Source organism: Mus caroli, unplaced genomic scaffold (genome assembly GCF_978045245.1).
Source record: "Mus caroli unplaced genomic scaffold, Mus_caroli_1 scaffold_8, whole genome shotgun sequence".
Taxonomy (NCBI): domain Eukaryota; kingdom Metazoa; phylum Chordata; class Mammalia; order Rodentia; family Muridae; genus Mus; species Mus caroli.
In genome coordinates this window covers 40,104,545-40,176,633 of record NW_028227263.1, presented here as the reverse complement: position 1 = coordinate 40,176,633, position 72,089 = coordinate 40,104,545, and the positions used below count along the sequence as shown (strand labels likewise).

Genomic DNA, 72,089 nt, shown 5'->3' with positions numbered 1-72,089 from the left:
GGGCGATGTAACGATTATAAGAGGGCAGGCCTGGCCCTCAAACTGGCCCTTGACTGATTCCTTAACTCATCTTCAAGGAATTGGGTACACTAGTAACCCAAAACATAGTTCCAAATTGCTAACCTGGAGAGATGGGGATGGAAAATCAGGAAAAATTCAGCCATATGTTATGTCAAATTTGCCCGTAACTCTGTGGGGATGAAATTTGCTGTCACAGATGGGTGTTGTAATATACAGTTCTAATGAGATGCTGACTAAGCAGACATTCAGGCAGGGACCTCTGCCTGGTCATGGACTAAAAAAGAAGGGACAGGGAATTAAGACTTTTGAGTATCCTAAACCTCACTCTAACACAAGAGGTTTAAAGTATTTTCAGTAGTGGCCACTATTTTGCCTGCATCCCACGCCAAAAAAAAAAAAAAAAAAAAAAATCCAATGGCTTAATGATATTCCGGTGTGGGTAGATCAGTGGTCTTTACCTAAAGAAAAAATAGAGGCCACTTCTTTGCTAGTGCTGGAGCAGTTAGAAGCTGGATATTTGGTGGAGTCTCATTCTCCTTGGAATACACCAATTTTCATTATCAAGAAGAAATCTGCTTGGTTCCGGGACTCCACCAAACTTAGGAACTTAGTCTGCACAGGGGAGAGGGTGCACCACAGAGGCAGACAGCTTCTGGGACAGGCAGGAGCCACAGAACTGCTGAGGCAGCACCCTTTTGGGGCCGCAGACATCCAGCACCCTCCCAGCCAGAGGACAGTGGTCCACCCTGCACCAGAGCCCTCTGCATCAGGAGCAGGGAGCGCCATCTTGGTTCCGGGACTCTGCCGAACTTAGGAACTTAGTCTGCACAGGTGAGAGTGTGCACCACAGAAGCTGACAGCTTCTGTGACCTGCCAAAGCAACACAGCATCTGGGAAAGGTCCTGTTTTGGGCCTTCTTTTTCGGCCAGGAGGAGGTCCAAACACCAGATATCTGTGCACCTTCCCTGTAAGAGGAGAGCTTGCCAGCAGAGAGTGCTCTAACCACTGAAACTCAGAGGAGAGAACCTGTCTCCCAGGTCTGCTGATAGACGGTAATCAGAATCACCAGAAGAACAATCTCTAAACAGAGACAACTATAACAACTAACTCCAGAGATTACCAGATGGTGAAAGGTAAATGTAAGAATCCTACTAACAGAAACCAAGACCACTCACCATCATCAGAACCCAGCACTCCCACTTCGCCCAGTCCAGGGCACCCCAACACACCCGAAAAGCTAGACCTGGATTTAAAAGCATATCTCATGATGATGGTAGAGGACATCAAGAAGGACTTTAATAACTCACTTAAAGAAATACAGGAGAACACTGCTAAACAAGTAGAAGACATTAAAGAGGAAGCACAAAAATCCCTTAAAGAATTGCAGGAAAACATAACCAAACAGGTAGAAGACATTAAAGAGGAAACACAAAAATCCCTTAAAGAGCTGCAGGAAAACACAACCAAAAAGGTGATGGAATTGAATAAAACCATCCAAGACCTAAAAAGGGAAGTAGACACAATAAAGAAAACCCAAAGTGAGGCAACGCTGGAGATAGAAACCCTAGGAAAGAAATCTGGAAACATAGATGCAAGCATCAGCAACAGAATACAAGAGATGGAAGAGAGAATCTCAGGTGCAGAAGATTCCATAGAGAACATCAGCACAACAATAAAAGAAAATGGAAAATGCAAAAAGATCCGAACTCAAAACATCCAGGAAATCCAGGACACAATGAGAAGACCAAACCTACGGATAATAGGAGTGGATGAGAATGAAGATTTTCAACTCAAAGGACCAGCAAACATCTTCAACAAAATTATAGAAGAAAACTTCCCAAATCTAAAGAAAGAGATGCCCATGAACATACAAGAAGCCAACAGAACTCCAAATAGACTGGACCAGAAAAGAAATACCCCCCGACACATAATAATCAAAACAACAAATGCACTAAATAAAGATAGAATACTAAAAGCAGTAAGAGAAAAAGGCCAAGTAACATATAAAGGCAAGCCTATCAGAATTAAACCAGATTTTTCACCAGAGACTATGAAAGCCAGAAGAACCTGGACAGATGTTATACAGACACTAAAAGAACACAAATTCCAGCCCAGGCAACTATACCCAGCCAAACTCTCAATTAACATAGATGGAGAAACCAAAGTATTCCACGACAAAACCAAATTCACACATTATCTTTCCACGAATCCAGCCCTTCAAAGGATAATAACAGAAAAAAAAAAAAAAAAAACAATACAAGGACGGGAACCATGCCCTAGAAAAAACAAGTAGGTAATCCCTCAACAAACCCAAAAGAAGACAGCCACAAGAACAGAATGCCACCTTTAACAACAAAAATAACAGGAAGCAACAATTACTTTTCCTTAATATCTCTTAATATCAATGGACTCAACTCCCCGATAAAAAGACATAGACTAACAAACTGGCTACACAAACAAGACCCAACATTTTGCTGCTTACAGGAAACTCATCTCAGAGAAAAAGATAGACACTACCTCAGAATGAAAGGCTGGAAAACAATTTTCAAAGCAAATGGTATGAAGAAACAAGCTGGAGTAGCCATTTTAATATCTGAAAAGATTGACTTCCAACCCAAAGTCATCAAAAAAGACAGGGAGGGGCACTTCATACTCATCAAAGTTAAATACCTCCAAGAGGAACTATCAATTCTGAATATCTATGCTCCAAATACAAAGGCAGCCACATTCATTAATAAAACTTTAGTAAAGCTTAAAGCACCCATTGAACCTCACACAATAATAGTGGGAGACTTCAACACATCACTTTCACCAATGGACAGATCATGGAAACAGAAATTAACAGGGACACAGTGAAACTAACAGAAGTTATGAATCAAATGGATCTGGCAGATATCTAGAGAACATTCTATCCTAAAACAAAAGGATATACCTTCTTCTCAGTACCTCATGGTACCTTCTCCAGAATTGACCACATCATTGGTCACAAAACAGGCCTCAACAGATACAAAAATCTTGAAATTGTCCCATGCATCCTATCAGATCACCATTGACTAAGGCTGATCTTCAATAACAAAATAAATAATAGAAAGCCAACATTCACGTGGAAACTAAACAACGCTCTTCTCAATGATACCTTGGTCAAGGAAGGAATAAAGAAAGAAATTAAGGACTTTTTAGAGTTCAATGAAAATGAAGCCACAACATACCCAAACTTATGGGACGCAATGAAAGCATTTCTAAGAGGAAAGCTCATAGCTCTGAGTGCCTCCAAAAAGAAACTAGAGAGAGCACAAATTAGCAGCTTGACAACACACCTAAAAGCACTAGAACAAAAGGAAGCAAATTCACCCAAGAGAAGTAGACTGCAGGAAATAATCAAACTCAGGGGCGAAATCAACCAAGTGGAAACAAGAAGAACTATTCAAAGAATCAACCAATCATGGAGCTGGTTCTTTGAGAAAATCAACAAGATAGATAAACCCTTAGCCAGACTCACTAGAGGGCACAGGGAAAGCATTCTAATGAACAAAATCAGAAATGAAAAAGGAGACATAACAACAGATCCTGAAGACATCCAAAACACCATCAGATCCTTCTACAAAAGGCTATACTCAACAAAACTGGAGAACCTGGATGAAATGGAGAAGATCCTAGACAGATACCAGGTACCAAAGTTGAATCAAGGTCAGGTTAATGATCTAAACAGCCCTATATCCCCCAAAGAAATAGAAGCAGTCATTAACAGTTTCCCAAACAAAAAAAGCCCAGGACCAGATGGGTTTAGTGCAGAGTTCTATCAGACCTTCAAAGAAGATCCAATCCCAGTTCTTCACAAACTATTCCACAAAATAGAAACAGAAGGTACTCTACCCAACTCATTTTATGAAGCCACAATTACTCTGATACCTAAACCACAAAAAGACCCAACAAAGATAGAAAACTTCAGACCAATATCCCTTATGAATATTGATGCAAAAATCCTCAATAAAGTTCTTGCTAACCGAATCCAAGAACACATCAAAACAATCATCCATCCTGACCAAGTAGGTTTCATCCCAGGGATGCAGGGATCGTTCAATATACGGAAATCCATCAACGTAATCCAGTATATTAACAAAAACCATATGATCATCTCCTTAGATGCGGAAAAAGCATTTGACAAGATCCAGCACCCATTCATAATAAAAGTCTTGGAAAGATCAGGAATTCAAGGCACATACCTAAACATGATAAAAGCAATCTACAGCAAACCAGTAGCCAACATCAAAGTAAATGGTGAGAAGCTTGAAGCAATCCCTCTAAAATCAGGGACTAGACAAGGCTGTCCACTTTCTCCATACCTATTCAACATTGTACTTGAAGTCCTAGCCAGAGCAATTCGACAACAAAAGGAGATCAAAGGTATACAAATTGGAAAAGATGAAGTCAAAATATCACTTTTTGCAGATGATATGATAGTATATAAAAGTGACCCTAAAAACTCCACCAGAGAACTCCTAAACCTGATAAACAGCTTCGGTGAAGTAGCTGGGTATAAAATTAACTCAAACAAATCAATTGCCTTTCTCTACACAAAGAATAAACAGGCTGAGAAAGAAATTAGGGAAGCAACACCCTTCTCAATAGTCACAAATAATATAAAATATCTTGGCGTGACTCTAAATAAGGAAGTGAAAGATCTGTATAATAAAAACTTCAAGTCTCTGAAGAAAGAAATTATAGAAAATCTCAGAAGATTGAAAGATCTCCCATGCTCATGGATTGGCAGGATCAACATTGTAAAAATGGCTATCTTGCCAAAAGCAATCTACAGATTCAATGCAATACCCATCAAAATTCCAACTCAATTCTTCAACGAATTAGAAAGTGCAATTTTCAAAATCATCTGGAATAACAAAAAACCTAGGATAGCAAAAACTCTTCTCAAGAATAAAAGAACCTCTGGTGGAATCACCATGCCGGACCTAAAGATTTACTACAAAGCAATTGTGATAAAAACTGCGTGGTACTGGTATAGTGACAGACAAGTAGATCAATGGAATAGAATTGAAGACCCAGAAATGAACCCACACACCTATGGTCACTTGATCTTCGACAAGGGAGCTAAAACCATCCAGTGGAAGAAAGTCAGCATTTTCAACAAATGGTGCTGGCACAACTGGTTGTTATCATGTAGAAGAATGCAAATCGATCCATTCCTATCTCCTTGTACTAAGGTCAAGTCTAAGTGGATCAAGGAACTCCACATAAAACCAGAGGCTGTGAAACTTATAGAGGAGAAAGTGGGGAAAAGCCTTGAAGATATGGGCACAGGGGAAAAATTCTTGAATAGAACAGCAATGGCTTGTGCTGTAAGATCGAGAATTGACAAGTGGGACCTCATGAAACTGCAAAGCTTCTGCAAGGCAAAAGACACCGTCAATAAGACAAAAAGGCCACCAACCGATTGGGAAAGGATCTTTACCTATCCTAAATCAGATAAGGGACTAATATCCAATATATATAAAGAACTCAAGAAGGTGGACTCCAGAAAATCAAATAACCCCATTAAAAAATGGGGCTCAGAACTGAACAAAGAATTCTCACCTGAGGAATACCGAATGGCAGAGAAGCACCTGAAAAAATGTTCAACATCCTTAATCATCAGGGAAATGCAAATCAAAACAACCCTGAGATTCCACCTCACACCAGTCAGAATGGCTAAGATCAAAAATTCAGGTGACAGCAGATGCTGGCGAGGATGTGGAGAAAGAGGAACACTCTTCCATTGTTGGTGGGATTGCAAGCTTCTACAACCTCTCTGGAAATCAGTCTGGAGGTTCCTCAGAAAATTGGACACCGTACTACCAGAGGATCCAGCAATACCTCTCCTGGGCATATATCCAGAAAATGTCCCAACCGGTAAGAAGGACACATGCTCCACTATGTTCATAGCAGCCTTATTAGAAGACCCAGAAGCTGGAAAGAACCCAGATGCCCCTCAACAGAGGAATGGATACAGAAATTATGGTACATTTACACAATGGAGTACTACTCAGCTATTAAAAAGAATGAATTTATGAAATTCCTAGCTAAATGGATGGACCTGGAAGGCATCATCTTGAGTGAGGTAACACAATCACAAAGGAACTCACACAATATGTATTCACTGATAAGTGGATACTAGCCCAAAACTTAGGATACCCAAGATATAAGATACAATTTGCTAAACGCATGAAACTCAAGAAGAATGAAGACCAAAGTGTGGACAATATGCCCCTTCTTAGAATTGGGAACAAAACACCCATGGAAGGAGTTACAGAGACAAAGTTTGGAGCTGTGATGAAAGGATGGACCATTTAGAGACTCTCATATCCAGGGATCCATCCCATAATCAGCTTCCAAACGCTGACACCATTGCATACACTAGCAAGATTTTGCTGAAAGGACCCAGTTATAGCTGTCTCTCGTGAGACTATGCCAGGGCCTAGCAAACATAGAAGTAGATGCTCACAGTCAGCTATTGGATGGATCACAGGGCTCCCAATGGAGAAGTTAGAGAAAGTACCCAAGGAGTTAAAGGGATCTGCAACCCTATAGGGGGAACAACATGATGAACTAACCAGTACCCCGGAGCTCTTGTCTCTAGCTGCATATGTATCGAAAGATGGCCTAGTTGGCCATCACTGGAAAGAGAGGCCCATTGGACTTGCAAACTTTATATGCCCCAATACAGGGGAATGCCAGGGCCAAAAGAATGGGAATGGGTGGGTAGGGAAGTGGGGGGGGGTATGGGGGACTTTTGGGATAGCATTGGAAATGAAATTGAAGAAAATACGTAATAAAAAATATGAAAAATTAAAAAACATGATAATAATAAAAAAAGAAGAAATCGGGTAAATGGAGACTGTTACAAGATTTAAGAAAAGTTAATGAAACTATGTTACCTATGGGAACTTTACAACTAGGGCTTCCCTCCCCAGTAGCCATTCCTGAGCGATATTATAAAAATGTTATAGATCTGAAAAATTGTTTCTTTACCATCCCTTTGCATCCAAAGGATTGTGAAAAATTTGCTTTTAGTGTTCCTTCTGTAAATTTTAAGGAACCTATGAAAAGATATGGACAGTTCTCCCACAGGGGATGGCTAATAGTCCTACCTTATGTCAAAAGTTTGTGGCACAAGCCATTCAGCTTGTGAAACAGCAATGACGAAAGATTTACATCATTCATTTCACAGATGATATTTTGATGGTGGGAAAAGACCCCCAGGATTTGCTTTTGTGTTATAGAGACTTACAAAAAGCCTTAGCTGATAAGGGATTGCAAATAGCTTCTGAAAAGATACAAACTCAGGATCCTTATAGTTATTTAGGTTTTAGACTCACTGATCAAGCTGTTTTTCCCCAGAAGATTGTTATTTGTAGAGATAACTTAAGGACCTTAAATGATTTTCAAAAATTGTTAGGTGATATTAATTGGCTTCGCCCCTATTTAAAGCTTACTACAGGGGAGTTGAAACCTTTATTTGATATTCTTTTTTTTTTTTGGTTTTTCGAGACAGGGTTTCTCTGTATAGCTCTGGCTGTCCTGGAACTCACTTTGTAGACCAGGCTGGCCTCGAACTCAGAAATCCGCCTGCCTCTGCCTCCCGAATGCTGGGATTAAAGGCGTGCGCCACCATGCCCGGCTCTTTATTTGATATTCTTAAAGGGAGTTCTGATCCTACTTCCCCTAGATCCCTAACCTCAGAAGGATTGCTGGCCTTACAGCTAGTAGAAAAAGCTATTGAAAAGCAGTTTGTCACTTATATAGATTACTCCTTGCCGTTGCATCTGTTCATTTTTAATACAACTCATGTGCCTACGGAACTGCTATGGCAGAAGTTCCCTATAATGTGGATATATTCGAGGATTTCTCCTAAATGTAATATCTTGCCATATCATGAAGCAGTGGCCCAGATGATTATAATTGGAAGGAAGCAGGCATTAACTTATTTCGGGAAAGAGCCAGATATTATTGTTCAGCCTTACAGCATAAGTCAGGACACTTGGCTGAAACAGCATAGTACAGATTGGTTGCTTGCACAAACAGGGTTTAAGGGAACTATAGACAGCCGCTACCCCCAAGATAGGTTGATAAATTTTTTGAATGTACATGATGTGATATCTCTTAAAATGACTTCCTTACAGCCTTTATATAATGCTCTATTGATTTTTACTGATGGCTCCTCTAAAGGGCGAGCTGGATATCTTATTAATAATCAACAAGTTATCATAGAGATTCCTGGCCTTTCAGCTCAGTTAGCCGAATTAACAGCAGTACTGAAGGTCTTTCAGTCTGTACATGAGGCTTTTAATATCTTTACTGACAGTTTATATGTTGAGCAATCAGTACCCTTATTGGAGACCTGTGGAACATTTAACTCTAATACGCCGTCAGGATCCTTATTTTCAGAACTGCAAAACATCAATCTTGCCGGGAAAAATCCATTTTATATTGGCCACATATGATCTCACTCTAGTCTTCCTGGACCTTTAGCTGAAGGCAGTGATTACATTGACAGAGCTCTAATAGGAGAAGCCTTAATTTCAGATCCTGTTGTTTTGGCCAAATGTGATCATGAAAGGTTTCATCTCTCTAGCCATACCTTAAGGCTCCCACATAAGCTCACTAAGGAGCAAGTGAGAATGATTGTAAGACAATGTCCAAAATGTATTACATTATCTCCAGTGCCACATTTAGGAGTCAATCCTAGAGGTCTTATGCCTAATCATATTTGGCAAATGGATATAACCCATTATGTGGAATTTTGGAAATTAAAATATATACATGTTTGTATAGATACTTGTTCAGGATTTCTTTTTGCTTCTCTACATACAGGAGAGGCTTCTAAAAACGAGTGTGATCATTGCCTACAAGCCTTTAATGCCATGGGATTGCCTAAATTTATTAAGACAGATAACGGACCATCCTATTCTAGTAAAAATTTTATTTCATTCTGTAAAGAATTCGGTATCAAACATAAAATTGGAATTCCTTATAACCCCATGGGACAAGGAATAATTGAACGTGCTCATCGCACCTTAAAGAATTGGCTTTTTAAGACAAAACAGGGGCAGTTATATCCCGCAGGTCACCAAAGGCACATCTTGCCTTTGCTTTATTTGTTCTAAATTTTTTGCAAACTGATATTAAAGGTCAGTCTGCAGCAGATCGCCACTGGCATCCAGTTACTTATAATTCTTATGCATTGGTAAAATGGAAGGACCTACTAACTAATGAATGGAAGGATCCAGATCCAGTTCTAATCTGGGGAAGGGGCTCAGTCTGTGTTTTTTCATGAGAAGAAGATGGAGCACGATGGCTGCCCGAGAGATTAATTCATCAGCTGAACACAGATCCTGAATCTTCTTGTAAGTATCACTCTTAGGGCTAAAATTCCTCTTTTGCCTAGAAATCAGTTGGGGACACAGGCTCCCAGAAAAGCTGTTTTCTTGCTACTCTCAGAGCCAGCTTCCCCACAGGAAACTGAGCTTGAGCCTTGCTAATTTGCAACTGAATAATGTAGCTGGAATTCCCCAAAAGAAGCTTTGCATTGTTACTTTCTCATTGTCTGGATCTCCTTTTTTCAAGCAGGTCAATCAACACCCTTCAGGGGACAGCACAGGGCGTGCATCCCCACCCCCTAGAGTGTGCAGGAAACAGCTACTAATTTTCATTATAAAGACATTCCACCACATATTGTGGCTTTCGGTCTGATTTGTGATTAAGGTTTGCTACTAGGCCTAGAAAGGCGGAAATTTCAAATATTAGAAGAAATTGGTTTTTATTCTGATAGACAGACTTAGTCCCTTAGCTAGTCTCTGGTTTTCCACCTTTGCTGTTATTGCAAGGTCCCCTGTGGAAATAACAGAGATGAGGAGGGTGACCTCCAGCTCCTAATATAGCCTAGAGCAACAGATTGTGGTGTTACTAGTGACTTAATTCTTGTTGAGGCTTTGCTGAATCTGAGGTTGACAATTGTAATCATGTGAATACAGTATGGGCATCAGCATGGGTGCAGAAATTATACTGCAGGGGAAGGTCCAATTTGACCATTTCTGAGTTCCCTGAGAGATACATCCAGTTTGGATGGAGGTTGGTATCTAGTTCCAATTACAACCAAGAATATCTTTCTAAGGCTCTTCCTCCCCTCCCCAAAAGATATCAAGAGCCATGATTGTGGTTTGTTACAGTACCCACAGGAGGAATCAAGTCAATATCCTCCCAGCCATGGTTAAAACCCACTCATCCAAGGATGAGATAATCATTTGATCACCTCAGTTACTCGTGGCCTTATTATTCATAGGGAGGAGAGAAGTTGGAGATCATACCATTAGAAGGGCAAGCCCTTCACAGCCTCCCACCCTAACAAGCCAATTGGCCTTATACTACAGAGCTGGTCGTCACTCCCTCCTCTCTGTTCCCTGCCTGTCATTCAAGGCTGCAGAGAAGAATCCACGTACTCTCCTTCAGTGTTATCATAATAAAATGTCTTTCATATTTGTACAGTCAGTCTTTGCCAGTGTTCCAACACCCTAAAAAGACCGTGTAGCTGACTACTTGGTATTCAGTAAAAATATTTCAACTAGGAAGTTAATTAATTCAGTAATTAATTAGCATTATAAAAGACGGAGCCAACAGCTCAGGTCTGCTAGATGTTTACTAGGACAGAAAGGACAGTCTTATCCAGATACAGTTTACCATAAGAAAAGTTAGGAAATCCCACTGAGTCGGGTTTCTTCATTAGGCCCTAAGAATTCAGGCAGAACTTTTGAGCATAAATAAATTTCATGCCTCAGGCCAGCCTTTTCTTTTTTATATTAACAACAGGGAGGAGATGTAACCTCCCCCACCCCCTCAGCCTGAAACCTGTTTGCTCAGGTTTCACTATTAGCAAGAAGAGAGCATTGGGGTGGAGCTTGCCGCCCTATCTGCCACTTCCACTGCTGCTGCCTGCAGCCTAGCTGTTCTGGAGCCAAACACGTGGTCACCTGAAACTGGACTCCAGGATAATTTGGCGGGAATGGGCCCCTTCCCCCTGCTTCATAACCCAGTGTCTGGAATAGTAAAATTGAGCTTTGATCAGAACCTGGTTTGTCTTAGCTCTGTTCTTTGTCTCGTCCATCTAGTTCCTTTTCTTTCAGCTCCAGTCTGCCATCTCAGCCATACCCGTTCCTTGCGAGCCACTGGACAGCACGCAACAATTTTCTACATGCAATTTTCAAAGGACTTTATCACTATATATTCCTTCCCATATTCTCTTCTTTGACTTAATTTCTCATTTCTTCATATCATTTAAATCCTTCATACTACCTGTTTTTTCTTGCCTCCATTGGAAGCTTACCATTTCATCCACTACTTAGGTTAATTTTTTTAATTCTATGGGAACGAAAATATAAACATACCTGTCTGAAGATTCAAAACTAGCATCAACATAGGAGAGGGAACATGAAGACTTTGTCTTGCTACAGCGTTGTAGAAATGAAAAGAGCATGGTACCACCACAAAACAGACATATTGATCAGTGCTATACAGCTGAAAGCATAAATATAAGCCCACACTCTTTCAGCTAACTGATTCTTAACAAAGAGGCCAAAAGAAATATTGGAATAAAGACAGTATCTTCAACAAATGGTCCTGGTCATTTGCATGATTCCAGGTAGAAAAATGAAACTAGAACATTATCTCACCCTGGCAAAAAAACTCAATCATACATGGATCAAGAACCTCAGCATAAAAGCTGTGTCCTAGTTTGCTTCTCTGTTGCTGTGATAAAACACTGAATGAAACCAACTTGAAGAGGAACCAGTTCATTTGGCTTATGATTTCTCAGTACAGACCATTACTGAGAAAATTAAGAAGGAAGTTAGAGGGAAGAACTGAAGCAAAACCATGGAGGAGTGTTGCTTATTATCTTGTTCCTCATGGCTTGCTGAGTTGCTTTCTTGTATAGTCTAGGATCACTGGTCCTGGAGTGACAATAATAATAGTGGGTGGGCCCTCCTATATCCATCATTATTTAAGAAAATGCCCCATAGACAGACACCCCCAGGCAAATATGAAACAGACAGTTCTCAAATTGAAATTCAGGGATGTTTCCTTTTCAGACCTATATATAACACAGGGCTTCAATTTTTATGTTCATTTTATTTTATTTGAAAACCATTTTCTTTTTTTTCTCTTTCATTTGTTAAATTTTTATTATTTTATTCATTCATATTCCAAATGCTGTCTTCATTTTTTTTTTTTTTGCACCACATCACCAAGAACTTCATCCCACTCCCCCTCACCTTTGCCTCTGAGGGGATGGTCCCCCACTCACACATTCACCTTCACCTCACTTGCCACCAGGATTCCCCACCTTCATGTATCAAGTCTCTACAGTATTAGGTGCATCCCCTCACACTGAGGCCAGACAATTCAGTCCTCTGCTGCATGTGTGCCACTGGGCCACAGAGCAGCCCATGTATGGTTGTTATCCTAGTCGCGGCAAGCTCTGAGGGGTTCATATGCTATATTTTGATTACGTTTTCCCTCTCTCCCCATTCATTTCAGGTCCTCTCCATTTCCCTACCACTACAATTTTATTATTTTTTTATTTCAAATACAAACATACAATAAAAAAAAGAAACACATAATCTCCCAGAAGAACAAAAACAGAAAATAACCAAAATCAAAGTAAAACAAAAAAATAAGCCAAAACAATAAAACATTAACATATTTAGTACCTATGGATAAAGCAGGAGATATCAAATCAGAGAGAAATAAAATCATATTCATAGAAATCTTCAAGTCTTGCAATAGTGACTAATTTATTTTTACTTACTTAATTTATAATGCAACTAAATTGATATTAGGATGTTGAAGGCTAGCTATGTCAATGATCCAAGGAGGGCATGTGTGATTGGAGACAATGTAAAGTTGGCACATGCTCACACACTTGGTGGATGAAGTAAACTCCAACAAGTGAGCTCTAACAATGTTATTTTTAACACCATCTAAGACAAAATTCTCTATTTATGATAAAAATTACCTCATAGCCACAAGTTGCAAATTTTCTACAAACAATCACCAAAACACATGTTCTTCAAAGAAAATAAAATAATCACACAAAAGGAAATTACAAGAGGAGTATCAATTGTACATTCCTCTTTTGAAACTCATAGCTAACTAAACATGTCTCATCTAACTTTCTCTCATTTTTTCTCCATAGTTACCCTAAATCCAGAATTCTTTTGTTATTAACAAAGTTTAAGCAAGCCAAGTCTACAGTAACAAGTTTTCCATATGCTTAGATAATGACAAATCTGTATTTACAAAGAAACAACCCCTCTTACATCTTATTTTTGAAGTCTTGTTCAGCTAGACTGGCTAAACATCTATTCTCTATTCTATACTAATAATTGAATTATTTACTCCTTGTTCATTACCTTGCCTTTTTATGGTGCACACCAACACCTGTGACTATGTCTCTAGATTACAAAGCCCAGGAACTCAGACACAACCTAAAATGAATGTTTTGAGCATTAACTTGTCCCAAGCCTACTTTCTTCTTCTAAGCACTATTACAGACTTGCAATGCATGAAAGCTCACTGTACTCCTTTTCAAACCTATGTAGCCCTCACTATACTACAAGGAAAGGGGCACATTCTGCTCTTAATTCTTACTTTATCATATCTATTTAGCAGAACAACTTAAGCCATCTCCTTAAACTTTCTATCATTTACCCCAACTCCCTAAAACTATTTAAATCAAACGAGGAATTCTATAAAATCATTAATTCATCTAAACAATTTTATTTTATGAAAGTTTACCTTCATATAGATCTGAAGGAAAATTGCCCAATAGAGTGGGGCATCTTGAGAAAGCTCAAATGCCTACTGCAGATCCTCCTGCATGGTGTTCTCCATTAGGCTCCCTTGGCTAAAGTAAAACTTCTGTGACCTGTCTACTGTTCTGTCTGTGGCAACAATTATTTTTTTAAGTCATTCAAGACATCTTGCTTTGTGATTTTAGTCCATGAAGATGGAATTCTACCTTTCACTGTAAATCTTTTGCAATATGCCCCTTCTAGCTGTGACCTGAAATGACAGACAAACCATTTCCAATATGGCTGGTTGGATGAGTCTGGGGTGATGCTCCATGTGGCATAATCACCTCCTGCTTCTCGATATTTCTTGTATGGGAATTTCTGGCGGCCATGTAAAATGAAGAAAGAATCACTTGCTACATCACTAGTACAAACATCAGTGACGAACTGGTCTGTTTTATGATAAGAAAAACCACTGATAGCCTGAGGACGGTGGAATGGCACACTGTGGTCTTCTTCATGTTGGGGAATGGTGTTTGTACAAATTGCATTACAAAAAGGACACTGTTTCCAGCAGCCACAGAGATGTTCAGAGAGAATTTTCTCAATGTCAGGAACAATTTCATCTATGCGCTTACTTGAATAATCCTCTTCTACTTCCCTCAATGCAGGATCCAAAGCTTTGCTCATGACTTCTTTAAGAAACTCAGTATCCATTAGCTCCTGGTGCTCTATGCTTTCCAGGTCTTTCCTTGGGAAGACCAGGTTGCTCCCTAGGTGGTCACAGAACAAATCCAGCCAGTGAGATGCAGTGCTGCCTTTAGCTTTAGCTACCTTTGTGGAGTTATGAATGGCAGACAGGATGGTATTCTTGATGTCACCTAAACTTATGTTTAAAAATATTTTTATTTTTTCATTTCCTTTTTCTGAACAGTATCTTGTAATGTGGTCTCTAATGTAGTCCCTGAAAAATTCTTTTGGCTTTTGAATGTATTTCCAGTATTTATCAAAATTTTCTTCTTCTGCTAGAGAGTAGAGAATATGTTTCTCCAGGTTAGCTCTGTTTCCATTGAATTCAGGGCAGGTGGCTCGCATGTCTCCGGCTATTCTTTGAATCATTATTTTCCATATGGTGTCATAGATAGCAGGAGTGAGCTTGAGCCATAGGAAGTCAACAAAGGATGTGATTGAGGTGGCACCTTGGCAGGAGATTTTAAAACTCTTAAAGAAATCATCTTTCTTTAGCACCAGATAGTTCACAGGGTCGTTTGCACTCTTGAATGCCTCATGCATTTTCTTGAAGTCCTGGGATGCTTTTCGGAATAAGTACAAGGATAAGTCAATGATGTAGTCTCTAGTAAATGTGTAGTCTCCCTCACAGGGTTCAGATTTCAGCTCATTTTCTATGATCTTCAAGATTTCATGAAAGTAATTGTCACTGTAATCATGCTTGTGCTTCCAAATGTTTGTAAGTGTTTCTGAAAATTTTAACTGAATGTTGTTGGTTGTCTTTTTGATGGATTCAACATGACAGGTTTCTGAACTCTTTCTAAGTAAAAGGTAATTTTTTGTTATTTGAATATGTTTGTCATACATGATTTCAAACTTTTCTCCAGACTTTATTTTTAGTCTCTCCACAATATTTTTGTCCATCTTGAAATATTCCAGAAGGATATTTTCAGAGTCCAAATCAATGTTAGGCTCTGTGACATGAGGAACATTGGAAGATACATCATAAATCCAACTTGTCCAAAGTTGACTGAATTTCTCATGCAACTCTTCATCACTTAATTCCTTACCCTTCAGATTTAAAGCTAACTTTCTGCTCCTCTCTAACAACTGATTTTCATATTGTGACTTTTGTTTATAAAGTATTTCTTGGCTTTTTTTAAGACTGATAAGTTCATTGCATTTCCTTCTGGTATCTGAAATAAGTGTGTCTTTAAGTATTTGTAACTTGTGTTCAAAATTGGTTTTCCACTGAACCAATATTTCACTATCTGGGTCTTCTTCAAAATATTTGTCAAATTGTTCTTTGATGGTTTCATATTTCTTACCAAGTGGATCCTCCAGCAAATTAGATGTGAGTGTCAGTATTTTCCCATTTTGAATCTGATTGTTCAGCTGATTCTGTAAGTCCAGTACATGACTCCTTAGCTCCCAGGTCCAGTGGCTATACATGGTTTCCAGTTTGCTCATGGCTATGACCTCTTGGGTGTTCCTGAAACTAAAAATGAAGTTTTCACTGACAAGAGCTTTCCACAAATCTTGAACTCGGAATTTGAAATCTGATATTTTTAAGATCCTTCCCCTAGATTCCTTCTGGGCAGTTGAAAGAATTGCATTTCTTAGTTCCTGGACATTGTAGCAATATCGAGGATTGGGAGGGGCCATTGGGGGATTACCATCCCAGAGGTGAGCAAAGTAGTAGACATGGCAATTGGCATCAAACTCAATTACATCACTGAAGCTGGTTATGTTTGAGCACTCTTCCAACTCAGCAGCCAATGCAGTCATTTCATCCAGTTTCTGCTCCAGTCTCCTCCGTCCTTCCATAGTTTGGTCTTTTGCTGTAACTTCTCCCACATTCTGATGGACAAAGAGGCAACTGGGGGAGATATTTACTTGTTTCATTCTCAGAAATGCTTGAACAGATATTTGTAGAATGTCCTGAATCTCTGAGGGATTCTCCCCAAAAATATTGATCAGAGTCAAGTTTCCAAGACCAATGACTAATGTTGCCAACTCATGGTCCCAATTCTGAGATTTGTTGTTGAGTTCTGGAGCCCGAAGTCCTTCTGTGTCTACAACAAGCACATATGTAAAGCCGAGTTCTTTTGTAAATGTCTCTTCCACCTTCAGGAGCTGCATGTAGGCCCCCTTGGTACACCTTCCTGCACTGACTCTGAATTGTACACCAAACAGGGCATTCAGCAGGGTAGACTTCCCTGAGCTCTGCAGGCCAAGGACAGAGAGAACAAACAGCCTTTTGTCTCCAACTTTCTCTGTGATCTTGTCAAAAATAGCTGCTACCCACTTTAGAGGCACATATGAAGCATCCCCGTCCATCAGCTCAATGGGAACACCAGCTATCATCAGGTCTGCAGCAATTTGAGGGAGGCAGAGAAAAAGGCTATCCCTAGAGGAAGAAGTTTCTTCCAGAGCTTCATAGATCTGGCCAACTTCTCGGAGAAGGTGCTCAATTCCTAAAGTACAGTCATGAATCTCTACGGAGATGGCATCCATGTGCTTCTGACAGTGTGTCAGGTAGCCACTCTTCTGTTTTCTTTGCTTTTCCATTTTTATCCTTAACCACAAAGATCTCTGCTTTTCATGTAATTTTTCCAGGTGTTCTATTGTCAGGTTGTCAAAAAACAGAGTCAGCCACTGCAAAAAATACAGTTTGTTATGGGTTTCTGAGTAGTCTTGGAGGAGTTCAAGAACAGAGCGCATTAAATCATTGAGAGGAAAGGCTTTTTCCAACTGTTGATGTCTAATTACTCTTTTCTCTGTTTCAATCTCACTCTTGTGTTGTTCGATGCTCCGATTTCCCTTTTCTCTCAGATGATAGAATTCTTTGTCTTTTTTACACCAAAGGTGCCAAAGTTGTCCTTGAAGGGGTAGTAAATTTTCTTTTGTCTGAGATAACTTGTATTCCTCCAGGAGGACCATTATATTCTGAGCCTTTTCTTTAGCTTCCTTGCAGTCTCTCTGGTCTTCATCAATAAGGAATCCTTGTTCTTGAGCTGTCTGTGAACAGTCCTCTAAACTGAGAGCAGTGTTAGAGAGCTCTAGAAATTGTTTGATGGCATTGGTGAGCTCCTCTGTTAATTCAGCCTCATTTCTATTCTTGATGCCAATTCTCATTCTTTTACCAGAAGTATTTGCTATGGCCTTTTCTTTGTCATCAATCAAGCAGATCAAAGGTGTTGATGACTTACAGAGGTGTCTGACAAGCTCTTGGTTTTCTTTATTGTTATCAGAAACTGACATGAGGACCACAATGATAGAAGAGACATCTTGGAGGAAACTGAGTTGTTGGCTATGTTCCTTGGCATCTCCATGAAGATTGGTGAACATCAGACACTTGTCAAACATGTCCTCACCTTGGCCAGCTGGACAGAACCAGCAGATTTCCACCACTCCCTGCATCAGGAGACAGTGTTTGTTGCTTCCTCTGCAGTATCTGTGAAAAAACACATCATGTTTACGTTTACTGAGAAAAAAGTTCATGATCTGAGATTTGGAAGCAGAGAGGCCGTTTCCAACTCTAATGAAGGATACAATGGGGGTAGAGACACGACACATCTGCTGATCCTTGTGACTGTAGCTCTTGTCCTGTGGAGATTTACTTGCTTCTTGCCAATTTTTCCTAATTTGTCTGAGAGACCAGAGATAAAATTCAATCTGAGAAGTATTGGGATTTGGTACCACAAGAGGGAGTGCATATTGACAAATGGAAAGCTTGGACAAAATATATTGCCTGGTAAGATCATCTACACAGTGTAAAATAGCCATCTGAATATCCATTGGGTGAATGTGGGGCCAGGACTCAGTGGCTGAAGGACAGCTAGAACTGTCATCCTCTTTAATGACATCCTCATATGGATCAAAATCTTCATTTTCATGATTGGAGGAACCTATGGGGATATGTTTTTTTATGCCTTCATCATCATTTAAAACCAGATGTCTCAACCCATAATCCAACATTAGTAGCTTTTGTACAAAATAGAATGGAAGCTCATTTTCAGACCTTGGCTGTGAATTGTACACAGAGGTTTTATAGATCAGATGGAAGTCAGCTCTGTGCATGCTTTTTGGATAGTAATTTTCTAGGCCTAGACGTTGGAGTAAGTTCAGGAAAGGTCCATTTTCTATCATTTCCTTTGTTCTGTTTTCATTACTTTTTTGTTTATAAGTCTGTTTCTTTTCATGGCAGAGACTTTGCAATTGTTTTTTTACCTCATCCATTTGTAAGGAATGGGTGGTGGCTTTATAGTCTCCCTCAATGAGTAATCTCAAATCATTCTCCAGACTTTCCCAGTCATGATGTTCTCCATGTTTTGTGAGAGCATGTGCAACTTCTTCAGACAACAGTGTCCCCATATGTTGTTTAATTAATGTCAAACGTTGTCCTTTCTCTTCTGTAGAAACATCTGTGATTTCAACTGTGGCTCTTAGAGCTGTGAGCACCAAGAATGCCTGGGCTCTGTAATTGCAAATATTTTTAAGCTCTTGGTATTTGTGTTGGTTACTTTCCACTTGATCCATGAGGAAGTTTAACTCATCACACCCCAGAAGATGCTTAAAAATACTGTTTACCAACTGATAGCCTGCACCAGCTGCAATGGAGAGTAGCAGCAGCTGCATGTCTGGCTGCTGTGTTTCTCTGAGGTACTTCAAGAAGGAGCTGAGAGCTGTGGTGACCTCATATGTAGCCATTCTTTTTGCTTCTTCCACTCTTTCTGGGGGCTCATTTTTGAAACTCTCTTCCATTAGGTATTTGTGGGTTTTCTTTAAGGTGTTAATGAATTCAGAAAATGAGGTGATTTTGACTAGTTCTTCCTCTGACTCTGACTGATTGATCCACTGTATGATAGAGTGTACTTGAGGAAAGTTTGTCACTTTGTAGACATGAGGTTCTAGAAGGCTGTACAACTGAGATTTAATAAACTGAGTTTTATATGTGGGTGAATTTTTGCAGAAGTTGACAATGTTTATTAGAAAATTTTGCAGATCCCAATCTATGAGGCATGTGTTAATCCAAATGTTATAACTTTTTATTTTTTGACTCAATGTTTGCATAAAATCTACTAACTTTGCAAGCTGTTCTTCAGGATCAGACACCTCCCAGCCTTTCACATCCTCTAGGAAAAGCTTAGCTTCTTTTCTAGCAGTCAGAAATTCTTCCCCTGCTTGAATCTGGGCAGCTAGTTCAGTCAGAGCAGTGTAGTGGTCTTTGAGGCAGTTAGCTAGTTGAAGAGCATTCTTAAATTCAGTTCTGTGACTGGACAGGATGATATCCCAAATAGGTATCAACTGCAGTTCCCTATCAATGACAGACCAGGTTTGATTGCTAGCTACAAGGCCAGCTGTCCACTGGGCAATTCCATCTGCTCCTGCTGGTCCACCTATCTTGGCTACAGATAGTTGTACCTTGGTTTGAGAGTTTAGATGAGTTTTATTGTAAAATGCTGCTTTTGATTTTGAAGTTGTTATATTTACACTCGCACCGACTTTAACTCCAAAGCCACTATAACTGCCCATAATGTAAATATTCAAGGACTCTTCTGCTTGCTGCTTTACATCAGCCAAGTGCTCACTTTTGAAACCTTCTGAAATGGCTTTCCAGCAGTAGATTCCCCCCAGGTGCAGAGGGCCTTGGTTAGCATGAGAGCCAAACCTGTGGAAAAAGTTTTCAGCCCTGTGCCTTAGTAAGGGTAGTCCATCTCGGTGGTCTGTAGTCTGCTCCAGGAGTTCTTCAATACTTTTTAGTTCCTGGAGAGCAGCCTTGGAGAGTTGAAGATCATTGATATGAAAATGGCAGGTGGCCAATGGGATGTAGCTGAACCTGGCTGAGCAAAAATAAGTTTGCTTTGAATGAGATTGGTAGTTATCTTCAGATTCTGTCTGTTTGTTGTGACCCATACCAGCTTCTAGACTAAGTCCCCAACCTTCACCATTAACCAAGGGGGTTGAAATGAAACCTATCCTCTCTATAGTCTGTGTAAACATGGCTTGTTCTTGAAAAGATGAAAATTCCTTTGTTTTTATCTCTGTGCCATGTACTGGGCCAGCAAGTGAGAACTGCTTAGGGACACTGAGTAGCTCTTCTCTCTTCTGAATCAGGCTTCTTGGGTGGCTGGTCTTATAAATTCCCTGCAGGGCCAGCCCTCCAGATGCCCATCTTATCAGGTCTCCATCTGAGAGCTTTTGACTGTGAGTCAGGGTCTGTTCCATGTGACTGAGATGTCTCTCCATTATTTCAGTGATGTCTTTTAGGGACACTTCAGCAGTTGGCCAGCACTCCTCAGGGATCTCCATTGCTTGTCTCAGCTCTGCTTCTTTTCTCCTCACAGCTTCTTCCTCTCTGTGCTTGCCTTCTGATTGCAAGGCTCTCAGAGCCTGCAGTGCCTGGCCTGCCTGCCTCTGCCTGTTCTTTATCATCTCCCTTGGAGTCTCCTGCAGCTCTGCAACACTATTTGGCTGTGAGAGGTCCAGCAGCTTCTCCAGAGCCTTTTTCTCCCAAGTATGCTGTGTCTGGTACTTCAGCTTCTGGAGGTCTCTTTTGTCTAAATATTGTAAGGCCTGGCCAGAGCTCACACCTAGGTTTTCCTGAAGCTTAGGCAGCCAGTAGTCAACAGACAGTCCCACTTCTGTCAGCATCTTCTGGAGATCAAGCCTCCTCGTGCGTCTGGACTGAGGCTCATCGGGGATATACTTTTCTGTTGCCATGGCTCTGTGAGGAACAGATTGTAGTTATTTTTTATCTCTGTCCTGACCTTAGAAAGTGTCATCTATGTGGACAAAAAAGTGAATTACTAATGATTCAACTGTTAGCCCTTTTCATCTCCCATAATTGTTCACATGTGTATTTTAAAACAACTTTGTGTGTGTGTGTGTGTGTGTGTTAAGCCTTTCATTGTGGGTGTTCTCAGCATGACATGTTTTGTTGGATACTGTGGTGAGTTGCATCTTTGTCTGATTTCATTTCTTTTCAAGACAGGGTTTTTTTGTGTGTGTAGCCCTGGATATTCTGGAATCCACTCTGTAGACCAGGGTAGTCATGAACTTGGACATCTACTTGCTTCTGCATCTAGAGTGCTAGGACTAAATTTGTGTATCAACATTGCCCGACACTTTGCCTGATTTTTCCCCAATATTATTATTGTTTAATTTATGGATTGCTTAAAAGACACAAGATTCTTTTTGAAATCTATTTGTTTTGTTTTTGTAAAGTCTTGGCAGTTTTTGTTTTTGTTTTAAAGCTTATTTCCCATATCTATTCTTTCCTCAAATTTTAACTAAGTGTGTAGTTCTAATTTTAAAAAAAATGTAAATGCCTACATTTAAACAAATGATCACTTTAAAAAGCCTTTACATTAAAGAGTGAGGCCTGTAAAATAAAGGGCAGCTGCAGGCTGCCTTTTCCCCCAGCCTGGGGATTTCAGATGTCTCCTCTGCCTATAGCCTTACTTCAATGGAGCTTACAGAAGTTAATAATGTTGAGAATTAGTTTCACAAGCTCTGTAAAAATGAGCTGCTGTGACCTACAAAAAGGTATGGTCATATTTTCACATAATATAGTATCTTAAAAGATTATATTTGCAAAAATAAGTGTATCCACAGAAGCACTTCTAGCTTCTGATTCAGAGTGCAGTAAATGTCCTTGGGTTTCACAAGTTTATTTCAAATCATTATTGATCTATGATATAGGCAAAGGGTGAAGCCAGTACTTGAAAGAAAACAACAGCAACAACAACAAAAACAAAAATAACAACAAAACCCAATCATATTCTTGTCCTAACAGATTAGTGAAGACAAAAACCTGGAATGTGATTCACCATTCCCTCTGTGTACCTGACTGCTCCAAACTTGGAGATCTACTTGCTTCCAACTCCTGAGTACTGGGACTAAAGTTGTGCATCGCCACTGCCTGACACTTTGCCTGATTTTTAAACTTTCTCTTTCACAGAATCAATTGTTTTGAGGGAATTAATGTGAAGGATAGTATTTGATAACATACATGACTTTGCTCGGTTGATTTTTATAAAAACAAGTGATATCATCTGTTGATTATGTTTTCTTTAAAACTTTTTGTTTAACTAGTGGTGACTGGTTCCATTCCTATTTTTCTGTTACTTTTTTCTTCCTCTTCAGACAGAGTTTTGCTATGCAGCTCATGATGGCTCAGAGCTTGTTATTTAGTCTAGGCTGGACTCTAACTCATGATTTTTTTTTTCTTTTGGCCTCCTGACTGCTGGGATTACCAGGGGGCATCACCATGCCTGACTTTGTCATGTCTTTGTAGGTCATTTCATAATATTAAATTTCTCTCCTTGCATTTAGACATACTACTAATTTGTTTTGTTTTAGTAATTTATTCATTATTCTCCTTTTGTTAATGTCTTTGAATCATATGAAGACTATTTACTAATAGCATCCACACCTGTGTATATAGACACAAATACTCCTCTGTGTCTAATATTTTATCAATTTTATGGAAATCTCTCACTCATTGCCTCTACAACATTCAGTGAGATGAGAGTTCACACTTCAATTTCGTACTTGTTCAAGTTTTCTTTCCTCCTATCATTTTTGCCCTACTGAATTACACTACCCTATGTCCAGGCCAGCAAGTGTTCTATTTATTAATTTTTTCTCTGAACATGAATTTAGTATACAACTAATACTTAATCTGCTCTCTTAAATCTGCCTTCAGTCTCATTTCATTTTGCACTCTCCTGCTATGTCTCCTTTACATTTTGACTTCTTTATATCTTGGCTGGATTGCAATCATTGTTAACCCATTTGCCATGGTTTGAGTGTTTGTCCTCCCTCAAACTCATATTTAGATTCATTTGCCATTGTACATTTTTTTAAATTTTTCAATATTTTATTTATTTATTTTATTCATTTTACATCCCAATCAAAGCTCCCTTCCTCTTGCCCCAGTCTCACCCTCACAAATCCACCCCCACCATGGATATAGCTGTCTCTTGTGAGGCTATGCCAGTGCCTGGCAAATAGAGAAGTGAATGTTCACAATCATCTATCAGATGGAACACAGGGCCCCACGATGGAGGAGCTAGAGAAAGTACCCAAGGAACTGAAGAGGTCTGTGAACTAACCAGTACTCCATGAGCTCCTGTCTCTAGCTGCATATGTAGCAGAAGATGGCCTAGTCATTGTACAATATTAAGATGTGAGATTTACTTATTTATTTTTAAAGATATGGTCTCACTATGTAGCTCTGGCTGGTCGGTTATGTAGATCAACCTGGCTTTGAATTCTTTTTTTTTTTTAGATATTTTCTTCATTTACATTTCAAATGTTATCCCCTTCCTAGTATCCCCTCTGAAAATCCCCTCTCCTCTCCCCACCCCTGTTCCCCAACCCACCCATTCCTGCTTCCTGGCCCAGGCATTCCCCTATATGGGGCATAGAACCTTCACAGGACCAAGAAACTCTCCTCCCATTGATGACCAACTAGGCCATTCTCTGCTACATATTTATGTTCTTCTCATAGTCTTCCATCATCATCATGGGAAGTGACTTTAGATCCATATCTTGCTTTTCTGGTGTGATGGTGTATCCAGGACTTGCTATGGTGGGAGGGTTGGGTTCTCATGATGCCAAGTAACCTTGGTTTCTGTTGCTTCTGTTTTTATTCTTGCCTCCTGCCTCCTGATTATCTCAAGTGCTCCCTGCCCTCAATATATCTTATTGGAGCCTGTCCTTCCTGTAATCCCAGTTGAGTCAGAACTTCTGAGAGTCCAGCTTTCTTTGTGATCGTGTGATTCTGGGATCATGTGATGCTGAGTTTCTGGGTGTGTCAGAGTTCTTGGCAGTCAATCTTTCTCTGAGACCCTGAGATTCTGGTGTGACCAAGCTCCTGGGATCCTGAGATCCTGGATGTGTTAGAGTGCCTGGAAGTGGTACCTCATCTGGGGACCGTGGGGCTGTCCACTGAGTTGAAAACCAAAATTGCCTAGTGCAGACTGGAAAGAACCTGCACCACTGGTCAGGCATGGTTCCTATGTCTGTACTCCAGCTGGCTCTAGGCACCACTGGTTCTGTTGGAACAGATGTTGTGTTCCACTCACCAGTGATCCTAAGATCCTGGGCATGCTAGGGTGCCTGTGGCATGGAGCATCCTCTGGAGACCATGGGACTGTCTGCAGAGTTTGGCTCAAGATGGCCTGGTCGGCTTTGAATTCTGAGATTCTACCTCCTGAGCAGTAGGATTAAAGGCATGTATTGTAGTGACTGGTGAGATGTCAAACTTTTGAAGTTGAGATTATTATAAATAGCAAGTTTATTGTTATAAAAGATCAAGTTTAGTGCCATTTGCTTTTTTGTACCCTGATGTTGGCTGCCTCCCTGATCTTGAACTTCCTAACCTCCAGGCTAAATTAATCTGTTAAAGGAATCTTGAAAGGATGAAGACAAAATTGATACCAGAGAAGTAGAGAGTGGGTTTTTTGTGACAGAAATGTCAAATTTACAGATAGCTCTGGAGCTGGACAATAGAGGCTGGAAGGAATGAGATGTATAGGCTATGAAAGTTTATATTTACATAAATAAGAGTACAGAGGCAATTCTGGTGATAGCCCAGAAGAAAACATTTACAAGACAATTCTGAAATTTCTTAGAGATTATCTAAATATTAAGGTCAGAATGTGGTTAATTAAAGTAATTCTCATGAGGCTTTGGACAAAAACAAGAATACAATATTGGAAAGTGTCATGGTGTGAATATGATTAGCCCAAGGAGTGGCACTATTTGGAGGTGTGACCTTGTTGCAGTTGGTGTGTCACTGTGGGCATGGGCTTTAAGATCCTCCTCCTAACTACCTGAAGTCAGTATTTTATAAGCAGCATTCAAATGAAGATGTAGAACCCTCAGCTCTGCCTGCATCATTCCTGCCTAAGATGCTGCCCTGCTCCCAACTTTATGATGTCAGAATGAACCTCTGAGCCTGTATCCAGCCCAATCAAATGTTTCCATTATAAGACTTGCCTTGGTAATGGTATCTGTTCACTGCAGTAAAACCCAAACTAAGAAAGCTAGAGGCAAAGACCTACTTGTTCAAACATGGCAAGGAATTTAATTGAACTGTGTCCATGCTTTGGCCTTATGAAATCACAATTTAAGAGTAATGCGTTAGAATATATGGCTGAAGAGGTATCTATCCAGCAATGTGCTACATGGCTCCTTTTTAACTGCATATATTAAAAAGTAAAAAGAGGAGTGATTTAAAGATACAATTTCCCAGGCAGTGGTAGCACATGAATTTAATCCCAGTACTTGGAGCACTTGGGAGTCAGAGGCAGGCAGATATCTGAGTTTGAGGCCAGCCTGGTCTACAGAGTGAGTTCCAGGACAGCCAGGGCTATACAGGAAAACCCTGACTCAAAAAACCAAAATAAATAAATAAATAAATAATTAAATTCAATTTAAAGAATAGCAGAATTTAAAGATTTAAAAAAATTCTTAGTCTTCCTGTGTTAAAAATAAGGAAATATATTTAGGAGAGAAAAAGAAGAAGAAAAAGGAAAAGAAAAAGAAAAAGAAAAGAAAGGAAGAAAGAAAGAAAGAAAGAATCCAACAGTCATTAGATAAAGATAGAATGATAGAAGAAGCTAAATTCTGTTTTTCAGATGATATCAAGCAAGATGTTCAAGGCAGTATTGCTGTAGACTCAAAATTCTATCCTACAAAGTCATAGAAAAACATGATTTACATGTATTACTAATAGTAATAAGAAGTGGGGAGTAGAGTCTGAGAACTACCCATTATGTATGGAGTTAGTCACTGTGTAACTGCACAAGTTCAGCCTCCTCTTTTACTTCTCTAACTTCATGGGATGATGCAGTAAGAAGATATTGACCAGACACCAGTTCCTTCATCTTTCACTTCCCTATGTCCAGAACTGCAAACAAGTTTATTCATATTCTCACTATATTATTTTTCTCTCTTGACTTTTAGATGCATTACTAACTTGATTTTTGTCAATCCCTCTCCTCTATTTCTACAATGTGAAACAATGTGAGACCTTGTTTCAAAAAACAAACTAAATCAAACAGACCAACCAATAAACAGAAATAAAAGAGACAATGATTCAAGAAAAAGGCAGCTTAAAAATGGTTAGGATTATCGTGGAAATGAATTACCTTCCTTTGCTCAGCAGAGGTCTTGAAGAAAGCCTGTGTTTCTATTGTGGGTCCTTGATCTCTGATTCTAGAGAGAGAAGAACAGATTTTTTTCTCCTTACTTAGAGCTATCTCAAAAACAAGAAATAAAGACATAAGATAAAAATTACCATGTGGAGGACAGGTTTTAATGCATTTGAATGGAAAAGAACAACCTACTTCTACAAAGAAAGAGATTATAAAGAAAACAACAAACATGCTAGAAACCTAAAAAAGACAGGGGAGAAAGATTATTGTGCAGAAGTAGGATATAAAAGCCACTTGCCTACAGGAAATTAGAAAGCCACATGTAGAGTAGGATTTACCTAAGAAGCCAACTGACAATGAACCTGATAACACATTATTTAGAGTATTTAGTGAGCTAAAATAATCTCAATGATAAAAGCAAAGTTTTGACTCGAAAGTAGACAATAGGGGACCTGGCCTGTGAGATGGCTGAGTGGCTAAGGGTCTTTGTCACTCTCCCTGAGGATCTGAATTTAATCTCTAGGATCTACACTAAGAGAACTATCTTCTATGAGTTGTGCCCTTACCTTTATTTACAATTGCATGCCTACCTTCTCTCTCTCTCTCTCCCTTTATTTATAATTGCATGCCTACATATTCTCTCTCTCTCTCTCTCTCTTTCTCTCTCCATTCTCTCTCTCTTTCATTTAGTCCTGCAAGATGATCTAATAGGTTGTCAGAACAGTGTGAAATCTCTTTCTGGGAGGGTAGCTCATTCTATTGTCACTAGAACTTCAGAGTTTCCTTTTCCCCACCATGCACACTGAAGAAAATTTTAATTCTGGAGGAAGGAGGTGTCTGTTTTTTCAATAGTCTAGTAGCCAAAGACACAAAATCAAATTTCTTTAGAACATCTTCTCTCTTGCTAGGCTACAGAAAAGAAATAATTGGAGCATTCCATAATAATAAATGGCAATTTCAATAAAAATATGATGCTGTAGAAAATTAATGAGGAAATAGAGGACCAAAACAACATCCATAGTCCAGTAAAAGTGAGTGTAATGTAATATAAGGCTTCCCCCTAAAACAAGGTACACAAGCTTCCATAGGGCACATGGACATTTTCCATATGGTAAGCATTAGATAATATCAATAAATATTAAAAGTCTGAAGTAATGAAGATTTCTTACTTTGATCATTATGGATTTAAACTAGAAATAACAAAAGAAAAATGAGGATACTCACAAATGTGTAAATTCAAGAACATTTTTTTAAAGGCAGGATGTCATCATATAACATATGATCGCTATTTTTGGCTATCAACTTGACTACCTCTGGAATTAACTAAAACCCAAGCAAGTAGGTGCACCTTCAAGGATTTTTAAAATTAAATCAATGCATCTTTAAATATAGGTCTTTTGAAGTGGGAAGATCTACCATTAATCTGGGCCATACCTTCTGTTGGGAGCTTATATTATGGAAATGGCTTAAGGAAGTTTGCCCTTTGCCTCTTTGCTCTCACTCTAGCTGGCAAGTCCATTCTTTCACTGTCATTGTAGCCTATTTCTTTGGGATTCTGATACATACTAAAGACCAGCTGAGACATCCAGCAGTGTAGACTGAACAATTGCTGAATTCTTGGGCCTTCTGTTGGTTAGACAGCCACTGTTGAACTAGCTGGATCATAACCTGTAGGCCATTCTAATAAATCCACCTGAACCATCTTCTAAACCATGAACCTTATAAGGTCTCAGGTTCAGAGTTCAAGAAGGACAATAGGTCAGACTGTCCCTTTGATTAAGATAGTGATTGGAAAACTTATGATATGGGAAATTTGGGGGTATTTTTGAGTTAGACAGAACTAAGAAATAGAATTTCTCTGGGATTAGCTGGAGAAGGAATGTTAGGGTCCTGGAAAACATTATAGCCATCAAAGCCACCCTGACACAATTGCTTTTCAGCTCTTGAATTCAAATAATGACATTTATGGATAGCAGAGGGTGAGTTTTAGAGAGAAGTTATAGATTCTTAGGTCAGAACTTGATAGCTGGGGGCAGGAGGTAAACAAAAGCCCTTGAGTTAGCTCATTGGTATGAGTATTAGGACCTGACTTCAAACATCCACACTTCCTATAAAAAGCTGGGCATGAATCCAACATCTCTGTTTGGTCAGATCCTGTACATTCTACTCTAGGGTCGATTAGGATGAGTTCTTCTGCTATTCTTCTCTATACATCTCCTATACATATATAGTCTAGGTTCCAGATCCTGTGCCCTGGTTTAGTCTGGTCACTCCAATGTCACCACTGATCTCTAGGCTTCCACTAGACCCTGTTCTGCCTGTCCCTGACCACAGGCTTCTCTTACTCCACACCCAACCTCTCCACCCTGGCAATTTTTCTCCAGGGTTTTGTCAGATGAGTCTGACAATCCATTCCTCCACACACTCTCCCCAATACTCAGTTTCTAAATAGGACTTCACTTGTCCAACAGTTATGGCAGCAATTAGTAGGTGGGACTTTACAAAACTAAAATGGTTTTGCACAGCTAAAGAAATAATCAGGTGAAGAGGAGTCCCACAGAATTGGAGAGAATGTTTGTTAGCTATACATCTTATTGGCTTATAGATAATCACACTAGTTTCTTACCAGAAACCTAGCACCAACTTACATTATCACATGCCTCCAGATGCAAGCCAACTTGGTATATAAGAGAGGCTGCTCAACTACTCTAGCTTTCTCTCTCTCTCCATTGTCTATCCCCGCCCCTTTCCCCATGAGTTCCCTGCTAGCCTCTTTCTCTCCTCCTCCTCTCTCTCTCTTCTCTCTTTCTGTACTTCCCTGAACACCCACTTCCTTTGTCACTACTCCTTTCCAGGTCTCCTTTCCTTCCCCACGAATATAAATTGTCTTTATATTAGGTCTGTCGCACAGCTGAATTGTTCAGAGGGACACCTTTCCTTTTGCTGCAATTATACCATCATTTTATCAAACACAACACATCTGAATCAAGAAAACACATGACTCATTCAAAAAAATGAGCTTGGGATCTGAACAGAGAGTTCTCAAAAGAAGAAATAAAATGACTAAGAAATATTTTTTTAAAAATGTTTGTTATCTCTGACAACTGGGGAAACTCAAAACAATATTGATTATCGTATAGCTGTGTATGTATCAGCAATAATAAAGAGGCCATGAATTTTAAAAAGAGCATAGAGAGATAGATATATGGGAGGATTTAGAGGAAGGAAAGGGAAGGAGAAAATCATGTAATTGTATTACAATCTTAAAGATGAAAGAAACAAACAACAACAACCGACTTTGAGATTTCATTTTACCCCAGTCAGTGTGGCAAAGATTAACAAAAGAAATTGCAACAAATGTTGGGAAGTGGGATATGGGGAGAGGAGAACTCTCATTCACTTTTGTGGGATTTTAAATCTAGCCTTTCTGAAAACCAGTGTGGAATATCTTCAAGAAGCTAAAAATAAATCATGGAGAAAGGGGACTTTCATTTGCAGTTGTTTTGATTACAAAAATAGTCCAGTCATTCTGGAAATCAGTGTGGAGAATCCTCAGGAAGCTAAAAGTGAGTCTACCATATGACCCAGCTGTGTCTCTCCTTGTATGCTTGGAGGACTGACACTGACTCCACAGGAACTTGCTCATTCATTGCATACTGCATATTCATTGCTGCTGTTTTCACAATAGCTAGGAAATGAAAACAACCTAAATACCCTTCAACCGACAAATGTAAATGAAAATGTGCTATACATACACACTTTCCAACTATAATGAAAAATGAAATAATAAAACTTTCAAGGTATGGATGGACCTAGAAAAGATTGTACTGAGACACGATCCAGAAAGACAAGGAGCACTAGTTCTCTCTCACTTGAGGTTCCTAGATCCAACTCTTCAGATTGAGTCTATAATCTAGATTAACTGCTGAAACCATGAAAATAAAAAGGGATGTGTGAGTGTGTGTGTGTGTGTGTGTGTGTAGCCAAAGAGAAGAAATAACAAATAAGGCACAACTGATCTGAAATAGGAAATGGGAAAATTTGAGGGGCCCTAAATAAGGAGGAAGAGAAAGATAAATATAGAAGAATGAGAGAGGAGGACAAAATAGTATAGCTATCTGAGAAAGTCACAAGGCATCATACTATTAACTTTCTACAAAAAGTACCTGTAATACACATAAATCAGTATATAAATATACATATATAGTTTAAGTGAAAATTTCTCATCTGGGCTGACAGTGCTTATCCCCAAGAGCTATAGACCATCTAATAAAAACTCTAACAAAAGGCGTGAGAAGCTGAGAAGCCCTCTTTAGGTCAGGGTTGCCCAAAAGACTCCCAAAACAATTATTTCTTTTGTCTCTAGTAGCCCCCCTCCCATCCTTAGAGGTAGAAGATAAGTGCTGTTGCTGAAGATACCATGCACTTCAGACACAGGGGCCAGAAGACCTGTGCTGGATCTGACCTGAAAGCTTCCTTTTTGAGAACTAGTTTTCATGTTAGAAGAAGGAGCTATGCAAGCTTCAAATGGTAGAAGCAAGCTAGGTATGATGCCTATGGACCACCACAATAACCAGAATGTAATGAAGGCTGCAGGTGTGTCACAAATACTATGGCATAACCAATAGTTCTCTAATTCAACCTAAAAACTGCTCAACAAGACAAAAATCATGCCTGGGACAGGAAACCTAACCAACTAATGAGTGCTCATGACATCATGGATTTTGGAGAACCTGCAATTGCCACTTTACTAAACCAGTATACCCCATAATTACATCCTAAGTATTTGTCCTTATATTTAGGACATACCCTATACACATCTAAGGATAGTCCTACTCCTCATCAAGAAAACTCTGTAACAGACTGAGACAATACAGAAAACTGCACCAAATTAAATAGAATTGTGGCGCTCAGGCCTAACTGATCCATCTACAGTGCATCTCCTATACCCAAGTCTCACTGATCATTGCAGAAGAGGGGATGGAAAAATTATAAAATTCAGATATAGGTGTATATAAAATATATAACACATATTGTCTATATGGTACAGAATATATATATATATATATATATATATATATATATACTTTAAAATACATAAGCTTATATATGTGTGTGTGTTTCTATTATATATTACATATGATAACACATATATTATATGTTGTGCTTTTAAAAATGCAATATAATGTGGCAGGAGGGTGTACCTTAGCAGACTCTGCCAAGGTGTTTCCCTAAGGAATAATCACTCTGTGACAGGGCTAGTATAAAAGAGATTTTATTGTGGGAAGGGAGTTAGGGAGCAGAGGGGACCTGGAAAGGGGTAGAGGCAGAGAAAGGGGGAAAGAGAAGGGCAGAATGAGGGAAAGGGGAAGAGAGGAAGAGGTTGGCTGGGAACATGTGAGGAAAAGATAGAGAAGATGGAGGGTGGGTGAGGGAGAGGGAGTGGAATGAATGGGGAGGGAGATGGGGGTGGGGGAGAAGGAGGAGGAGAGGGAAAAGGACAGGAAGAAAGAGAGGGGGGATGCAAGCTGAGCAGTCCTTATATGCCTGGCTCCTGGCTCTACCTGGCAGGCAGAGAAGCAAGCTATTGCTAGATAGGTATTTCAGGGGGAACCTAGAATAATTGCTAACTAATTCTCTCTCTCTGTCTCTCTGTCTCTCTGTCTCTCTGTCTCTCTGTCTCTCTCTCTCTGTCTCTCTCCCCCCTCTCTCTCACATATATGTGTGTGTGTGTGTGTGTGTGTGTGTGTGTGTGTGTCTGTCTGTCTGTCTGTCTGTGTGTCTGTGTGTGTGTGTCTGTGTGTGTGGTACTTGCACATATATACACCCATGTATAATATATAATATTATAATATATATTTTAAGCACACACACATAAACAAAGAAAAAGATGCCATGAGTTTGAAACAGAGTAAAAGCTGGGTGAATGGGGGGGTTTGGGGAGGAGGAAAGAGAATGAGGAAATGTAATTACATTATAATCTCAAAATACTTTTTCATTTTTTGTTTCTTAATTTTAATTAATTAATTTTATACCCAACCACAGTTTCTCCTCTCTCCTCTCCTCTCCTCTTATTTCTTTCCCCCTCCCCATCCACTCCTCCTGTTTTTCTTCAGAAAAGGGGAGGCCTCCCGTGAATATCAATCAGCCCTGTATATCAGGTTGTAGTAAGTCTAGGCATAGCCTTTCCTATTGAGGCTAGATGAGGCAGCCCAGTAGGAGGAAAGAGTCTAAAAACAGGAAACAAAGTCAGAGACAGCCCTTGCTCCCACTGTCAGGAGTTCTGCATGAAGACCAAGCTACTTCTCAAAATAATCTTAAAATTAGAAAAAAAACATCAAAAATGAATTGAAAACAAAAATGAAAACAAATACTAACAACAACAACAAAAACCCACAAAAGCTAGACATGTTTGCATTTGCCTGTAACCTCAGAATTGAAGAACAGAGACAAGTAGATCCTAGGATCTAGCTGGCTAGCAGGCCTAGTCACAGCATCACATTTCAGTTATTTGCATGTACCATACATTAGTTTACAGACAATTCAACTAGCTTCCTCCTAGGAACCTAGCAACAGCAACCTAGCAACAATTTACATCACCACCAGCAGCCAGGTAGGTCTGCTAGGTTACCCCAGCTTTGAGTTCTCTCTCTCTCTCTCTCTCTCTCTCTCTCTCTCTCTCTCTCTCTCTCTGTCTCCTCTCTCTCCCCCCTCTCTCCCTCTTTCTCTCCTTTGTCTCTCTTTTCTCCTCTCTATCTCCTCTTCCTCTCTCTTGTCTGTCTTTTCTTCTCTTTGAATTTTCACTATCTTTGTTTTTCTTTTATATAGAAACTTTGGCAGAATAGCAGCTGTACATAAAAGTGGGACAAAATTTTAGACCAGGGTCACCACATGGGTGAGCTACCTGAACTGACCAGTTCATCTCTGTACTGTTACCCAGTTTTTGCCATATAGGTTCTGTAGAAATTTCCTAATCTCACAGCCCAGTGGCAGTACCCTCTTGCTAGTCAGCAGTTCTTGTTTCCTTTCTGTTAAGCTCATAGCTGGGAACCTAAAAAGAGTTTAGAACTCTTCAAAAATCTCATCCTGCTGTTGTCTGTGAAATTTATTCTTCAAGGTTACAAATCAGATGATATAGAAGCCATTGAATCCAGGGTGGCTTTGGTGGCCATTGATGTAGCAATACAAAAACATAACACTCAACTCAAATGGGATATGCCAAATGTTGAGACCAGAAGTGAGACTGGTTCCTGGTAGGCAGCTGCATAGGGAGAGGTGATAAAGGTGGCACATTTCTAAGAAGGCAGGATTCTTCTTTATCCTCCTGACTTGAGAGGAAAGCCTGGCAGTTTAAAACAAAGTACATGTAGGCTTTTGACTCCCATCAGTAGGCCCCCTGCTGTGGACTAGCTCAACAAGTTCAAGGCCTACTCAGGACATGCCACACAACAGTTCTGGGCCAATCAACCACACTGGCTTCCTTCACATTGACCAACACTAAAGTAGGGGAGGAAGACTCTACAGAGGCAAAAAAAAACAAAAAAACAAAAAAAAAAACAAAAACAACCAAACCTTTAGCCCTCAGGAAGAGACTGGAGTCCCCTGCCTGGCTTTGTCAAGGGTCTTTTTTATTTTATTTTATTTATTTTTTTCTGTTTGCTGTGTGTATGCATTTCCCAACAACTTTCTCCAACTGTTGACTGTTGTTGTGTTGTGCATAGCCCTGGGGCTAATTGTATTTGATGTTAATTCTGTTCTCCTGTGAGGGGTTGAGAGGAAGGAATGAGTCAGCACTCAGGTGATGTCCTGTAAACCTGCTTCCCACCTTAATTTATAAAGGCTAGAGCCGGAGATGGGGTGGAGAAAGAGAGGTAGGTAGAGCTGAAGGTTTTTGGAGAGAAGGAGAGAGGGAGGACACAGAGGAGGAGGTGGAAAGAAAGTGGAGCAGAAGCACAGGACCTGGAGAAACTGCGAGTTCTAAGGGGTCTCTTATATGGGGAAGATGCTAGTGTAGTGGTAGGTCTTCCCACTCCAGGCCCACAGCATGTATGAGTTGTGTTTTCATTGCCCAGGTTTATTTGGGTTGGAGATTTACTGCAACATTGTTGTGTAAGGTATTTGGGATTTCTCTTCTGCTAATTGCTGTGCTCAAGAATTTTCCTACCTTTTTATTCTTTAAGTGGCAGAAAATTGAACCTGATCAAGGCCCCTCAGCATACCTCACCCATTAATATCAGCAATTATGGCCTGGGAACATAGATATAGGTTACCCAAATTCATGAAGTTTTTATAATAACAGAATGAAGAAAATCATGAATAGAGGCATTTTTTCAGTGCATTGGTGGAAACATTAAATAGGTAGTTAAAACAGAATGGTGAAATCTCAGGTAAAGGCCTCAGATGCTACCTGGTAACTAACTTTTGATCTATAGAAACTAGGTTTATGTTAATATATTCCAATAAACTTTTATCTGTTACTCACAGGATGTTAGGTCTGATAAAGAGGTGGGAAAGACCAATTAGGAGGCTAAAGAGAGCCCAAGGTAAATTGTAATTAGGCTGCGAACTTGAAACATCGCAAACTCCCCATAATCACTGAAATACTAATCAGTGAATCAGCTTTCCAGGTTTATTCTGAGGTTAGAACTTCTTTCTAGGAAATTTTAATCGAAATTATCAGGGATTCTATTCTCCAGAATTGTTACTCATTTGAAGTAATAATCTGCTGTTCTTAAGAAACCGTCAACCACTTTCTCCTGTATCAGTTTGATTATAGAATACGGTAAAACATCTTAAGTTTTGCAATCAGAATGCCCAGAATGTATGAGGATGTTCCAAAGAAATGCTTCCTTGCTCTGGCTGTCTGGATTGTTGAAGCACAACACTCCAAGGGATTGGAATTATTCCCAGACCACTTCACCAGGACACTGGAGCCTAAACAACTATGTGGCAAGGATGAGCAGGACACACCTTGACCAGGATAGGGAAAGCCAGAGGATAATGAGTTTGCAGCCTGGGTTTCTTATTGAGAATTTGTCTCAAAGCTAACAACAACTCTTCCAAAAGTAACTAAAGCCAAGTGATTATAGAAAATGATTCTGTGACAGGGCAAGACAGTGCAGAGTTTCCTTTATCTTATATTCTTGGCCAGGTTATTTCATGTTTAACTAGTATTTAATCTCCTTAATGGAGAATCTCATGGAAAATTTCTCAACTCTATTCTAGGACATGAGGCTAAGATACCCCATGTAATTTATCTTAGCTTATGTTAAACTGCATGCTTGTGTAATATCTACCTCCTAGCTGGCTGGAATACAGATTTTCAGTGGCTATTAATTGTGTCTGGGCGGTCACCTCTTGCAGGCTCCTGTAACAGTTGTTATGTATATTTACTTAACAATGAATGGGCTCTGCTTGTATCTGTTTTTGATATTTATTTCAGGCACAAACATATTTTTAAGTATTTCCACCCCAGCAAGCAAAGTCCCTCAACAAATGGACAGATGTATGTGTTCCACGTGCACCACTCCAGGGGGCAACAGAGATACTCTTATCCCCAAAGCAAATACAAATTTATCTCACATTCCAAAAGGAATGGACCTCTCAGTGAGGCTATAGGTAGACTAAAAGTAGCTGTTGTCCCAAACAATAGGTAGTGTATTCTTAGTTGTCTTGACATCCCAAGTAATTTCTTTCATATTCCTATCAAATGAAGATTTTCTGACCTCTAAGTACAAGCTCTCTCATGTCTTCCTTAGATCAGGCATAAAATTTTATTACTCCCCTATAGGCAGGAGCAATATTCAGCCTGAATAAGCTTTAAAAAATGGATCGTTGACTATCACCTACTCCTAAAATAAAAGGACCAAAGTCTTGGAATGGGAAAAAGAAGCTAGATAAAAAAGACAGAGAAAATTAATGGCCTGAGAGAAAATAAAGAAGTCTCTTTCCTTGGAATCTAGGTTGATTTTCCTGATGACTGAGAATTAAGAAACTTCAATAGAGCTGAGAGAGCCAAAATCAACTGTATAGATAATCTGTTTTCCTGAAGATGCCTAAAACAGGCTAAAACATTAACAAGTGAACTATATTTACTTAGGACAAGAACGTTTGTAATTTTTAGCTTTGTCAAACTATCACTTCTCCATATCTGAATAATGTACCTAGTAAAAACACAGTTTCATTCACAAAACTGAAAGAAAATTCTTTAAGATAAAATTAAGTAAACCAACTTATATATGTTTAACTTTTAAGCTTTTTTTAAAAAGGTGTGCTTAGCTTAATCTTAAACCTTGATATAAATCATACCTTTTGAGGACTGTAAGATAGCCACATAATGGCATGTATAGCCATTTTAAAGGCACTTAAGAGTGGCATTCCTCTCTCTCTCTCCCTCTCTCTCTCTCTCTCTCTCTCTCTCTCTCTCTCTCTCTCTGTGTGTGTGTGTGTGTGTGTGTGTGTGTGTGTGTGTGTGTGTGTAAAGTACAGGACTTAGCTCTCAGCTCGTTGCTTCAACATCTGCCTGCATGCCACCTTGCTCCCCACCATAATGATGGCCCTCTAAACTTCTGAAACTAAGCAAGCCCTCAATTAAGCATTGCTTTGTAGGAGTTGCCTTGGTCATGTTCTTTTCACAGCAATAGAGCAGTGGCTAGACAGAAGAGAAGTGGCCTAGACAGGACTTCCCTGATTTTGCCTTGTGGGGCTTTAGTCAGAAAAGGCCCGCCAAGGGAGGGCCTGCGACTGGCACCCAAAGCCGGCACTCTCAGAAACCTGCACAGGATACCAGAGAGCCAGATTCAACAGTGGCGCTGCTGCTGAGCGACTATGGGCCTCCTATCTGGAATTCATAGTGGAGCCTTAGTTGGAGAAGAGGTGCTTAGTCCTGCTGGGACTAGATGCCCCAGGGTGGGGTGGTACCCAAGGTGAAACTTCCCCTTTAAGGATAGGACTGGGAGGAGGAGAAGGAGGGGGAGCTGTGATTGGGATCTAATGTGAATGAATATAAAATTAAATTGTGAAAAAACAAAACAGAAAAGGGGGGGGAGGGGTTGGAATCTAAAGAAGGCAAAAACAAAACAAAACTTGATCCAGTGAGGCATAGCTGCACATGTCTTTTATTCCAGCACCTGAGAGGCCAAGAGTGGTAGATCTATGTGAGTTTGAAGCCAGCCAGTTTTTCATAGTGCATTTCAGGGCAGCCAAGGCTATGTAGAGAATCCTGTCTCAAAAACCAACCAACCAACCAACCAACCAACCAGCCAACCAACCAACGAACCATAAAAATCTCCAAAAACCACTTGACTAAACTAATATAGCAGAAAAGAAAAGAACAAGACTGAACAAAACAGCCAAGCTAATCAGGAGGTGATGGCACATACCTGAAATTATGGTAGGCTGAAATGTGAAGATGATCAGTTTTAGGGCAGGGATACTTAGTGCATTCCAAGTCAGCCTGAGCTGCATAACAAGAAGTCATCTTATAAACAAAATAAGACAACATAGAAGGAATAAGGCAACAACAACCAAATAGGATTACATATTTCCTATCTCATAGTACTTATTCACTGAAATCATTATTCAGAGATTTCAAACACAAATGTAAAAAGTTGCATAGTCTTAGAAAACCCGATTGTTTTAGAGCAAACTTTGTTTTTAATGTAATAAAAAAAAAACTCAACAAAGATAACAGGGAGTATAGGAATTATCTTGGTGAAGTAAAATATCTGTTTAACTGGCTAATTACTCAGAGATAAAGGAACTCTTTCATTATTTTCCTGTTTGAGCAACTGAGTACTCTCAGGAATACTTATTCTCACAGAAATTACTGAACCTAAGCTCCAAAATGTGTTCAGTCAAACATCTTCTATTCACCAATATGACTCCTTCAGGAAATGTTAAAAATAAAAGTAATTTATTTGAAATTATTTAATTGACATTAATGCCAAACCTTTGTTTCTGAAATAATTAGTTGACATCAATTTTATGACTTTGAAATCTCTTGTCCTTTGTATTTGTCCTCATTTTAATTGCAAAAGAGTAAAATGTCACTGTCATAGCTAGGGTTTCTATTGCTGTGAAGAGGCACCATGACTACGGCAACTCTTAGAAAGAAAAGCATTTAATTGGGCCTGGCTTACAGGCCAGAAGTTTAAGTCCATTATCATCACGTGACGTACAGACATACATGGTCTTGGAGAGGTAGTTGAAAGTTTTACAGCTTGATCTGCAGGCAGCAGGAAGAGACAGTGATATATTGGGCCTGGTTTGAGCTTTCTGAACCTTCAAAGCCCACCTTCAGTGACACACCTCCTCTGACAAGACCACACCTAATCCAACAGACTACATCTCCTAATAGTGCCACTCCCTATGAGTCTATGGTAGCTATTTTTATCTAAACCACTACAGACACTATTAATTTTACTTGAAAATCTTCATCACCACCAAAACACTGCCATTTTTGAAAAGTGGGATTGGAATATTTTTTATAGAGGAGTATTTGTTATGTACTTTTGATTGATATATTGCATCTATACATGGTACAATGTGATTCACATATACATTGAGTAGTGATCAATTCATAGTTATTAGTGGACCTGATACTTTAAATTGTTTCACTTTTTAATAGTTGCATTATTTAAATTTCTCTTTTTTGGTCACCAAAACATATTCCTCCCTCAAATAATAAAACATCACAACTGATTCTGTTTATCAAAACTGTGCCCCTTGGCCAAACCTTTCCTTCTTTGAGATTCCTAATAGTTGTAATTTTTATGAGGTCAATCTTTCAAGATTCCACTTAAGAGAGAGATCATGCAGGGCCTTTTCTTCTGTGCTTTGACTAATTTCACACAATAATGTTCCCTCTAGGTTTGTCTACATTGCTACAAATGAGAGGATTTTATACTTTCTTGGTGAGTAATTTTCTATTTTTTTCACATCTGACTGATTTTATATTTTGGCTGCTATAAATGGGACTGTCTTTAATGTGAGAGTTCATATATCTTTGTGACATGATAATTTCATTTTGTTTGGTTATATGTTCAGCAGATGGTCTATAAATTTGCTCTACTGTTAGAATAATTGGGGGCTATATACTCTATCTGTAATAACTGTCTTAATTGACACTCTTACCAAATCACAAGTCTCTCTTATATCTTTTCTAGTATTTGTTAATATTATTTTTAAAACGTTTCTATTTTATGTGAGTGGGTGTTTTGACTAGATATCTATCTGTGCATGATGTGGGTGTGTGGTGCCTGGTGCCTGTGGAAGTTAGAAGAGGGAATTGGATTTCCAGGAGCTGGAGTTATAGGCAGTTACAAGCTGCCATGTGTGTGCTGGAATTTAAACCCAGGTTCTCTAGAAGAGCAACTAAAGCCCATGTGCTATCTCACCAGCACTTAAGAGTGTGATTTATAATTTTGTATTTTTTGGTAACACCCATTTTCAGTAGAATGAGTTCTTATGATTTTTATTATATTACTCTGACTGATGATACTGACTACTTTCCACACATCTATGGGCCATTCATATGTTTTCATTTGGGACATTATAATCCAAATCTTTACTTCATTTTACTTTTTCAAATGAATTTTTGGGTTCTTTCTTTATTACAAATTTACTTCTTGTCACTCCCATTTTGTTGGGTGGCTCTTTGCCCTGCTTGTTGTTTCTTTTGCTGTACACAAACTATTTTTTTTTGTCTATATATTTTTTTCAATAAATACAAGGTTGACCAGTTTTCCCTCCTTTAGTTTAGTTTTGTTTTGTTTTTTGTTTTTTCCATGTGGTTGCTGGGATTTGAACTCTGGACCTTCAGAAGAGCAGTCGGGTGCTCTTACTCACTGAGCCATCTCTCCAGCCCGAAACACTGATTTTTAACATGAGAAAAAAATACACAGAGCAAGAGAAGGACACACTTTTCAGTAAAATGATTCTGAAGAAACTTTATGACTGTATATAGAGGACTCAACCTAAATACCTGTCTCTTACCATTTACAAATACCAACTCAAGATGCCTCAAGGAATTAATCATAGAACCTAAAACTATGAAACTATAAGAAAACGCAGATAAAATGTCTTAGGTCATTAGTCTGGGCAATATTTTAGATGATATTACTCCATTTGGGAACATGTATGACAAAAATTAAAATTGGGCTGGATAGATGGCTCAGTGGTTAAGAGCACTAATTGCTCTTCCAATCCAAATGTCTCACAACCATCCGTAAGGAGATCTGGCGCCCTCTTCTGGAGTGTCTGAAGACAGCTACAGTGTACATACATATAATAAATAAATAAATTAAAAAAAAATCAGTGTTTCAGCAACATGGTTCAGTAAGTGAAGGTGCTTGTTATCAAGCCTGAGTTCACTCCCCAGGAGACACACACACACACACACACACACAAAATAAATAAATAAATAAATAAATAAATAAATAAATGAATAAATAAATAGTAAACAAATAAATAAATGTAGAAATTAAAAGGAAAAATTGGCTAGGATTCGGGATTTTGCTTAGTTTTAAACAGCATGCCCAGGAAGCTTGGTCTAATGCACCATAAAGAAAAATGAGTTGGCTAGTTCAAGTGTGGTAAATTTCAAGATTGTTCTTTCTAATTCTGCAAAGAAAGATGTTATTTTGGCAGAGATTTATTCTATAATTACCCTGGTTTGGATAGGCATTTTTAAAATCATTTATTATATTTCATATATATGAGTACATTGTCGCTGTCTTCAGACACACCAGAAGAGGGTATCAATTCCTGTTAAGGATGGTTGTGAGCCACAGTGTGGTTGTTGGGAATTGAACTCAGGACCTCTGAAAGAACTGTCAGTGCTCTTAACCACTGAGCCATTTCTTTAGCTCTAGATATCTCAATAACAGTATTTCTTTCAATCTATGAACACAGGTTACCTTTCCATCTGTTTATATTCTTTTTAATGCCATTAATTATTAGTTTATACTTTTCATTATGAAGATTTTTACATATTTGCATAAATGTATTTGTAGATTATCTTGTGATGATTACTGTAAACAAAATTATTGCCCTGCTCCCCCTTAGATTATTCACTGTTAAGACACATAAATGTTATAGATCTTTATTAATTTTGTGTTCTGAAAACTTACTCAAAAGTTTTTTTTAAACACAACACATAAAATTTGTTTTTCATGCATACAATCCTTTGTATAGGATTTGTCTTCTACAAATTTTCTTCAGTTTTTCTGCCACTCAGGTTTCTTTTGTCCTTTACTTTTTGTCTTATTCATTTTGAGACAGTCATTTACTTTAAAACAAATTGCCCTTTTTACATTTAGTAAAACAAAACAAAACAACAAAAAAAAAACATTCCTATAGTTTAAAGTTTCTCCTTACAAAAATCATAATTTTCTTGGAAGTTTGCACATATATTTCTCTTATTATCCTAATTTAATTACCTGTAATAATTAGATTAATAGTAATGTAATTTTTAAAATATTTACTTATTTTATTATTTTACATGTTTTGATTGCATGAATGTGTGTGTACCACATGTATGCCTGGTACCTGTGGACATCTAAAGGGAATATCAAATCTCTTGAGATTGGAGTTACAGATGATTTTGAGCCACCATGTACGTACTGGAAATTGAACCCAGGTCTTCTAAAAGAACTACAAGTGCACTTAATCTCTGAGCCAACTCTTCAGCCCATCCTTAGTAATCTAAACTTATCATGCATAATAGGAACCAAGTAACTGTGAAGTGCCATTCCAGCACTCAGCGATCACACAGTCTTTGAATCATAGCTTCTAGAAGCATGATTCTCTCACAGTCAGCTTTTCATTGCACAGACATGTTTCCTTGAAATTTTAAATAATTTCTGTTATTTCTTTATTAAACTAAAGAGCAAAATTTGGGGTTTTTATAGATTTAGGAGTTATGTTGTTGGTATAGAGCTCCCTAAGCCTTTTTCAAATTATATACTATATATGATATTTATTTATTCAGGGTTCTAGGTATGCTTGAAAAATATTCTACCAGTGAGTTCCATCCTTATCCCAACTCACTTGGATTGCTTATGAAGATGAGACTATAAACAGTATGTCACCATTTTAAATTATTTTTCTTACTGATAAATTTTATATTTTTGTGTTAATCACAGCCATGGAATGTTATGCATATCTGTCACATTTGATGGTGAAATCTCTTGAGACATTTCTGCCTTAATGGAATCACAAATAATTTTATTTTTTGTAAAGATTAAGTAATTCTTGGTGAACTTGAAAACATCTGGGTTTTGTATTTTCTTCAGTACTTACTGTATGTGGGACAGATAACTTTATAAAGGGGAGAGAGATTTGTTCACGTCATGCTTTTGTGTCTGTATCAGCTCAGTTCTGGTGAGGGCTGTATCCTGTATGTCAGCTATGGTGGTCATAGCTGACCTAATGAGACCAAGCTTACTCCTTGTGGAGCAATCTTCACACTTGAGTTACTAAGGATTGTTGCTTGTAAGTTTTAAAACATGCTTGCTCCTTTGCCTGGGGACTTGCTCTCAGCTTAACTCCCAGATCTCATTCAACCAGCCTGGACTTGTGACTTAGCTCTGCCAACTGCCAGTTAGCTGTTCCCCCACCCCCATGCCCCAGGAACAGAGATCCTCCAGTCACTCATACTTTGCCAAACCGTCAACAACCACACTGGCTGCCCACTTTCTCCTCCTACCCACCTTAGCATTACGGATGGAAAACAGTAGACAGCTTTATTATTGTAAATCTATCCAAATAACTCAGTGGCTGGGCAAATAATTTCCTGCCCTAATCTTATCAACTGGTTTTCTCCATTTTCTTTGGCTACCCACTCTTAGCTGAGGCTACAAACTCTAGGGCCCCCAAGACCTATATGTCTGCTGCTTCTTCCTTGCTCCAAAACCTTGTTTGAAAACTTTGTTCTGTTCCACTTCTCTTCCTCTTGGGACCCAGAAGCCCCATCTTTTCCCTTCTTCCAACAATTGACACAATCAAGAACCAACTAGGAAATTGACACTTCCCTCTACAAAGGGTGACATGAAAAAAACATCTCTTAATTCTATTGACCTTAGGACCTTACAGTAGGCCCTACCCTTAAAGCTCCACTGTCCTATGATATTGTCACTCTGGACATCATGTCTAAACACATGAATGGGGGAGGCAGGCTGTATTGTATTGTTCTTAATTTTCTGAAGCAACATTTCACTCATATATGTACTTGTTTTTGTTTAGATCAGTAAATTAGAGCTTTTACAATTGACTTTTGACCATTATGTATGTGGGTAAGGAATACCACTTGCATGTCATGTACCGACATACATACACAGAGCTGAGAGCTTCCATTTAAATGTGCTGGGTACAAAACTAACTTATTAAAGGGTTCTTGGATCTCAATTCTCTTTTCTGTTAAACAAAACAAGGTTTTCTTCCTCGATTGCTAAATCTTTTACCTATTTGTTTAAAAGGTACCGCATTTTCTTTTCCAAGGAATTTTTGAAAGAGCAATCTTCATTTCTTTTAATATTTTGATGCTTTTGCACATCAACTAAACAATGTGCTTCATTATCCTGGTAGCACTTTATATTCTTAGAAAAATCTGTATTGTTATGCAATAATTATGGTGGATCAAAGATCATTAAAATTTAGCAGTAAAACAAATAAAACACAAAATTACTCTAAAAAGGTGATACTTGCTTATCTACAAGTACCACGCCTGCATTAGATCTTTTTATTATAGCATTTTGACCCTTCCTAAGTGATAGAAGACTAGTGCTTTGATAAAGGAAGGAATTGAAAAAATTTTAAAAATAGTGAGAAAAATTAAAATCAGAAATGAAGTTTATTTTTCTGTCTATCACACCAGACATTTTCTGAATGTTGTCGTTTATGATATGAGAGGAAGTTGTGATTATAGGTCTCTAGGCTAAAAAATACCCACCAGAAGGTATATAGAGCAATTTAATTTGTTCTGTGGCTTGAAGTTTGAATTAGATAAAAGTTCTAAGAGGCAGTTATTTTCAGCAGAGTAGAGAAAGCATGCATCTCTTCATGTGGACAATGAGCAGGTCAGGCTTTGTGTGCTGTGCTCAGAAGTCAAGGGTGTCTTCCTTATGAGCATGAGCCTCTCACTTCAAGTTTTCACTGTTATGTGACTGATCCTAAAGTCAGGGTTTTTTTTTTAACACTTTGTTTTCTAGGAATTCACCGATGTGGGCCATTGGCAGTGCTTTCTTTTTTCAGTTTTGCTGAAAAAAGATGGAACAACATAGAGTGGAATATAGACATTATTTCTCATATATAAATCTTAGAAAATATCATAAAAACTTCTGTCTTTTCAAATAAGTTGGCAAATTATTCTTGGAAATAATTTAATTGACACAGAGCATCACTTCAAAAATCAAGCATTAATCTAATACCTAAATGAGGTCTCTATATAAACATTTTCTTTAAGTTTTTAAAATTAGTCTTGAACTACATCAACTTATATCTGAAAGGTTTCAGGTTTGGACTTTATGGGGACACTGAGGTGGACTGTCTTATTTAACATTTTATCCTTAATTTTGAGGTAAGGTTTCTCTACATAGTATGGGCTGCCTCCAAGTCATAGAGATATGCCAGCTTCTGCCTCCTGCATTCTGGAATCAAAGGTATGCACCACTGTGCTCAGCTTATGTTCTCTCTCCCTCCCTTCATTTCTTCCTTCCTTCCTTTCTTCCTTTTTGAAGAGATTAATTATTAGAAGAGATTAATGTCATAGCAGGACAGTAGCATGGAAGGAGCTCTGAGCAGGATTAGGTTCCTGTGCAAGAGTGGGGATTCCTTCATAGGTTGTCTTTGTCAGGGTTTCTATTGCTGATATGAAACACTATGAACAAAAGCAACTTGGGTAGTTTATTTTGCTTATTCTTCCACATTTCTATTCAGCATTAAGGCAGGGACTTGGAGATGATGCAGAAGCCATGAAGAGTGCTGGTAACTGGCTTGCTCCTCATTGCACTTTCATGTTCTCCACTTACTTATGGCTGATAGTTGAAGGACAAGGCAGGGATGTGCGCAGAGTGGGACTTTTCTCTCTTGGTGGTGAGGAGAAGAATGGGAAACTGTAGAGCTGACCGGATTCTTGCTGACTCGTGAAGCTGTCTGGAAGTATGGGATTGAACATAATTTAGCTTTGAAAAAAGAAAAAAGTAACTCAAGGGGCTAGCATGTAGGGTGGGCTCTAAGGAATACACATCAGTAATGACGCCGGTGGAGAACATAGACTTAACCGCTTTTGTAGGCTGAGAATTTGGCATTTTTTTTCTGATCTAGAAGTTTGGCCTGAAGGAAATGCACTTGGAGGCACAGTGGGTTTTTCCATTGGAGAAGCAGTGGCTGGTGAAGGATTGCAGCCCTTCAGGTGCCTGGTTGTGAGGAGGTGAAGAATGACCGGAAGGGAGTTCACTCCATCCCTAGACCAGGGGTATCGGAGTGGGCAATTGGGGTTTTTCCAAAGAAAGAGGACTTGAGTGTCACCTGGAGAAGTAAGGCTTGATCAGAACAGGGAATTTCACTAGAAAGGAAAGCTGTGCGAAACTATTTATCTCAGAGAGAAGTTGTGTAACCAAAATGGAGGTGCTTACAAGATGGTGGCCATGGTTAACAGTATCCACAACGTTTTCATGTGCCTAGAGATTTGCCTATATGTGTCTCTTTCTTTCCTTGTATCTTCAGTTGTATTCTATTTCCATAAACGTTTTCAAGTTACAAAGTTGCATTTTATTGAAAAAAAAAAAAAACTGTGTCCATTGTTAACTGATCCCAGTAAAGACAGGGAAATTATATATCTAGATTTCTCTAGCAATTCTCTTCTAACTAAATAAACTTAAATGTTAAATCCTATGTGACAAAAATGAACTTATTCTGCCTTTTGACCGGGTTAAGTTTTCATGGTTTTCTTATTGCTTTCTTTTTAAAAAAATCTTCTCTCTAGCCCCTATTCTTTTTCTACTTCTTCTTCTTTTTTTTTTTTTTTTTAATTGAGTATTTCTATGTTGGTCTGATTCCTGGACCCGGCTGGCTCAAATTTACAGAGATACTCCTCCTTTTGCCTCTTGAGTATTGGGACTGAAGTCATGAGCCACTATACCTGGCTTATTTTTAGTAGTTATGTCATCTTCCCAATCTTAAAGCCTCTGATGTTTATCTCCCTCCTCTCCTCTGTTCCTGTGTTCCTTTTCCCTTTCTCTCTTTTGTTGGGAGCTATTAAGGCAACACTATTGTCCTGATCTCTGAATTCGGCCTCCCCGCCCCCAGAAGAAAAGAGGGTCAAAAGCGGGCCACAGGATGCACCGCTCTGAGAACAACCACAGATCGTTCCAGCCCTAAGTCAGTGCTGGATGTCCTGACCTCAAGATGTACCCTGATATCACCAAGTTCCTGCTTCCCCATGTAGTCGCCAAAGTACTTCCTCTCTTTCTGCTGCCCCATCCCTCCTGCTGAGGTGCATTTCCTCTGCCCCATTCCTTCTGCTGAAAGGCACTCCCCCTTTTGCTTGTACATTTAAACCTTGGGCCTGGCTAATACATTTGGGGCTTTGATGCATTCCAGAACGTTTCCATGTCATTATTTGCACAAGGCCCTCATCCCTCTCTACCCCCCCCCCCATTTGGTTCTTAGGAAGAGGTCCCCTCGAGACCCTCAAATAACTGGACCTGCTGGACGGGTCACTCTTTCCCTTCATTCCCCTTCCCTTTCCCTTTCTCCTGTTCTCTTCTCATTCCTCTCTACTTTTTCCTCTCACCCTCTTTCTTCTCATCCCCACTTTCTTTCCTCAGACTTCAGAAGTAAGTTAAGTCACTCAAAATTGCATTTATCCCAAGTTGCTAATTCAAATGAAACTCCTACTCTCCAGTTTTCCTAATGAAGACCTTATATTAGCATCTCTGTAGACTTCATCAACATCTTCTCAACACTTTATCACCTTTCCAATTAAGTAACGTTTTAGGACATTTAATTTCTTCATCTCTTATAACATCTTCCCAGGTGCAATAGTTCTCTTTCATCTTATATTGAAACATTTCTACCTGAAAATTATTTTATGCTTGGAAATTCTCATTCTCCTAGATTTGACTCTGTCCTCACCTTTGACTGAAAGGCATCTATGATGATTCTCCCAACAAAGACCAAGATAAGCCTTTCTTCTTCTGTTCTCTATCTCTGTTAACCATCTCAATAATCATATATGTTGTTATTAGTTACTAGAGCAATTTTTATTTTTTCCTTTCAAGCCATGCTTAAACAAACCATGTGAGTCTTAGGATAGAGGAGTGTGAGGAAAAGAAATGTTCACAAGATGGCAGTAGAGGAGCACACAACCGTGTTATTAATGAAACTGTCCTTTGCTCACAATAATACCCAGAAACCATGTCTTTTATTGCTCTTTATCTTGAGCCCTCTCTAAAGCTCTGCCTCATAGTAGGGATTTAACTGAGGCTTAAGTGAAAAAGAAAAAAAAGCTAAGTTGGTTAGTTCTATACATGCATAGTTATAAATTTTTAATTTTTAAAAAGCTTAAATATTTTTAATTTTTATTTTTCCCATTAATTTTTTTAATTTATTCACTTTATATTAACTGGCCTGCCTCCTCCTGGTCTCCCCTCACATAGCCCCTCCCCATCCCTTTCTTCTCCTCTGAGAGGGTGAAGTCCTCCCTGAATATCCCCTACCCTGGCACATCAAGTCTCTGCAGGGCTAGGCACATCCTCTCTCACCAAAAAAAAATTTTTTTAAATCAAACTAAATTTACATTCATTCATTTATTTAGTTATTTTTTGATAGAGTCTCTTTATGTAGCTCTGGCTGTCTTGGAATTTGCTAAGTAGAACAGGCTGGTGCTGAACTTAGCTGCCTGTCTCTGCCTCCTAAGTTCTGGTATTAAAGGGGTGGACCACCACATAAGGTTTAGAATTTAATTGCTTTATATTTTCTATTCATTATCATCCTTTGTGTGTGTATGTCCCTGTGAAGGCCAGAAGAGTGCATTGGAGCTCCTGGAGTAGAAATTATGGGTGGTTTTATGCTACCTGATATGAGTGGTAGAAACTGAATTTGGGTCTTTTTAAACCTCTGAGCCATCTCTCCCCTCTCTTGTATATTTAACTTGAACTTTTGGTAAAATAGTAGTTTGGAGAATATATACAGGAGGATTCACTAATTCTAAACTCCTTGTATAAATCCAACCTGTGTTTTTAATTGGTTGGATTTAATTGAGTTACAAAATTCTCATCAAAGAAGAGAATGTAACAGATGACAAGGAAATTGACAAGGAACTGTCAAGGATTTTAAGTATTTATACTAATTCACTATGCTAATGGAACAGAAACTGCATTTGGGAAACCAGTCAATGGTAGATCAGTTTTTGTAGGATAGTTTAAAATCACTAAGTATTTTCTCCTTTTGTCTCTCTCGATATAGGAAAGGATTATTTGCCTTTCTGAATGCAGTGTTCATCCTTTTAAAACTGTAAACTGCCTCTATACAGGAATGTAGTAACTAAGAATGAAGCTACTTTTATTCACAAAAAAATATGACTTACAATGTAGAAAATCTTAAAGGGTGAACAACAAAAACTGCCTTGAACTAACATAAGTATAAGAAAATTCCAGGTACAAGTTTAAAATAAAAAAATGCTTTTCATATATCAACAAAGAATAATTGAATTGTGTTTCAAATTAAGAGCATATTACTATTTAAAGCAGTTAAATGTAAACCTAACAAAACATGTACAAGGGTTATATGAAGGAGACTGCAAAATTCTGATGGAACAGATTGAAGAGTATGTAAACAATGAAGAAATACTCCACAATTCATGCTGTTAAAATTCTAATTGCCCTACAGATCCCTAGATGAAAGAGTCAACAGAGTGTACATACCTGCAAATTTTAATAAAAAGATTAATTATATGTGGTATGATTAGGGCAGTTGTACAGTGCTCAACTACATGCTGTGGAGGCTCAGAACTAGGTTCAAAATCCAGGAAGGATGACTTTGCACTGTCAATCTAATGTGTAAAACCTTGAAGAGTTGCTGAAATTGAGTACATGCTGAATAGCTGAACATCTGGACTCTAATATCAGCAGGTGGCCACAGCAATAGAAACAGCCAGTGGGAAAAGAAAGGTAGCCTGTATCTTGCTTCATCTCACTTCTTCAGAGCAGCAGTTTATACTGTTAATAATCTCACTCTTATTCAGGGCAGGTGCTTCCTTACTCTTCACTATCTGACATGTCAACCCTATCTGAAAAAGCCTTCACAGACATTCAGTTGTGGTGCACAATTCTAGACATCTTCTACCCAGTTATATTGTCACTGCCTATCTATTATCACACTAGCTCTTTACAGCTTGATCTGTTGTGGATAGCTCTGGGGCTATTTGTAATTTGATGCTAATTCTGTTCTTCTGTGAGGGGTTGTGAGCAAGAAATGAGTCAGCACTCAGGTAATTTCCTGTAAACCTGCTTCCCACCTTAATTTGTAAAATAAAGGCTAGAGGCAGTGATTGGACAGATAAAGAGAAGGTGGAGCTGAAAGATGGGAGAGAAAAGAGGAGGAATGGGAGGGAGAGAGGATGAAGAAGGAGGTGGAAGAAAAGTGGAGCAAAAGCACCTAGCCTGGAGAAACTAACTACAAGTTATAAGGGGTATCATAGATGGGGAAGATGGTAGTGTAGTGGTAGATTTGCCCAATCCCTGTGCACAGCTTGTATTCATATTAATTGAGTTGTGATTTATTTCCAGGGCATATTTGGGTTGGAGATTTACCACAACATTGATCATCATAAATTCACTATAATCCTAACAAAACCCCCACCAAGTTATTTTCTAAATAACTAACCAAATGAAGTTTATATGAAAGAAGAAAAGGAACAGAACAACTAGTTCAGCATTAAAAGAGAAAAGTAGAATACTGACACAGAAAGGCTTAATAAATAGGTACATCAGTCAGTGACACACAGCATTGATGAAGACTTGTAAAAATCAATGGGAAATAATAGGGTCCAAAATACACCATGTTAGTAGAATTAATTAATTTTTGACCAAGGAGGAAAGACATTGTCACAGAGGAAGATTGACTTTTCTCAGCATATGGTTTTGGGAATGTCCATATTCACATCCACATATATTTAAAAAACCTTGGTGTATACCTACTTCTTTATAAAATGAACTCAAGGAATATAAGAACAGAAAAATCACAGTTGACATCTATATATCTACTGGTAAATCTGATACATCTACTGCTTAGGTATTCTTAATATCTCTAAGCCCAGGGAAGTGGTATTTTAAAGTCTATTTTATAAATTAATAAAATGGTTTAAGTACAACCTTACATGATATCTGATCCCCTCAACCAAACGTTTTAAAGAAAAAATTAGAAATTTATTTTAATTCATAAAATAATTTTCATGAAGCTATAAACTTAAACATTGACTACCTAAATCTTAATATAGGTAAACTTGCTTATAAGAATTAATAAATTAAATTTTATTATTTAAAACCATGATGATAAAAACCACAAAATCAAAAAAATGTTTTATGTTAGTCAAATATATTGATATACATAAAAATCCTTTGATTAGATTAGATAAAAACAATAGATTTGTTTTAAAAAATTAGCCTTTATATGCAAATGATAACTGTAAGATTTTCATGAAGACTGTGATTAATACAGAATGTTAGCTATATGTACATATATATTTGTGAGATATCTTTGCATTACTTTTCCATTTCATAATGGGAATTACAGAAGATCCGATCCCACAACAGTAGCATTCATAATGTAGGGAAGTTTATTTCATACACTTCTTTTAAAAGGTTACTCATTTAGTATTGCTAACACAATGTAACATATCTTAATGATAAATTTCAACTAACAGTTGTGTCATTTATGTGTAAAAACTATTTGCTACCTGATTGTGTTTTCCCCCAAACAAAACAAAACAGCTTTCTCCCTAAGTTTCTCATCTTACTAATTTAAGACCAAGAAGACAAAAACGCATGAAAAGAGAAAGCAGACTCCAGGACTGCTAACTCCTGGGTTTCAAATACAGATTCGTATGTATTGATTTGAAATATAGATATCTTGTTAGGAAGCAAGAGCTTTCTAAATTTTGTTGGCTCAAAAATATATAATAGAATAAGTAATATCAAGTAAAATGAAAAATATAAAATGTTGTGAATACAAATATACTTTGGTAGGAATATTAAAAGCATAATTTTAGATGAGAGGGCATATGATTTGTAGGTTTTATGGTAACTAAAAGTGTATGTGTATCACAAAATGGTTTATAAAAGTTAAAACTTGAAAAATAGTATATTGAGTCAGTGAGATAGCTCAGTGGGTAAAGGCATAGGAGGACTGAGTTTCATCCTCAGACCTCGGAACTGACCACCACAGATATGCTGTGTCACCCAAATTCCCAAGACACACACACACACACACACACACACACACACACACACACACACAGAGTAAACATGAAAGTATTATAGTTTATAAAACCTTTCTTAAAGAACAAGGATTTTATGTTTTATTAAAATAGCTGTATATGTTTCTAATTAGGAAACTCTGTATTAAAGGAATAAAGGTTTGTTTAAAAAATATTTGTCAAGCTTCATTTTAGTGTTATAGAACCAAATTTTATTCACTTGTCAATACTGCTGTAACTGAAGCTCTGGTTGTTCAATAATCATAGTTAGAGGCTGAAATCAATGAGGATATAGAGGCTAAAAGGAATATCAGTATTTTGGCCATTTCTCCCAGGTCAACAGATTACAAGGGAGCAGAGGAAAATAGGATGTCTCTAAGAGGCTTATAGCTTCAGTAAATCAGCTGCCTTCCTAGTCTGAGAGGTCAGGGAGCAAGAACTCAAAGATCTGACTATAACCAGTACATCATCCACATGATAGGGACCATCACGGAAGGAAATGTTTTCAATGCTTTCAAGGAAAGCCATGTTTAACAAGCCCCTGACCCATACAAACAAAACCCACAACTTTTAAGAAATTAAAAGAACCAACAAAAGAAGGCAGATTTTAGCATTTAGATTTCTTTCTCTCTCTCTTTCTTTCTCTCTCTCTCTCTCTCTCTCTCGCTTTCATTTTTTTTCAATTTAAGTATTTTTAATTGGATATTTTCTTTATTTACATTTCAAATGTTATCCCCGTTTCCTGGTTTCTTCTCCAAAAAACACCATCCCCCTTTACTAGAGTAAACACCATCCCCCTGCTCACCAACCCATCCACTCAACTTCCTGGCCCTGGCATTCTCCCACACTGGGGCACAGAGCCTTCACAGGACCAAGGGCCTCTCCTTGCATTGATGTCTGACTAGGCCATCCTCTGCTGCTACATATGCAGCTGAAACTATGCATTCCACCATATGTACTCTTTGTTTATTGTTTTACTTCTTGGGAGTTCTGGGGGTACTCATTAGAATGCAGTGCAGGTTAAAGATTCAATTCCTGTTTTGTTGTCAGTTTTTGGAGGTGGCATGGACCAAAGTCTGGTTTTCCTGTGAGCCTTAGGTTCTAGCAACATGAAAATATTAAATTCCTATCTGTGGCTTTAGCATGTCACAACCCACGGATGTCTCTACTTTTCATTGTTTCTCTTCCTACTTTAGTTTTTAAGTCTATTGTACTTTTCTGTCTACCCATTCTACTCGGTTCACTTACTTGTGTGCTTTAAACCCAGTCTTCAGATTGTTGCTCTAGAGAGTAGAGGTGGACATGCACCTTCATCCAGCCTGCCAGGCTGCTGACCATCTGCTGAGGCTCAGAAAGGGCTCTATGGGATAAAGGACTGAAATCACACTCAGAACCAGGTACCTCCCTTTTCCTTCCTGTTCACAGGTTTCATTTCATTCTTGTGTCGCTTGTGTAACTTCTTGTAGCTAAATATGGTCAGAAGAAGATTTATGTGAGTTTTAAAGAGAGAGAGAGAAAAAAAAAACACACAACAAAATAAAACCCAAATCAGACTAACTGGCAATCTTAGTAGCTGCCATGTGGGGGCAGGGTGTGGATAAGAGGAAAGAAGCAATACTTTCAGAATCAGAGCTTTAAAATTTATAATAGCTAGAAGCTGTAAAGAACCCAGATGTCCCTCAACAAAGGAATGGATACAGAAAATGTGGAACATTTACACAATGGAGTACTACTACTCCCACTCCAGTGACGTCTGTCTGATTGTTCGAAAGGCCTGAAGGCAGTCATGAGGAGGTTTCAAGGAAACTATGCCTCCTGGAACCTTATCATTCTCATAGCCCATATACTCAAACCCTGTTCCTGCATTAGTCTGACGTATGGATGTGTGTGCTTTCTTGTATTATAAGTGCCCTTAAAGATTGAGTTTTGACATATAGGTAAGCCTCCACCAGTGTTCCAATGTCCTAGAAAATCCTTGAAGCCCATGGTAAACTTGGAATTCAGCAAAAATGTTACCTACTCAGTAACATTCAAATTCACTTCTAGTAGAGGCAGTGAAAGTAATTAGGCATTACAAAGAAAAGAACTAGAAAAACTCATGGCTGGTATGCATGGTGATTACTTGGGACAATAGCGAGTCTCAGCCAAACCAGGGGAATACACAATGGCCTAATGAATAGGTGTGTTAACCATGAAAGAGTTAGTGGAAGGGAATTGCCCTGGGACAGGTTTCTTTACTAGACCCAAAGGAATAGCATAATCAGGTATTTACTAAGAACCCCTGGTGGTGGGTTTAACAATAGACTAGCATTACATCAGAGCATTCACCTGGCTCCATTTTAAGTGGTCTCCACCATATTTTGATGTATGCATTTCTTTTGTTTTGTGTCACTGTAACTTGGCAGATGTGTCCACCTGACTTTTCTTGTTTTTCTTCTGTATAAAAAAGTCTGGTTTTCATTTGGACATTACATTCATATCCAACACACTCTCTTGTGTTGTGTCTGTTTGTAATGCACTCCTTTGCCCACCTGCAACCAGATACACATTCCCCACAGATAGGAAACCCAAAGGAGGATAGTCTGCGGGAGAGTACTTCTCAGCTATTAAAAATAATGAATTTATGAAATTCTTAGACAAATGGATGGATCTGGAGGATATCATCCTGAGTGAGGTAATCAAATCACACACACACACATACACACAGGATATGAATCCACGAATACATGGTTATTAGTCCAGAAGCTTGAAATACCCAAGATACAATTCATAAACCACATGAAACTCAAGAAGAAGTAAGACCACAGTGTGGATACTTCGATCCTTCTTAGAAGGAAGAACAAAATACCCATGGAAGGAGTTACAGAGAAAAAGTGTGGAGCAGCGACTGAAGGAATGACCATCCATAGACTGACCCACCTGGGGATCCATCCCATATACAGTTACCAAACACAGACACTATTGTGGATGCAAAACAAGTGCTTGCTGACAGGAGCCTGAAATAGCTGTCTCCTGAGAAGCTCTGCCAGTGCTTGACAAATACAGAAGTGGATGCTCACAGCCATCCATTGGACTGAGCACCAGGTCCCCAATGAAGGAGCTAGAGAAAGTGCCCATGGAGCTGAAGGAGTATGCAACACAATAGGAGAAACAACATTATGAACCAATCAGTACTCTCAGAGCTCCCAGGGACTAAACCACCAAACAGTCAGTACACATGGTGGGACTCATGGCTCCAGCAGCATATGTAGCAGAGGATAGCCTAGTCAGTCATCAATGGGAGGAGAAGCCCTTGGTCCTGTGAAGGCTCTATGCCCTAGTGTAGGAGAATGCCAGGGCCAGGAAGCTGGAGTGGGTGGATTGGAGAGCAGGGGAAGCTGGGAGGGATAGGGGGTTTTCAGAGGGGAAACCAGGAAAGGGGACAACATTTGAAATACAAATAAAGAAAATATCTGGTAACAAAATAAAATAAAACAAAATAAAAAGAAAGAAAGAAACTCTGCAGCTAGTTACACAGCACCCAGAGGAAGCTCCACTCCCAGGCGCTCTAGCACACCCAGGATCTTAGGATCAGGGGTGAGTAGGATACAACATCTGTTCCAACACCACCTGGAGTAACTGGGAACAGTAGGACCTAGGTACTCAGGAACCCGGCCTAAGCAGTGGCTCTGGTTCATTCAGGTCTACACTGGTTTACCTTGGGCGTAAATATGCAGCCAGTCCCACAGCAAACACAGACACTATTGTGGATGCCACCCAGAGGAGGTTCAAATCCCAGGTGTTCTAACACAGCCAGGATCCCTGGATCCCTCCATCCCAGGAACTTGGTCACACCAGGATCTCAGGGTCCCAGAGGCAACTTGAATCCCAGGAACTCTGACACACCCAGAATCTCAGGATCATAGGATCCCAGAATCACAGGATGACAGAGACAGCTGGACTATGAGGAGTTTTGACACAACTAGGATGACAGGAAGGACAGGATTCAGTCAGATAGCGAGGGCAGGTAGCACTAGAGATATTCAGATGGCTGGAGGCAAGGGTAAAAACATAAGCAACAGAAACCAAGGTCACTTGGCATCATCATAACCCAATTCTCCCACCATAACAAGTCCTAGATACACTATCATACAAGAACAGCAAGACTCGAATCTAAAATCACTTCTCATGACGATGATAGAGGACTTTAAGAAGGACATAAATAACTCCCTTAAAGAAATACAGGAGAACACAAAAACAGGTAGAAGCCCCTAAAGAGGAAACACAAAAATCCCTTAAAAAATTACAGGAAAACACAATCAAACAGGCAAAGTAATTTTCACTCGCTCTATTATGGGATTGGTTGGCATTCCTACCAAACCTAAAAAGGCTGATCTGTTACTGTGCAGATTTTTCCCGTTTTTTTTTCCTGGTCATTCTTGGTTGTTGCCCTCCTCCCCTGCCCCTGCACCTGCCCCCATGAAAATTTAGAAAATTCCATGACTTTATTATTTTTCCACCATAAAGCTTCCCATGAATCAACTTCCTTCCTACTACGTTATCTTCTTGACTCATCCCCTCCCAGGGACTCTACTACCTCTCTCCTACCATCAATCCATCCTCAGGCTCCTCCTCCCCATTGCTGTTATCCATCATTCTCCAATACTAATCAATAGCAGGTCCCTTATTCCTCTGTGTTAGATTCAATATCTAATTCCTGAGAGATTTGAGGGACTTAATTCTATAATTATCAGGCTACATTTTGTGGCTGACTGACTCACTGCACAACCAAGTATTATGGCAGTATAAAATCCAGATGACTTTTACCCTTAAAGGTAAGGCTGATGACTAAGTACAGAAGCTATAATTTCTACCTACTTGGCCATCTTCAACCTTCTATCTGATAGTCCTCTTTTTGTCTCACATTTCCTAGTCCTGAATCTCAAAAATACTTAGTTTATTATTTACCTTAACTCATCTTGTCACAGTGTCTCTACTTCTATACAGACTCTCACATCTAAAACTCTACTCCTCTGATCTTGCTAGTCCATTTGTCATCAGATTTGTAGTTCATAACTTATGCCCTAAGCCAGGTCTGCACACCCATCATCAATGAGCCAATTAAAAGAGCAGTATTAATAGAAGAAAGAAGAAAAATGAGACTTTCCTATGTGGCCTTTGTGAGAAGAGGTACAAAGAGATCTCCCAAGTCCCTCAAGTCCATCTTCAGGATCTTGAAATGTTAAATGGAGGAAAAGCAAGGATCAGCACATGTGAGTAGTTTCGTCTACCATTGACCCATCATTATCTAGACTTCATTTCCAGATTGGACTGACAATTTATTTGATCTGAGAGAAATCTCAAAGATACAAATTCTTCCTCTGGCTGACATTCCTTTTTTTTGCTAGCTCAAGTATGTTGGTGGAAGTTTCCATTTCTTTGGAGAACAGTCTGAATTGTTTCAGCAGTCTGATGGTAAGAATGAGACAGAAGAATCTCTTTAGAACATCTTCATTTGTGACGGACAGGTTACACTTCCAAAGAGATTTTGAAGTGGCCCTCATTTCTTTGGCCAGGCCCTCACCTTTCACATGCTAACCCTCAATTTTACTTCCAACACACTTTTCTCTAATATGCAAATGACCTCTTCTTAAGCCCTTCCCATGAGCCATCTCTACAAGACTCTACTGTCTTTAATTTTCTGGCTGGTAAGTATTATTAGCTGTATTAGGCAGGAACAGATCTTATCACATGAATATTTATTGAATGGGATTTGTTGTATTGGCTTATATGACATTATCTGGATAGTTCAAAAATGTCTGTCTCATACCAGAATGGCCAAGAGTCAGGTAGTTGCTCACTCTACAATGATATATATGGTACTGAAGGCTTAGGGCTTGGATGACTCCTAGAGTCTTCAGTTTATGCTGTATGCATGAAGAAGCTCATTCTAATATCAGTGAGGAAATTGCAGAATGGCAATGGCAGAATAAATGCACTTGCCCACAAGTATGAAGATAAAAAGGCAAAAGCAAATTTCCCTTTTTCTATCTTTCTTTTATCTGAGTTGTGGTAACCATATTTTGGGTGGGCCTTCAAACTTCAAATAATCTGACTAAAAGAATGCCACACATGTGAGCTCTGTATTTTAGGTGATTCCAGATGTAGTCAAGTAGACAACAAAGATTAACCATCACATCAGACATCCCCCTTATAAGGATCAGATACCTTCACAATGAACTTACCATAGCTTTACTCCACCTCTCTCTTAATCCAACATACATCAAAGCCATGAAACTACAAAGCAGGACATATTTCTCCTGCTCCCAGACCAAATGCAATCTTCGCTCCTTTTTGGGACTTAAGTTTGTATTTGGACCCAAAAAATTAGGGTCTTAGTTAAAATTATTTACCAAGATATTCATGGTCCCCTCTAGGCCTCTCCCAACCTACTGAGCTTTTATGATTTAAGCTTAAAGAGGTCCCTCTGTCCTCTTCTGCTTTAGAGAACCTAGACCCTAAAGAAAGAATTTCATCCAGCTGAAGTTTATGTCATTGTCATAGAAACCATCTTAGAAGCCTACATTCAAATTCACAACAGACAGAATTCACTGACATTCCACTAGTCTAAAACCAAAAGGTTATTGCCCACAGTGACCATGAACATGCATACCTCACTCTCTGCTCTCATGACTTAATTTGGTAAAAGTGAGGCTCTCTCACCTCAGAGCAGATTCATTTAATTAAAAGCAAATTATTGCATAAGTTCTTATAACTTGTCTTTGTCATCAGGACACCAGGGCATTTCTGAGCAGACAGCCAAAGACAACACTGGAACTGATGTTATTGCTGAACTGGAAGCACTATCCTCTTCTTCATATCCTTCTAATACACAGTGTCCTCCTCTACTAATGTACATGTCCTATTCCTTGTCTCAGGTTAACCTATTTAACCTCATCACAGGGTTCTCAACTAGAAAAAAAGAAGCCATTTTCAAAGACTCAGGGTATATTTTCAGTAACTATCATTTTCTTTTCTGCTGAAGGACAGGCTCCTACTTGCACATTACATGGTGAATTCCATGTGAGATATCTCACCTTGATCTCTCTCTCTCTACTCTCCCTAGGCTATAGGCTCTCTAAACCACCCTCAAGCTGTCACCAAAGGGGCTGTTAGGCAACCTCCCTTTCTTATCCACCAGGCCTGAGATCATCTTCCATGACAGAACTGAAAAATTTCCTTCTATTGACTTTGCTAACTTCTCTCATTGGTAGAAATACTGTGTGGTTGAATATTATCATTTTCTACCAGGTATGAGAGAGCACAGAAAGAGTTTTCTTACATCTTATCTTACATCCTTCTTCATTTTGGTCTGTTTCCAGCTATCTACAATCTGACAGCAGACTTGATATTGTTTCTAAGATAACTCAATATCTCACTCCCACCTTAGGTATTAACTATTCTTTTCATATGCCTACAGACACCAGTCCTCAAGAAAAGTAGAATACACCAACACTGTTCTCAAACAACACTTTTCTAAAATAATGTGTGAACTCAAACTGTTCTAACCAACTCTTCTCCCCACTGCTCTGCTTCACTTATGAGGTCCTCTCAGGCATTCTCTTAGCCTCAGCCCCTTCAGATCCATTGCAGGGCAGGTTCACTACACAGCCCTCTTCCTAGAACCTCTCACATTTCTTGATGTATGGCCTGTCTTACAGCTGACTAGATGCACTTACAACCTTTACCTAGCTTCTTTAAGCACTATCCTATGCCTAGTCCTCATCCTGCAGTCTCATGAGCTCCACTTGGGTGGTTGAGTTTACATTTTAAACTTCTCCTGGTCTTCTCAAACACATTAGCCAAAAGAAACTTGAGTGAGGCAATGTCTGTTTTGAGCCTTAGATCCTATCTGATGGCACCTAAAAACTTTCAGTTGGTAGAAGTTAGGGGTTTGCTTGAGTTTTCTGAAATACTTACCTAATAGTTACAAGATTGTTAGGTCAAGTACAGAAGTGGACACAAATGACTGTTTAGGGACTAAGACAGCCCAAAGCAACTTGAGAGACATACGACATTCCAACTCTCCAAAACAGTTTGGTTCTAATCAGTCAGCCTTGTAGAAAGATTTTTAGCCTCTTCTCCCCCTAAACTTCTGCAAATAACTTCCTCTTATCTTTTAGGCCAGTCCCCACCATTTGCTCAACAGTTTCATTTCCCAGTCAAAGCCCATTTCTCAGAAATGCCTATTTTTTAAACACAGGCAAAAGGGGAGTGTCAGTTAGCTACATGTCTGTTGATTAACCTCTTTCTTTTGCAAGCTTTTTTTCCTTACATTTTCTTGTTTCTTCTAATTTTTCTTTTGCTGTTACTTCCCAAATTTTTACACTGTTCAAATTGTTGAAGTAAGAAGACTTGATAGCACAGTCCTTTTTTCTGTTATGTTCAGAGCACTGTGAAAGCTTAACAAGTTCTCAACACTATTGTTTGTAGAGGAGGGCATCTAATGTACAATGGAGTCATGAGGAAAGGAGAAAACTGTTTTACCCCATTTATCTTGGGATGGGCTGAGCTCTAAAGGCCACTTTAGATAACAGTTATGCCAATAGTCAGACCAAATGCTAGTAAGAAGCAAGTGCAGTCTCCTGTGGAAACACCCAAGTACCTTCCTTACCCCCTGCTAATCTACACATTACAAAGGTGATTATTTTTCTATAGATAAATATCTGAATTCATTTCATAAAGTAAGTGTGGAGGCAAAAAAAAAGTTTTGCACATTTGAATCAAATGTCTTCAGCCACAAACTTCACAGGAATGTATTTTTTTTTCTCCAAATGAATTACTAAGGTTTCAAAGAGTATTTCAAGCTCTTATATATTGGAATTTCTTAGATTTCTTCCAATCTACTCATATTCTAAAATGGGGAACCTTTAAGTTGCTTATGAACCACAGTTCATTTGCATTTCTAATCACTCAGCTAGAAGCTAATTTCTCATTCTGACTGCCTTGGAGAAAAATGTCTCCAGGCTCCCCAAATCCATCTTCCAAACCCCAGTTCTGGTGGTTTTCTTTTAGGAATATGTCATTCTGACCCTCTCAGCTCTGAGCTTCTCAACTACCTGTAGACTTCTTATATTTAGTGCCCTACACTCTTTATTTATTCATTCATTTATTTATTTACATCCCAAATGTTGCCCCTCATCCCAGTCTCACATTTGTCTCTGAGAGGGCAGCACCCTTTCCCTATCTCCAGACCCTGGTGCACCAAGTCTCTGCAGGATTAGATACATCCTCTTCCATAAGGCTAGAAAAGACAGCCCTTTGCTGCATATGTGTCCAGGCCTCGGGCCCGTCTGTATATGCTATTTACTTGGTGGCTCGGTCTCTGGGAGCTCCCAGGGGTCCAGGTTAGTTGACTCCGTGATTTTTCTGTGGGGTTGCCATCTCCTTGAGGGCTTTTAATCTTTCCCCTAACTCTTCTACAGGGGTCCCCAACCTCCTTACAATGTTTGTCTGTGGGTACCTGCATCTGTGTCAATAGGCTGCTCAGAGAAGTGTCAGTCTTTCAGAGAAGTGCTATGCTAGCCTCCTGTCTACAAGAACAACTTAGCATCATTAATAGTGTGAGGCATTTATACCAGCCCATGAGATGGGTCTCAAAATGGGGTGGTCTCTGTTGACTGTTCCGTCAGTCTCTGCTCCATCTTTGTCCCTGCTTTTCTTTGAGACAGGACCAATTTTGTGTCAAAAGTTTTGTAGGTGGGTTGGTGTCCACATCCCTCCACTAGGGGTCCTATCTGGCTACTGGAAGTAGTCTCTTCAGGTTCCATATCCCAAATATTGGTCATTTTGCTAAGGCCACCTGCATTGACTCCTCATCCTGTGTCTCTGGGATTCCTTACAGAATCCCTCTATTCCTGACTCCTGGCAGCTGCATATTTCCATTTGTTCATCTGGCCCTCTAGAAATCTCTCGGGTCTTTCCCCATACCTGATCCTGAATTCTATTATCTAGCTTTCCACCCACCCAGATCCCTCCCACTCTCTGCCTCCCATGACTATTTTGCTCCCTCTTCTAAGTGGGATTCAAGCATCCTCACTTGGGCCCCTCTTCTTATTTAACTTTTTTGGGTCTATGGACTCTATAATGGGTATTCTGAATTTTTGACTAATGTTCACTCATTGGTGAGTATATACCATGCATATCCTTTGGGGACTGGGTTACCTCACTCAAGATGATATTTTCTAGTTCCATTCATTTGTCTGCAAAATTCATGATGTCCTTGTTTTTAATAGCTGATTTTACATTGTGTAAATGCACCACATTTTCTGTATCCATTTTTTGGTTGAGGGACATCTGGGTTGCTTCCAGCTCCTGACTATTATGAATAAATCTGCTATGAACATAGTGATACTCCACACTCTTGGTTCTTATACATACCACTAGAATGTCTTATCTTGTACTTCACTGAAGAATCTTAGGGTAGATGACAGAGCTGCTGATGAGCTAAAACCCATTTCCAGTCGAGTATGGAGCTAGTACTTGCCATGAATGAAGCTGCGCAATGGTAGGGAGCCCCAGTGATCAACTTCCTTCTTCCAGCCTTCTCTCAGGCTTGATCAATTTTATAAAAAGAGGGTCACTGAGGCAGACTGTTTTTTAAGAAGCATATTTATTAGACCAAATAGTCAGGCACAGAACAGTGCTATAGGGCTTAACGAGTGGTCAGACACTCAGCCAGGGGCACTATAGACTATGTAGCCTCACCTAACACATTTGCATGGTAGAGGCTTGGTCTTGGTGCTTGGCATTTCCCCTGCAGATTCAATCTATATTTAGTTAAGACATATTTTTGGGAGAGACTGACAAAAGTTTCTCACTAGTAGACAAACCCTTGGATTTTTAAAGTGGGAATTTGGATGAGAGATTGGAGTAAACTCAGATTTTAGAACATCCAAGTCACAGTTCAGTAACTAGATTGAAATTTCTTGGAACCTCTCTTTCTTATCTCCCCCCTATTCATATCTTTCTCTGAGTTATCTACACTACTCATTTGGACAAGAAAGAGAAGGGAAAACTATAGCCCTGGCCTTTTCACATCTACAGTGCAGAATTAACGGCTGTGTTTCAACCATACTTGCAAGTGCTGGTAATCATTTTTTTTAAGTGAATATTTTCTTTATTTACATTTCAAACGTTATAACCTTTCCTTGTTTCCCCTCTGAAAATCTGCTACCCCATTCCTACAACTCCTGCTCACCAACACACCCACTCCCATTTCCCTGTCCTGACATTCCATGACACTGGGGTATCCAGCCTTCACAGGACCAAGGGCCTCTCCTCCCATTGATGTTCAACAAGCCCCCTACTTCCATGAAGTTGCTGACAGAGATGCCAGAACATAGATTTGCCTACAAAAACAACTTGTTATGGACATTTGGAGTGATACCTAAAACTCCAAATATGCCGTAGATCCTCTGGGTCCCGTGTCTGCATAAAACGGTAATCTGGAGTAGGTGGGCAAAGCTTAGGATGGAGTGACAGACAGAGACACACACGCAAGAGAGGTGTTGAATCTGAATGTAATTTTCTGATCGAGCTTAGACTAATTATATTACAACGAATATCATAAATTGTAAAACATAGCAGATAGGGTACATAGAAGTTTTCCAGGTGCAAGAGGAGTGACTACAAAAAGAATTTGCAGGAACCAGATAAATGTTTACGCTAGAGATTAGTATCCCTCCAAATGCAAGAGGAGTGACTTCAAAAGGACTATGTTTACATTAGAGATTAGCACCTACTTCGGATCAGCCCTGCGCCAGGCAAGAGTTTCACACTTTAGTGTTAATTGGGCTAGGGGGGTATTAACTCTTGCCTGGCTTCAGGAATAAAGTAATGTCATGAACCTTGGAATTCTTAGGCCTTGTTAATTCTTACCTATGTCTGGAGAATTCCCATTTATCAGGATAGTATATTAATTTGCTCTTGGCATGGAATGTACTCTGTAATAAGAATTTCTATCTCAGTGAGACTTTTAGTCTCCTTTTGCAGCCAGCTGAGATAATGGCTAGTGCTTTATTGTTTTATTGTAGTGCTTAATTAGTTACTGAATGGGTTAAGCTCCTTGCTGCTATCTGGGATCTTAGAAACACTGGGAAAAAGCTTTAGCTATGTTAGAATTCAATCTTAAAAGGCATTACATTAAGGTAATACTAAATAGAGCGCACGTGAATCCACACACTAGGCTAATTCGGGGAGTGGAGAATTGATATTATGGTTATAAGGATTAGGGGAGAAAGTGCCAGACTCCAGGAAGAGAGTTTTCTTGAAACTCATTGCTCCATTGGTCAGCTTCCCAGCTTTCGCTATGTCAAACTGACTCAACCAAAGTACATGGCACAAATACTTGGGTATGGTCCCAGCTGCCTGAAATAAAGATTTTTCAATTGGCTATAAACTATATCTCATTGGTCATCACTGGTTTCAAAGGGTTTCTTGGGTGGCTTGGTGTCTACATTTCTTTTTTGGTAGTATCCTGAATACCTTCCTGTGCCAAAAACACTAGAATGTAGGGTTAAAGGCTTTATGTAGACATCAGCCTGACTTTTCCATATTTAATGAGTTGTGTAGGGGTTGTCTTCAGCGAAGAGGTCTTGCTATTAGTTTGTTGAAATAAATTATTGTCTTGGCAACAGCTTGAGTTGTTTGGGGATTCTCATGGAACCCCTTTGGCCATAACTCAATTCAGTATAATCCAATCTTGGTGCTGAAAGCTTCATTTGATGACAAAAGATACCCAGTTGGGATTTTGTCTCACTCATTATTTGGCAATCCCCTTTATGCCCCCTTCATATAAACATATATTTTAGGAAGAGTCTTCTGTATTGGGTTTCCATACTACTCCCTAAATGACCATTAATTTTAACAGTCTTTCCCTATATACCTTACTTTGTCTGCTTTCCCCTATGCTTTCAGATTTGATTCTCTTGTTACAGTTTGCAAGCACATCCACCCTCAAGTATCTATTCTACGTTCCTTTCCAAACAAATTCTATCTGTACCCCTTAGTCCTTTACTGTATCCTTACCCTCTGTAGCTCTATGGGTTGTAGCTTGGTTATCATTAACTTAATAGCTAACACCCACTTGTAATTGAGTATACTTTATATCTATCTTTCTGAGCCTGGGATACTTACGATGCTTTTTTTCTAGTTCTGTTTGCCTCATTATGTAATTTTTTAAACAGCTGAGTAACATTTCATTATGTAAATGTTCCACATTTTCTTTTTTCATTCTTCTGTTGAGGGATATCTAGGTTGTTTCCAGTTTTTGATTGTTTTGAATAAAGCAGTGATGACCATGGCTGAGCAAGTCTCCTTGTGCTAAGATAAAGATCAGGTCTATACCCTAGAGTGATTTTGCTTTACATTATGCTAACGACTAAGGACGCTGATCATTTCCTTAAATACTACTCAGATATTTGGGTTTCCTTTACTGAGAATTCTCTGGTTAGATCTGTACCCCATTTTTTCTTTTAATTAATTCTTCTCTCATATATTACATCCTGACTGCAGTCTCCCCTCCCTAACCTCCTCGAGACTCTCTTCCCTCTTTTCCTGTGTTCCACCCCCTCTTCATCTCAGAAAAGAGCAGACCTTCTGATGACATCCAGCAACCATGGCATAATAAGACCATGTTAATGCCATCATATCAAGACTGGATGAAGCAATTCTGTAGGCAGGAGGAAGAGGGTAGCAAAGGCAGGCAAAAAGATTTAGAAACAGTCCCTGCTCCCACTATTAGGAATCACACAAGAACACAGAGCCACACACCCATGACATATATGCAGAGAACCATGACCATACAGGCTCCATGACCTCTGTGAGCTCACTTGAGCTCAGTTGATTCTGTAGGCCATGTTCTTATGGTATCCTTGTCCCTTTGGAACCTCTAATCCTACTCCCCCTCCGCCACAGGACTCAACAAGCTCCACCTAATACTTGCCTATGGGACTCTGCATCTGCTCCAATCAGTAGCTGCACAAAGTCTCTCTGATGATAATTATATTAGGCTTTGGTCCCAGCATATCCTTTAGGCATTAAAAACTGTAGGTGCGTGGTTTTGTGCCTGTGTTGGTGTCTGTTTGAATCATTTGGTTAATAATCTCTGTTAGCTCCATTATTTCATGTCTGGACGAGCTGTGCAGAGGTGAGAGTGGGGTATTAAAGTCTCTCAATATCAATCTGTGTGGGTTGATGTGTGATTTAAGCTTTAGCAATGTTTCTTTTACAAATGTGGGTGCCCTTTCTTAGGGCATTGATGTTGAGAATTGAACATGATCTTAGTGAGTTTTTCCTTTGACCTATCCTTCCCCTTCTTCTTCTTGATTAATTTCGATTTGTAGTCTATTTTGTTGGATATTAGAAAAGCTATACAGGCTTGGCCTTTTTACTCTGATATAATGCCAATCTTTGATGTTGATGTATATTTTGTGTATACAGCAGAATGATTGAAGTTTTTGCATCCATTTTGTTATTCTATGTCTTGATTATTAGGGAATTGACTCCATTGATAGTGATAGATATCAATGATTGTTAATTCCTGTTTTGTCATAATTATTGTTTTGTATGTGTGTTTTTTTGGGGGGGTTGGTTATGTTAATGTAAGTTTATTGCCTGTGTTTTCATGGGTGTAGTTAACCACCTTGGGTTAGAATTTTCCTTCTAGCACTTTCTGTAGGGCTGCATTTGTGGGTAGATATAATTTGAATTTGAATTTATCATGGAATATCTTGTTTTCTGATCTATGGTGGTTGAAGATTTTATTGTGTCTAGTAGTCTTGGTTGGTATCTGTGGTCTCTTAGAGTCTGTAGCCCATCTTTCCAGACCCTTCTGTATTATAGAATTTTCATTGAGAAGTTGTGTGTAATAGTGATAGGCCTGCCTTTATATGTTACTTGACATTTTTTCTTACAGCTTTTAATATCCTTTCTTTGTTCTCTGTGATTAGTATTTTTATTATGTGGGATCTTTGACAAGGGAGCTAAAACCATCCAGTGGAAGAAAGACAGCATTTTCAACAAATGGTGCTGACACAACTGGTTGTTATCATGTAGAAGAATGTGAATCGATCCATTCCTATCTCCTTGTACTAAGGTCAAATCTAAGTGGATCGAGGAACTTCACATAAAACCAGAGACACTGAAATTTATAGAGGAGAAAGTGGGGAAAGGCCTTGAAGATATGGGCACAGGGGAACAATTCCTGAATAGAACAGCAATGACTTGTGCTGTAAGATCGAGAATTGACAAATGGGACCTCATGAAACTGCAAAGCTTCTGCAAGGCAAAAGACACTGTCAATAAGACAAAAAGGCCATCAAAAGATTGGGAAAGGTTCTTTACCAATCCTAAATCAGATATATAAAGAACTCAAGAAGGTGGACTCCAGAAAATCAAATAACCCCATTAAAAATGGGGCTCAGAACTGAACAAAGAATTCTCACCTGAGGAATACCGAATGGCAGAGAAGCACCTGAAAAAATGTTCAACATCCTTAATCATCAGGGAAATGCAAATCAAAACAACCCTGAGATTCCACCTCACACCAGTCAGAATGGCTAAGATCAAAAATTCAGGTGACAGCAGATGCTGGCCAGGATGTGGAGAAAGAGGAACACTCCTCCATTGTTGGTGGAATTGCAAGCTTGTACAACCACTCTGGAAATCAGTCTGGCAGTTCCTTAGAAAATTGAACATAGTACTACTGGAGGATCCTGCAATATCTCTCCTGGGCATATATCCAGAAGATGTCCTAACTGGTAAGAAGGACACGTGCTCCACTATGTTCATAGCAGCCTTATTTATAATAGCCAGAAGCTGGAAAGAACCCAGATTCCCCTCACTAGAAGAATGGATACAGAAAATTTGGTACATTTACATAATGGAGTACTACTCAGCTATTTAAAAGAATGAATCATGAAATTCCTAGGCAAATGGATGGACCTGGGGGGCATCATCCTGAGTGAGGTAACACAATCACAAAGGAACTCACACAATATGTACTCACTGATAAGTGGATATTAGCCCAGAAACTTAGGATACCCAGGATATAAGATACAATTTGCTAAATGCATGAAACTCAAGAAGAACAAAGACCAAAGTATGGACACTGTGCTCCTTCTTAGAATTGGGAACAAAACACCCATGGAAGGAGTTACAGAGACAAATTTTGGAGCTGTGATGAAAGGATGAACCATCTAGAGACAGCCATATCCAGGGATCCATCCCATAATCAGCTTCCAAACGCTGGCACCATTGCATACACTAGCAAGATTTTGCTGAAAGGATCCTGATATAGCTGTCTATTGTGAGACTATGCTGGGGCCTAGCAAACACAGAAGTGGATGCTCACAGTCAGCTATTGGATGTATCACAGGGCCTCCAATGGAGGAGCTAGAGAAAGTACCCAAGGAGCTAAAGGGATCTGCAACCCTATAGGTGGAACAACATTATGAACTAACCAGTACCCCGGAGCTCTTGACTCTAGCTGCATATGTATTAAAAGATGGCCTAGTCGGCCATCACTGGAAAGAGAGTCCCATTGGACTTGCAAACTTTATATGCCCCAGTACAGGGGAACACCAGGGCCAAAAAGTGGGAGTGGGAGGGTAGTGGAGTTGGGGGAGGGTATGGGGGACTTTTGGGATAGCATTGGAAATGTAAATGAGGAAAATACCTAATAAAAATATTAAAAAGAAATAGAGTAACACTGAACAAGTGTCATTGTGATAGAATGAAACATCTTTGGGGCATATGCCTAAGTGTGGTATAGCTGGGTCTTGAGGTATATTGATTTGCAACTTCCTGAAAAACCACCACACTGATTTTCTTAGTGACTGTATGTGTTTGCATAACCCAAACAAGCAATATATGAGTGTTACTCTTAGTCCATATGCTTGCCAGGATAAGCTGTCACTTGCTTTGTTGATGTTAGCAATTATGCAGGTATAAGATGAAATTTCACAATAGTTTTGATTTGCCTTTCTCTGATAGCTAAGGTTGAAGAACATTTAAGTGTTTCTCAATCACTTGCATTTGCTCTAATGAAATTCTCTTTTTGAATCTATATCCAAATTTTTCTTGGGTTATTTATTTTCTTAATATCTACTTTCTTCAGTTCTTTCTCTATTTTGGATATTATCCATTTATTTATTTATTTATTTATTTATTTATTTATTTATTTATTTATTTATTTATCTCCATTAATTTATTTATTACAGCCCCTTTATTTCCTCGTCTCCAAGTCCCATATACCTCTCCCCATTTCTCCATACCCTTTGTGCCAATGAGTTCAAAGCTATTACCCCACTTTCTCTTCTATCTGGTTCTGTGTAACTGGTTTTATGTTGAGGTCTTTGAACTGCTTGGACTTGAGTTTTGTGTAGGGTGATGAGTATAGACTTGCATCTTTCTACTACCAGACATCAAGTTTGGCCAGTATCAATGTTGAAAATGCTTTTTCCCCTCCGTTATATATTTCTGACCTCTTTATCAATATCAGGGGTTCATGGGTGTATAACTAGGGTCCCCTAGAGTCACAAAACTTATGGAATGTCTCAATATATTTAGAGAATTTATTGTAATGATTTATAGTCTGTAGTCCAACTAACCCACCAATGGGAAGCTATGAATGGGAAGTCTAAGGATATAGTAGTTGCTCAGCCCTATGAGGCTAGTTGGTTCAGCTGGTCTTCTGTGTAAGCTGGAATTCTGAAGAAATAAGATGTGCTGGCAAGTAAGTCTAAGTAAGTGAAGAAGAGTGAGTTTTCCTTCTTCCAAAGTCCTTTTATATGTCTCCAGCAGAAGGTGTGACCCAGATTAAAGGTGTGTACCAGCATGCCTGGATTTAGAATTTGCTTTTGACCCAGGCTGGCCTTGAACTCAGAGATCTACCTGCCTCAGTATCCTGGGATTAAGGCCTGCACCTTCCTTGGGCCTAAGCTATTCATGGCCATCTTGTCTCAAGATTTGGATCAAAAGCATGTGTCATCCTATATCAAGATCTGTGGTCTCTCTTCCCCCACCAGCTTGAACCTGCTTGCACAAGGGTGGAGTTTCCTGCTCATTTGTTCTACCACGCCCACTGCTGGACCCTGTCAGCTTTGCTGCTTGGAGGCACACATGTGTTCGTCCTGCTACTGGACCCCGAGTTACTTGGCGGGAAATTGGGATCCCTCCCCCTTCCTTTATAACTGAATGTTGGAATTAGTAAAGGGGGGCCTTGAACATGGAATCGTCTTGGCCCCATTCTTTCTCCCGCCCCACATAGCTTCCTCTCTTTTCAGCTTGAACTGCCATTCTCAGTTGAACCGTTCGCGTCACGGACTGTGGGCGGGCCGCAACAGTTTGGCGCCAGAACTGGGACCTGAAGAATGGCAGAGGGATGCTAAGAGAAACGGCTGCTGTGTGGAGCTCCACAAGAAAGGAAAGAATCTTCGTATTGGGCATCGGAGCAACGGACAGGTACACATGCTAGCGCTAGCTTAAAATTTCAGTTTTGTAAAGTGTTGCTGAGGATGCGGTAGGATATGAATTAAGTTTGAATCAGTGCTAACCCAACACTGGTTCTGCTTGGGTCAGCAGCGTGTTAATTGGAACTAGATACAGAAACAGGTGGTGTGCTGCAGCTTTGTAGAAAGCTGCTTAGATGGAAGAAGGAAGGGTTTAAAGTCATGGATCAGGCGGTTGCTTTTAGTTTTCAGGAGTTGTTTCAGGCCAGAGGAGTAAGGCTTGAAGTACAATTAGTAAGAAATTTTTTAGATAAGATAGATAGCTGTTGTCCATGGTTCAAGGAAGAAGAAATGATAGATTGTGGAACCTGGGAGAAAGTTGGTGAGGCCTTGAAAATCGCTCAGACAGATAATTTTACCCTAGGCCTCTGGGCGCTCATAAATGATGCTATAAAAGATGCAACTTCTCCAGGGCTAAATTGCCCTCAGGCAGAGCTAGTGGTATCTCAGGAGGAGTGCCTATCAGAGAAGGCCTTCTCAGAAAAAGATCTTAACTCAAAAATTGATAAACGTGGAAACTCTGATGATGGACTGAATTTTAATAAAAATCACTCAGATAGAGGAATTGCCCATTACCTTAATGAGAATTGGTCCTCTTGTGAATCTCCCACTTCAACTATAGTCACCACTTCGGGAGGTGCTACTCATAGGGACACACAGCTAAGCAAGTTAGAGTTTGAGATTAAGCTTCAGAGACTGACTAATGAGCTTCGGGAACTAAAAAAGATCTCAGAAGCGGAGAAGAGGAACTCTTCTGTAGTTCACCAGGTGCTGCTAGAAAGAGTTGTGAGTCAGGCTCATGGGAAAGGACAGAATTCGTCTAATACGCTAGCCTTTCCTGTGGTCGAGGTAGTTGATCAGCAAGATACTAGGGCCAGACATTACCAGACCTTGGATTTCAAGTTGATAAAAGTTGATAAAAGGCGGCTGTTGTGCAATATGGTCCTTCAGCCCCATTCACTCAAGCTTTACTGGACACAGTTGTGGAGTCACACTTAACCCCCTCAGATTGGAAGACTCTTTCCAAGGCTACCCTGTCAGGAGGAGATTTTTTGCTTTGGGATTCTGAATGGCGAGATGCCAGTAAGAAAACTGCTGCTTCTAATTCTTAGGCTGGAAACTCAGACTGGGATAGCAACATGCTTTTAGGAGAGGGTCCATATGAGGGACAGACAAATCAGATTGATTTTCCCGTTGCAGTGTACACGCAAATTGCGACAGCCACAAGCCGTGCTTGGGGAAGGTTGCCAGTTAAAGGAGATATTGGTGGAAGTTTAGCTAGCATTCGGCAGGGTTCTGA

The 72,089-nt window shown here is 39.2% G+C and overlaps 1 protein-coding gene across 1 annotated transcript; it reads right to left on the bottom strand.

Moving 5' to 3' along the window:
* Positions 1 to 12,799: 12,799 nt before the first annotated feature.
* On the bottom strand, positions 12,800 to 53,572 carry LOC110298964 (interferon-induced very large GTPase 1-like). Its single transcript, XM_029480085.2, has 5 exons — positions 53,487 to 53,572; positions 45,790 to 45,913; positions 38,143 to 38,221; positions 26,756 to 26,822; positions 12,800 to 21,318 (listed from the first exon to the last, which is right to left on the bottom strand). Exon 5 carries the CDS (start codon positions 21,312 to 21,314, stop codon positions 14,022 to 14,024), a length of 7,293 nt encoding a protein of 2,430 aa, XP_029335945.1. The 5' UTR covers positions 21,315 to 21,318; positions 26,756 to 26,822; positions 38,143 to 38,221; positions 45,790 to 45,913; positions 53,487 to 53,572; the 3' UTR covers positions 12,800 to 14,021.
* Positions 53,573 to 72,089: the final 18,517 nt, after the last annotated feature.

What these genes read in the sequence shown, in the direction of transcription:
- LOC110298964 (XM_029480085.2), bottom strand. Translation starts at nt 21,314, where the DNA reads ATGGCAACAGAAAAGTATATCCCCGATGAGCCTCAGTCCAGACGCACG.